We start from the raw sequence: 60,948 nt of genomic DNA, 5'->3' as shown, positions 1-60,948 counted from the left end.
TTTTTTGGGAAGAACCCAGAATGGGCAGAATGGGAGAGATGGGGCCTTGAACTCCACGGCAGCCTAGAGTGTGGGTCACCAGCTGAAGTCATATGGACGTTGGGGCCACGGGAGCTGGCAGGCTGGCTTTATAACTATTGGTCCCCTTGCCGAGTCAGGTTGGCCTCTGGTTCTTTCCCTACCATTCACCAAGGTGAGTGACTGCCCAGCACCCTTATTGCCCCAAGTATCCAGAAGCAGGTGATGAGGAAAACCTGTGGCTCAGGAGGGCTTATGGCCCCCCCTGCTGGCCACAGGGTGTTCTTGGGGTGCTAAACTGACCCAGCACCGGAGCGGGCACTCAGAAGAGCGCTTGCAGAAGTTTCTGGGTGGGCAGATGAGACTTAGTAAACCCAGGACAAGGCACTGGGTGCATGTGCAGAGGACCCTTACAGAAGCACAGCGTCCACCCTGGCCATGGGATGAGTTTTTAATGTAAGGCAAAGTCAGTCCACAATACAAAAATCTAAAAATCACACCCAGTTTTCCCACCTGGTTCCGGGGGAGGGAGGAAGCTGGGGGTTGGTTTCCTTTGCCTGCAGGGGATGAGGAGAGCAGAGGAGGGCCAGAGAAGGGGGGAGAGGGAAACAGAGGCCACAGAGACCTAGCTGGAGGGATCCTGCTGCCCCCGTCCCAGTCCCTGGAGCAGTGTCCTGAACCCTCTCCCATGCACGCCTGTCAGCCCATCTCCCTGGCTGGTCTGGCCCTGACGGGGTCGGGTACCAGTTGCATCATTTCTCCTTCTTCTCTAGTCCCTTCGATGCTGATGCCTCTGTGGCCTCTTTGGATTCTGTCACTGCTGCTGGATCCTTAGGATTTGACTCCTCATAACTGATTAGAAAACAAGACAATAAAAACACATTCAGCGGAGGCGGAGACAGAACTTTGCTGCCCCCCCCCCCCTGCCATCCCAGGAAGCCCCTGGGCACGTAAGGATCATCAGCTCTGTATCACTGCCCAGTATCTGCCAGTACCTGGCCCCAGCCCCAAGGTGCCCTCCCCAGACTCTGCCTTCTCTGTACCCTCGTGGTGCCAAGAGGCAGCAAGAACAGCAGCAAGTAGGAGAGGTTGGGCATGAGCTTAGATGGATCATCTTTAAGCTTCCTGAACCTCCTGCTAAAGAGTGTGTGTGTGGGGAAAGACAGCCAACTTGAGCCGATGGGAGATGGGCTGCCTCTCAGGACGCATGGCAGGAGCCCAACAGCTCAGCCTCAGGGGTGTGAGTGGTGGAGACTGTTCTTGAAGATGGACACCTTGGCTTAACTCTTACTGTGGACTTCACTTATTGAGCAACTGTGTACATGCCAAGGACAATACATGTTTCCTCACCAGATTAGCCTTGTGAGGCAGGAATGTGCCCACTTACAGATGAAGAAAGAAAGGTTCTGAAAGCAGCAGCATCGTGGCTCGGGTTGTGCACACAGTGAGTGGTCACAGCATCCACCACTATCTGACAAGGGTCACTCATGTGCACCCTCTCACATGAGCCCCATAATATTGGTGAACTCCAAAGTTCTGGGGCTCCCTGCTCCCCAAAGGGCTGGGTGTGCAGAGTGCTGGTGGCCGTGGAGAGCTAGAGTGTGTGCCCTACCTTGGGCTGGGGCAGTGGGGGGAGCGGGCAGGTGGGCACCCGCTGGGCATTACATGGCGCTGGGATTCTGCGGGCGCCGGCGACGAGAGCCAGCTAGCTTCTGCTGCATGGAGTCGGCCAGGCTGGCAGGGGAGCCCGAGACCGTGGGGAAGTGGGTGAGCCTCGGGGTATGAGGCAGGATTTCCGCAGAGGACTCGTAGCTGTGTGAAGAGACAGAGACAGAGAGAGAGAGAGAACAAGAGATGGAGAGGGAAAGCTCAGGGAGACAGACTGCGTTTCCAAGGGGCAAGGAGCACAACCATTTTATTTTTATCTGCTCTGCACTTTCAGACTTTGTGAAAAGAGGCCAGTTTTACTTGGAGACCAAGGACAGGCGTACCTCTACAAGGACAGGTGCTCACGCAGCTGAGCAGAAGAGCAAGAATGCCCTGGTTGTGCCATGTGCTGCTGCCGAGGTCTCTCTCAGATAAAAACCAAGGCTGGCAGTGTCGCTGGGTGTGCTTAGCATGTGTGAGGCTTGACCCCCAGCACCAGGAAACCACAAAAACACACGTGCAAAAAAATCAAGACGCAGAATGCCACCATAATCGAGACATATTTGCATCTCAGATCACAGGTGTTTCTGAATGTACGCGAGAGCTGGCCTCTGGTGGCTGGGGCAGGAGGATGTTCTCCCTCTCATAGCCATGGAATTCTGAACCATGTTTAAACCAAATTTTGAAACAATTTAAAAATAAACGAGCCAGGTGACATGGCCCATGCTATAATCCCAGCTACTTGGGATGCTGGGGCAGGGGGATTGCCAAGTTTGAGGCCAGCCTCAGCTATTTAGCAAGACCCTGTCTCAAAGGACTGGGAATGTAGCTTGGTGGTGAAACAGCCTGAGTGATCCCCAGTATGACCACCGCCACACACACGGGGGGGAAAAAAGAACAATAATAATAATAATAAAAGAAAAAAATAAAGCAAAAAGTGCAAAGTCAGGGGGAGAGTGGAAAGGACATAAAAAGAGAGCAGGGCTGGGGTGTGGCTCAGCGGAAAGTCTAGCAGCGCAGGGCCCTGGGTTCAACCCCCAGCACCACAGAAAAAAGAAAAAGAAGAGAAGAGGAGAGGAGAGGACAGGATGGAGAGAGAGAAAGACCCCCTGTCTTTCACCTTTCCCCAAGGACCTCCTGGGTGAGCGGGGGCAGAGGCGGGGCAGGCTGCCTGGACACCAGAGCACTGAGGAACACAAAGGGAGGTACCTCCTGACCTGGCTGGGCAGAGTTCTGGCTGCTGAGAGCCTAACAGGACTGAGCTAGGGAGGTGACCCCAGGGGGTGGGGTGGTAGGGCCTGAAGCTGGATGAGTGAGGTGCTGAACTCGGGGATCAGGTGCCATGCCTCATCCCAAAGGTTCCCCAAATCTGTCCTCAAGTTCATTTCCCCACCCAACTTGCCTCAGAGATCACAGGGCTTTGCCAGGCCAGGAGGATACGAACGCAGGCTGGGAGCTGGGATTCCAGGCAGGACAGGGAGGGCAGAGGCAGGTACGGGGGAGGGGTGAGTCACAGGCTGCCCTGCGGGCAGCCAGGTGCACAGGAGGCCCTGGCAGGCGCTTGAGGGGCAACTTGGAGACCAGGCAGGTGGAGCTGGGTGGAAGCCCCCGAGTGGGCAGCTTAATCGCAGCTGGCAGCTATTTCTAGGTCCCTGGCAGGTGGGGTCGGTGGTGCTAGGGAGCAGAAACCTGCTGGAGTCACGCAGGCCTTGGGGTAGGGGGTGGGGCTGTGCATGAGGTGTGGCAAATGTGGATGTGGCCCTGGGGAAGGGGTATGTGAGTGAGACAGGCTGAGATGGGGAGCGAGCAGTGAGCTGTGCAGTGAAGGCCACAGAGGCGGCTAACAGGGACCAACACGCGATTCTGAACAGAGGGTACTTTCTCCCACACATCCCGTCTCACTGCTCACGTGTGAAAACTGATGCTGGGGGAGGAGAAAGACTCGCTTCAAGTCATCTGATGGCAAAGCCAGACTGAGAACCCGGGACTCTGGGCTGTGGTTGGGGAGAAACCAACACTAGTGTTCCCTTCTTAAGACCAGTTGCCATGAGGCCACGAGGCCTCACCCTCCTAGGCTCCTGGCCCAGGCAAAGGCTTCCACTGGTGTCCACAGCCATAGCTCAGGTGCTGGAAGACAATGAGAGTGGAGCAGGTGGAGAGGGAACAGTGGTCCCTGGAGATGGGTACCGCCACCCCCTTAGCCACCCGAAGGTGCACCTGGGTCCAAGTGAATGTCTGCCCCATCCAGCCTTACCTGAACATTTCTGTCACTTCTCCTTTGGCCAGCGCCACCAGGACGGGAAAGCCAATGCAGGCAGGTACCAGGTACAGGAGAGCAGGCTGTGAGAGAGAGGCTGGTCAGGCAGTGCTGGGCAGGGCACCTGCTCAGGGCCATGCCCCGCACCCCAACCCTCTCCTGGGCTTAACTGTGGGACAGTTCTCCCAGGCTTGTAGAGCAAGGCAGTGGTTGGACCTGAACCCAGGGTTCCTAGACTCCTAGACCAGAGCTGATCCTCACTTGGAGGGACTGCAGCAAACACAGACACTCAAGGATGCAGGGCTTCAAGGGGTCTCGGGAGTCTGGCTGGCAGAGTGAACCACTCAGACACTAGATTCCAAACTGCAGCTGCCTGGGCACTCTCATTCTCAGAGGCCTTGCTGCCCAGGCTTAGGGTAGGTGGCTCGAATTGCAGCAAATGCTCTGGGGGATGCGTCTGTAATGGGGACGATGATGACATAGCTGCTATGCTTTCGGAGTTTGCTGCAGCTTGTATGAAGGTGACCCAGCGGTCACTGGCTCCCCAGGATTTACCCCCAGGCAATCTGGCCCCAAAAGTCTGTGCTGAGACTCCTGGTAAAGCTGGGTGAAGAGAAAGGACAAGTATGCTAAGAGCCCCTCAGGGCATCCCCATGCCCAGTGAAGGCCCTCAGCTGACCTCCCTGGCATGTCTCAGCCCATCTCCAGAGCCCAGGCATGCTGGCCTTTCCCCTGCAGCACCTGAAAGGTAGACATGGATCCACAGTTCACCCTTCCCCAGTGCTGGCCAGGTGTGAAGGCCCCAGGAAATGCGGCTCTTGCTTCCTTTTCTACCCTCACTTGACCCTGCCTGCTCTGGCCAGTCCCAGGACCTTTGTGTGTACTGTCTCTGCGGCTTGGAGGTTGTTTCCGCCTTTGTCCAGGTTCTTCTTCCTTCAGCCCTCAGCTGATAGTACCTCTCCTCCCCGGGGAGCGTGCACTCACAAGGCAACAGGTCTCCTTAATGCAGGCTCCCAGAGCCCTCTAACTCTCACTCTTAGGGCATTTACTGGTCAATCTATGGTCCTGAGCCCTTGCTGACTGGTGTCTCCCTCCCCTGAGGGACTGTGGCCTGGGTCAGTGTGGGCCCAGCTGTCTTGTTCACTGCTGCGTACCAATCAGCCAATCAGGGCCTGATAAATACTAGTGACCGGCTTCTTCATGGGTGTTCATGAAGTTAGGGTGTCTCGGAGATACCATCCTTGGTGCAGAGCAGCCAGCAGTCAGGGAACACAGGACTCTCTTTTCCCTTTGCACTCTCCAGTCAGATCTTCAGATCATTTCTTGGCACCTGCCCAGGTGGGCTGTGAACTACATCTTATGGAGATTATCCTTGAATCTATTAACACCCTAAGTCTTAGGATCTGGTTTTTACAGATGATGTTACTGAAGCTCAGGAGGAAATGACCTGCCCAAAGGTCATATAGATGTGTTAGCTTGGATTTGACTCTGGACAGCTGTGCTTCTTCCACTGGCATTAGATCTTTGCTGTGTACTAGATTTCGAGCCAAGGGTAATAAACAAAAACCAAAACAAAACAATAACAAAATGACAAAGGTCCACATTAAAATCTGTAAGAAGAGCTGGGGCTGTAGCTCAGTGGGAGAGCGCTTGCCTCGCATGTGTGAGGCACTGGGTTCCATCCTGAGAACTACATAAAAACAGAATAAAGGTATTGTGTCCATCTACAACTTAAACAAACAAACAAACAAACAAATAAATCATACGACTGTAAGAAGCAGCCAAGTGATACACAGAGAAAGATTTATGCTGGCGCAGCAGCACACACCTGTAATCCCAGTAGCTCAGGAGGCTGAGGCAGGAGGATTTTGAGTTCAAAGCCAGCCTCAGCAATTAGCAAGACTAATTGAAGGACCCATTCAAAATCACAGTTGGGGGCTGGGGTTGTGGCTCAGTGGTAAAGCACTTGCCTGGCATGTGTGAGGCCCTGGGTTCAATCCTCAGCACTGCATATAAATAAATAAATAAATAAATAATCCATTTACAACTAAAAAACGTTAAAAAAAAAAAAAATCACAGTTGGCCAGGATTTGGACCTAGGTTCCTCTGCCTCTAAGACCAGTGCGTTCTATTTACCAAAGCCAGACTGGGCAGAGAGGGTTTCTAGGGCAAGGAGGTAGAAAGTTGGCTCTTCCCTTGCAGGCAGCTTCACCTGGGAACTGGCAGTCACTGAGAGGTTTCAGGGGCCAATGGGAAGGGCTCCTTTGGGAAGCAGTAGGTTCACTATTATCAGAGGGATACAGTCTGTACTATTTATTTTCCTCTCAAGGACTCAGGGAACTTCACCAGTCAGTGCCAAGGAGAAGATGGGCTGTAAAGCTCAGGGCAATGAGCTAGGGCAGGCTCCTGGCTTTCCACTGGCTTTGCTATGTCACCATGGCTAAACTGCTTCCTTTTCCGGGCTTGTCTCTCCCTCTGCGCAATGACATTAGACTCAAACATATCCACAGGCCTTCCTGAGGAGGCTGCTGGCTTTCTGGCTTGAAGCAAGATTCTGAAAGAGGATAAGCTGAACTTCTCACAGAGGACACCAATTGCTTGCTAGAGTAATGCTGGCACCAGGACTACCTGTGTCTTAGAGAGGGGAGATTTCATGGAACAGGTTTTCCTGGTGTCCTTGATGCCCTTCTCAAGAAGCATTTTAAGGGTGATGCCTACTTGGATGATTGGGCAGAAGGGCTGAGCAGCAGCTGGAGTATAGCACAGGTCTGGGGCCAGGGACCAGGGACCAGAGTCTAGGGCTTTGTAGGGGCCCAGCTCAACTTGCTGTGTGACTTGGGGAAGTCTCCCTTCCTCCTAGGGTTGCAATTTCCCCACAAAGGAGAGAATCATCTCTTACTCCTGCTCCCTACATGTGTGAGAGCTTGGAATGGATCCTTCTTTCAGTTAAGACAGCCAGAAGGCAAGCCTGCCACCTGGTGGCTGCCAAGGGAATAGTTCTGAGGCTAGGAACTAGAGCAGAGACCTCCAAAAGGCCTTTGAACTAGTCACCCAACCCAGATCTACTCACTCTGTGATCCCCTTGCCAAGTGCATGTCATTCTAAGTTGGCCCCTGAGGCCATCTGGAGCAGAACTGAGTGCAAGGTGGTTCTGCAAGGGTTCTTGGTATCTCCACCTATGGGCTAAGGGACTTCTTTAAGGGTTTAGCAGAGTGCCTGACAGTGATCAATAAAAAGCTTCTGTAGTAATTCAAAGGCAGTTTTTCTGTGTCTGAGTCATGGGGAGGGGGAAAAGGAAAGGCAACACTAGTACAGTAGTACCCACCCCTATGCCCCATTGTGAATGCCTGAAAGCGTGGTAACACTGAACCCTGTCTGTAACCCCCGATGGCTAGTGACTAATGGGTGGGTGGTGCATACAGTGTGCATACATCCCTTGAAAAAGGGATGGTTCTTATGGGATGGTGAGAGATTTCATCATGATACTCAGAACTGGATGCAATTTAAAACTTATTATTATAAGTTATTTTTATAATTTTTCATTTAATGTTTTTGAGCTCCGGGTAAGTGAAACCACAGCAGAAGTCTGTAGGAGGGTGAGGGGAGACTATTGTGATGTGTCTCTAGGGAGTTCAATTATATTAACTCATCTTCAAACCACCCCAAGGTGGCTATTTTTCTATCTTTTCTGGTTTTATGAATGAATGAGGAAAACCAAGCATAACAGCCAACCTGCCCACAGTCTCAGAGTCGACTGTCTGGATTCCCAGCAGAGCTCCCTTAGCCTGTTGCGCACAGCCTTTCCTACTGCCAGGGCAGAGCCTGGGCATGCAAGTCGATCCAGGCTTGAATCCTGGCTCCACTACACACATACTCAGTGCGGTACCTGAGCTCTAGTTTCTCATCTGTTCTTAGGGGACCCTCATGAGCTCAGAGCCTGCACGTGGGATGCCAAACAAATACGAGCTCCTCCTGTTGCCAACAGAGAGGAGGCAATCACATATTCTGTTTCCTTCCCAGTCCTCATGCTATGCTGCTTCACTCTGGTAGAAGGAGGACGAAGAGCCTTGGCTAACTCGGGGAGGAGATGGAGGGGAAGCCTCAGCACCTTACATCTCATCTGTGTGGACACCAGAATGGACACCCAACACCCACCCAATCCTGTCCTTCTCCGTCTGCCTCCACTACAGAGCTTCAGAAGCACAGTCTTCTTCCCACATGCTCCTGCTCCCAGGGTGGCCATGTGATACTGATCTAAAGGCCTTTGAGAAGTGAGCAGAAAGTTGTGGGCTGTGGGAAAGTTCCTGCGCTCCTGACAATGTGGGCAGTATGACTGCTAGGCCTTCTCTTCTTCCTTGCCCCTGGAGCGTGAGTGTTGCCTGGAGCATGGCAGCTACCTTGCAACCATCAGTGAAAGGTCAAGAGAATCACAAACGGGATTGCTGATACCACTGGCAGTACCTGCCTCTGGACCGCCTGTACCTGTGACAGATAAGCCCTCTGTAAGTCTTGCTCACCTGGGCGTGCTTGAAGATGTGCATGATGAAGATGGTGAGGCCCAGGCCGAAGATGTAGGCTGCGAAGCTGGTGTAGAAGTAGGTATGGGTGTTCTTCTTCAAGCTTCCAGGAAGGCATGGGAAGAAAGAGGGAGTTAGTGCAGGAACTGGAGTGGCAGTATCCCTTCCAAGGAGGGAGCTGGGGGAGACCCTGTAAGTTGTGGGGCTGGCAAAGCTCCGCGCTGCACTCACTACTGCCCCCAGCTTCGTATCTTTGAACAAGTCACTTTCTTTCTTTCAATCTCAGTTTACTTATCTGCAAAATAGGAAAACCAAGAGCCTGTCTCCTTGGTGTTGTAAATATCAAATACAAGAACTCTGAACAGTGGCTGTAAGTTTAGTCAGCATAAAAAATCATCTAGAAAGCTGGGAAGGAAGAAAGGGGAAAAAAAAGTAGGGCTCTAGATCCAGTCCCCAGGGAGGGTGACCTTTTTTTGGGTACTAGGATTTAACCCGGGGTGCCTTATCACTGAGCTACATCCCTAGTCCTTTTTTTTTTTTTGGTTGTTGTTGACAGATCTTTATTTTTTATTTATTTATATGTGTGCTGAGAATCGAACCCAGCACCTCACTCATGCCAGGCAAGTGCGCTACCACTGAGCTACAACCCCAGCTGCATCCCTAGTCCTTTTAAAATTTTGAGACAGGGTCTGGCTAAATTGTGGAGGCTGGTCTTGAACTTACAGTCCTCGTGCCCATAGCCCCCTCAGCTGCTGGGATTACAGGGGTCTGCTGCTACACCCAGCAGGGAGGGTGATCTGATGAGCTTAGGGCGAGGCCATGGGATCTACATTTTGAAAACAACCCAGGTGAATCTGATACAAGTGGATCCTTTTAATTTTGGGGGGTAGGTAGTGCTGGGGATTAAGCCAAGGGTCACACTCATGCTAGGCAGCCACTCTCCCACCAAACTACATCCCCATCCCGAGTTCAAGCTTTGAGAAATAATAAGACAAACTTCACAGGCAAGTTATTGCTTTTCAGTGCAGTGGATGCTACGGTTCAGCAACCTTTTTGTGGGTGCTAAACAGATGCTGGCTGCACGCCAGTGGCTTCCTGGAGGTGATTCATCCAAGGTTCCCTTCAGAACACACGAGTCATATTCAACCTGGCATTGCCATTACCTGACTTCCCTTTACAATGCCAGCTACATAACCTCTGTGTGTCCTCAGCTCCTGGAACAGTGCCAAGTACTAGAGGCTCAGGTTAACATCTGTGGAACGAATGGATACTTCTGACTCCCCTTTCCTTGCCCTGGTTGCTTCTAAAGTCTTGAGCTACAAGTACACTGACACGATCCTGTTATGAGCGATGGGGTACAAGTGACTCCCTTTGGGAACACCGCACTGATTCTGGAACCACTCTGAGGGGCTTGCTTACCCTGAGGGCTCATGGTGGGAAGGAATTCTGCCTTTGAGGGTGTTGGCAGCTGAATGTGTCTGCAGCAAATGAGCCAAGGGACTTCTGTGGGTTTCTCTTTGTCTTAACTCAGAACAGCCAGGAATAGAACTGGCTGGTCCAGATGCACTTCTACTTACCACCTGGCCAGAGCCCTTCAAAGGTAGGCTGTCAGCCTGTGTGTTTCAGAGGCCCACTCAAACTAAATTTTCTTTCTTTTAGTATCAAGGATTGAACCCAGGGCACTCAACCACTGAGCCACATCCCCAGCCCATTTTTATATTTTAATTAAAGACAGGGTCTCACCGCGTTGCTTAGGGCATCACTAAGTTGCTGAGGCTGGCTTTGAACTCACAATTCTCCTGCCTCAGCCTCCCGAGCTTTAGGATTATAGGCGTGTCCCATTGCACCTGGCCTCTGAATAGAATTTCAATGATGCTGGCATTGAAATTGCCATTACTACTGTCAACACTAGTACTGTTTTTGCAGTTACTAGGTGTGAGGAGATGAAAAATTCACAAGCTACCTCAAAATTGAGTGCATACACATAGGCCCTAGCTGGGAGGATTGAGCATAAAATGACGGCATAGTCACATGCACCTACTGCTGGCAGGAGGCCCAGCTACCCAGGTGATTTTGCTCCAACGTGACCTTTTGTTTTAGGTGGTGACCCAGGTTGCCCCTTTTCTCTTGTGTTTTATTTTTCTTTTTCCCCTTGATACTAGGAATGGAACCCAAGGGCGCTCTACCACTGAGCTACATCCCCAGCCATTTTTATGTTGAGGAAGGGTCTACGTTGATGAGGTGGGCCCTGAACTTGCAATCCTCTTGCCTTGGCTTCCCGAGTTGCTGGAATTACAGGCGGCATCACTGAGCCTAGCCCATGTGTTCACTTTCTACCTTACACAGAAAAGAATCTCAGTAAGCAGAGGGCAGGGAACACCTTCAGCAGCTGGGACATGATGACCTGACCCCAGGCTGATAAATGAAGCTGAGGACAATGATGATGACCATAGCTGACCTCCCCCAGAGCCACCGAGGTCATCCTGTGCCTAGCACTCCCCTCTCCATTATCAGGGTAATTTTAAGGTAGATACTCTTGTTTTTCACTCACTTAAGGATAAGAAACCTGAGGCTCATAAAAGTCAGGCCACTTGCCAAGGGCACACGGTAAGAAAGCACTACAAGTACCACCAGGACTTTTTTAGGTCTCGTGGCTTATGATTCTCAACTTAAAACCAAAGCAAACCGAACAAAAAACTTTTGGCCTTGGGCTCTTGGCATGCTTACAACTTTAGAATGTAGATGAAATCGGAACTGCTCTGGCTGCTGTGGGGGTGGAGGGTCTGGTCCCCTCAGGTCCCCTCAGGTCCCTCCTCAGGGCTCTGGAAAGCCGCTGGAGAATCCTGGGAGAACCCTAGTGCACAGCAGGCCCTCCCGCGCTTACCTGATGTCAAAACGCAGCAGCAAGGCGATGAAGATCCCTGCGGGAGACAGCCAGAGTTAGAGGGGAGCATGGGTGGAGGCTGCGAGCTAACAGGAGACTGGGCTTGGTCCCCAACCTGAAATTCCCAGTCATGGAGCAATTACTGGGGGTCAAATGAGTGGCTGATGCTGCAAGTGCCAGTGGAAATTCCATTTTTCAACCTAGAACAATAAGTCAAGTCCTGGGATTTTGCTTTGGCCCGGGACTACAATGACTGAGCATCTCAGCACCACACTATGTCACACTGGGTCTCTTGTCCCAATGTTTACTGACCACCTATTAAGCACCAGGCACAATGGCTAAGCTCTCAGAGTTCAGCCAAAGGAGCAGAGGGGAGACATGCTGTGACATACTTCAAATAGTGATAAAAGTTAGTGAGGCTTCTAACTGTGAAGGGGTGCTTCCTGTGTCACGGGGAGATGTGCTGTGATGAACCCAGCCTGCTGGTAGAAGAGGGGGATTAAAGGAGGGCTTCTTGGAAATGACCCATCAGGAGAGGAGATTGTGTGTGTGAAGACCCCAGGAAAGAGGGCTTGGCAGGGGAGTGGGTAGGGACTGGAGGGCCAGTAAGGCTGGCAGCAGATGCAGGCTTGGGCCAGCCGTGCAAGGCACCAGGCTCTATGGGGATGAGCTAGGTCTACACCCTGAGCAGGAGACACATTAAAAGAGTTCTAGGGAGGAGAAAATCTAAAACAGATTTTGAAAAAGACTCCTGTGCAGCTGCCTGGCAGGAAGTGGGAGAGGGGAGCAGGAAGCTGACAATCAGGAGGCTCTGCAGAGCTCAGGAGAGGAGGGCAGTTCTGCCCACCCTCCGCATTCCTACTCACTGTTCAAAACCACACTCCCACCCAGAGGCCGCTAAGTCCCTGAGACATGGTCAGCTGCTCCAGTCATTACACTCACACACACCGCAGCATGTGTGTGTCTGTCTCTTTCACTGGTCTTCAGGATCATACAGGGCAGAGGCTGAGTCTCATTTAGCTAAGGGTAAGTTCTCAAGATAATCAGAAGCACCAAGTGACAACAAATGACTGTGTGTGCATTTTGCAGTGCTGGAGATTGAACCCTGGGCTTTGTGCGTGCTAGGCAAGTGCTCTACCACTGAGCTACACCCACACTCCCACAGGATTACTTCAGAAGAGGGAAATGAGCTGGGTGTGGGACTCATGCCATTCCAGTGGCTTGGGAGGCTGAGGTAGGAGAATCAAAAGTTCAAGGCCAGCCTCTGCAACTTAGTGAGACCCTGTCTCAAAATAAAAAATAAAAAGGGCTGGGGATATTATTCAGTGGTTAAGCCCCCAAGGCTTCAATCTCTAGTACCCATGAATAAAGAAATGAAAGAGAGAAATAAGTCATTCCACAGTGAAGCCTCTGTGAGGAGGAAGGTGGTGGACAGAGACCAATGCTGCTTTCTGAACAGAGGCAACACTCTGCGCCTCCTGGTGGCCGAACTCTACAAATGTTTCCTATGTAACAGAGGGTCCAGAGCTATGGGCTAGGGTTTTTTTTTAAATACTGGGGATTGAATGCAGGGGTACTTTACCACCAAGCTACATCTCCAGCCATTTAAAATTTATTTATTTACTTTATGTGTTCTAAATAAATACATGAGAGCAGAATGCATTTAAATTTTTTTAAAAAAATATTTTTTAGTTGTCAATGGAATCTTTTTTTTTTAATATTTTATTTTTTAGTTTTAGGTGGACACAATATCTTTTTTTTTTTTTTTAATATTTATTTTTTAGTTTTCGGCAGACACAACATCTTTGTATGTGGTGCTGAGGATTGAACCCGGGCCGCCCGCATGCCAGGCGAGCGCGCTACCGCTTGAGCCACATCCCCAGCCCCAATAGGACACAATATCTTTATTTTTATTTTTATGTGGTGCTGAGAATCAAACCCAGTGCTTCACGCATGCCAGGTGAGCGCACTACCACTTGAGCCACATCCCCAGGCCCATTATTTTATTTCTTTATCTATTGATATGCGGTGCTAAGGATCAAACCCAGTTCCTCACATAGGCTAGGCAAATGCTCTACCATTGAACTACAACCCCAGCACAGTAGAATGCATTTTGACACATCATACATAAATGGAGCATAACTTCTCTTTCATCTGGCTGTGCATGATGTAGAGTTACACAGATCATGTAATCATATGTGCACATAGGGTAACAATATCCATTCATTCTACTATCCTTCCTACACCCATGCCCCCTCCTCTCCCTACACTCCCTTCTGTCTAGTGCAAAATACTTCCATTATCCCCATCGCCTTATTGTGCCCAGCTGTTTAAATTTTTTTTTTTTTTTTTTTTAATTTGAGACAGCATCTCAGAAAGTTGCTTAGGGCCTTGCTTATTTATTGAGGTTGGCCTTGAACTTGCAATTCTCTTGCTTTGACCTCCTGAGTCTCTGGGCTTACACAGAGAGTGGAACTTTCATTCCTAACAGTCCATCTGGTCTTCAAAACAAAGCTCTCCTGGGACTGTGAGGGCGTGATCAAGTTACATTTATTGTGGCTGCTGAAAGATTGGTAGATATATATGGATTTGGGAGGGATAGACACGCAGATGTCCTGCTTGCCTTAAACCCAGGACTGTGACCAACAAGGACTGGGGAATTCTGTGGGGGGTGCCTGTGACAGATCATCCTCCGGTGAGCCAAATGGTTCAACGGATGGCATTTCTTCTGTCTGGTGGAGTGGCTTTCTCCTGGTTACGGGGGGAGCCAGTCACCCCTCCTCATAGCACTGCAAATTACAGAAATCCTTGAGTTCCAGCTCATACCCTCAGACCCTCATGGCCATGGCAGGTGGAACCAACTCTCTGAACTTCAGTTTTCCTGTCTGTACAATGGACCTCATGGGGCTGCCAGGAGCAGTGAAGACGACAGACAGACAGCACCTGCCTCGGTGCTCGATGCACAGCAGGTGCTTGACAATTGGGAGCTGTCATGATTATTCTATAGTTATTGTTATCACTATCAAAAGTACAGTTTTGGGGGGCTGAGGTTGTGGCTCAGTGGTTGAGCGCTTGCCTAGGATATGCAAAGCCCTGGGTTCCATCCTCAGCGCCACATAAAAATAAATAAAATAAAGGTATTGTGTCCAACAACAACTAAAAAATAATTTAAAAAATAAAAAGTACAGTTCCGGGGCTGGGGCTGTGGCTCCGTGGCAGAGTGCTTGCCTGGCATGTGTGAAGCACTGAGTTCCATCCTCAGCACCACATACAAAAATAAGCAAATACAAGAAGTCATGCTGTCCATCTACAACTAAAAGAAAAAAAAAAAAAAATTAAAAAAAGAAAAAGTACAGTTCCAATGGTATAACTTTTTTTTTTGTTGTTGTTGTATTATAATTTTATTTTATTTTTGGTTCCAGGGATTGAACCCTGGGGTGCTTAACCACTGAGCCACATCCCCAGGTCATTCATTCATATATATATGAGTGTGTGTGTGTGTACACACATGTATACACAGATATTTTTTTCCCCCTGGGGATTAAACCCAGGGCCTTGTGCATGCAAGGCAAGCACTCTATTAACTGAACTATATCCTCAGCCCTATATTTTATTCTGATACAGCGTCTGCTGAGTTTTTAGGGCCTTGATAAGTTGCCAAGGCTGGCTTTGAACTTGAGATTCTCCTGCCTCAGCCTCGAGTGCTGCTGGGATTACAGGCGTTCGCCACGGTGCCCAGCTGGTGCATTATAATTATAGACATCAGTGAGACTCATTGTTACGAATCTGTACATGCTCATGATTTAACAATATAATTTGGTTAATACTGTTCCCCAGTATTTCCCCTCACCCTACCTGGGTTCCCTTCCTCTTACTCTACAGGTCTTTTCATAACAATCACCCCCATCTTTCTTTTTCTTTATCCTCTCTAGTTTCCATATATGAGAGAAAACCTTATCTTTGACTTTTTAAGTTTGGCTTACAAACATGTTAATTTCTAATAGTCCCTTCATTTCTAAGTGTTTTCTCACTGGTGAAACAGGGCAAGCCTCTGCTTCACATATCTGTCATGAGATGAAAGAATTGTAAACAGAATTACATACCACATCCTCAGTTATTAGAACTGTTATTACTTCCTACAATGGGAAAGAAGTTGGCTTTTTATTTGTTCCATGTGTTATTCTTTTTAGCTGGCTTCCAATCTTCTAACTTCTGACCCTCTTCAGTTCTGAGCCTGATACTAGGGAAACCAGTAAGGCCACTGGTGCTCACTCTGCTGTCACTCAGCCCAGGTCTGTAGACAAACTGCCTCCAGAGATCAGCGCCTTCAGCAGCCCTGAGTGGGAGTGTGGCTCTGGCCTGGGAATTTGAAATGCTGGTGCCCCAGGGTGAGGCAAGCTGATGATGTGAGGGATGCATGTCTGTGCTTGGAACTATGGACAAGGCCCCTATGTCATATCCCATGGGAACACTGACCAGCACCCACATGTAGAGAGAGACAGGGCTCAAACGCTAGTTTGTACAACAAAGTACACGGGGGCCTACATCTCTATGCATGCAGGTGCTCTCTCTGAGGCTTCTCAGAACCGGGGGTGGGGTGGGGGGGGGTGGAGGGCGGAGCAAGGGGACTTTGACAGTTCTAGGACATCTGTAATCCTTGGAAACACTGGGAATGTGTATGCACAAGAGGCGTCAAGTTCTTTTAAGATTGTCATAGGATGGGCTTTTTCCCAGAGTGTATCTTAATCTGTATTAGTCTTTCATTGTACATTTATTCTTTTTTCTTGGCAGTACTGGAATGGGACTGAACCCAAGGGGTTATACATGTTAGGAAAGTGCTCTACCATTGAGCTCATCCCCAGTCTTATTTTGGTAGTTCTTGAGTTATCAACTGGACCAGAGCTCCATGGGGATAGCATTTCTCTCTTTTTATTTTGTACTGGGGATTGAACTGAGAGGTACTTTACCACCACTGAGCCACACCCCAGTCCTTTTCATTTTTTATTTTATTTTATTTTGTTTTTTAAAGAGAGAGAGAGGAGAGAATTTTAATATTTATTTTTTAGTTTTCGGTGGACACAAGATCTTTGTTTGGTATGTGGTGCTGAGGATCGAACCCGGCCGCACGCATGCCAGGCGAGCACGCTACCGCTTGAGCCACATCCCCAGCCCTCATTTTTTATTTTGAGACAGGGCTGCTTAGAGCCTTGCTAAGTTGCAGAAGCTGGCCTCAAACTTGTGATCCTCCTGCCTAAGCCTCCAGAGTTGCTGGGATTACAGGTGTGCACTGTAGTGTTTGGCCCTCTATAAGGACAGTTTTGCTTGCTGTTGTCTGCCCAGGGCTCTGCTCAGGGCTTGGCACATGATTCATACTCCAAAATGTGTGCTGAGGTGGAATCCTTCATTAAACCCTGGGCTGACCTTTTTCTCACTCCCTTTCCCAAAGAGTACAGCTGTGTTTCACAGTACTCCTCCTTGTTCTAGAGAACCCTTGCACCACAGCCCACGCCCCAGAAGTCACCTGGAATGACGATATCTCCGAGTCCCAGCATAGCAAAGTTGTCTGCTTCAAGGCCCTTCTCCAGCAGGTCCTGGGGAAACACCACTGCAGGGAGAGAGAGGGGAGGAGTTGGCTGGAGCCCAGCTTACCCAGACTCCCCAACCCCACCCCTGCTGTATGAAATGCACACATCTGTGTTTCTCGGGGGCAGGGGGCTGATGATCGCAGGCCTGCTGGCAACAGCTCCATCTGGAATCACAGCTGGTTAGAGTGGGGAGAAATCTGGGGTCAACTAGGCTGAGGGTTTAATGCCTTTGTTGACCACACAGTTCTGACATCCATAGGTTTTCCATCTGACAACAGGAGTGTGGACAGATGGCGGTACTTGTTCTGAAGCAGTGTGAACCTGGGCTATGGACTCTTTATGTACCAAGGGAGAAAAGGCCATGCCACTGCAAATTCCTTGATTAAAGTCCCTTACTCAGAATCCTGCTGCAGCTGTTAGCAGGGAAGTGGTTACAAGTGGGCTTTAGGACCGGCGCCTGGCTCTGCTGTCTTGTTGCACAGGTTACTCGGCTGCCTTAGTTTTCTTACTTGGAAGCACTCCCACGGGGTGGTACTGAGGGTTAGATAACCTGAACCACAGTACTGGCTGCTATGCCATGTCTTCTAACCCGTCCCCGATTTTGTATCTTCCTGGTGGTGGTTTGAATGTGGTGTATGACTATGCCAAAGAGGACAATCCTGTTTCCAGAATTCCTGCCTTTCTTTGTGTCTAGGGGTGTTTACACGACTCAGCTCTGGGCAACACTATGCACATGGAGGTGCCCTGGGGCTCGTGCTAAAATGCAGAGATATCCCCTGTCTATGTCTCCCTTGTTGAATGGGACTCGAACCCATTTAGTATGACCTTCAGCATATGTGCTGTTTTTTTTTGGTACCAGGACATGACCACTGAGCTACATTGCCAGCCCTATTTTGTATTTTATTTTATTTTTGGTGCTGGGGATTGTACCCGGGGTGCTTAAACACTTAAGCCACATCCCCAGCCCTTTTTAAATATTTTATTTGGAGACAGGGTCTCACTGAATTGCTTAGGGCCTCACTAAGTTGCTGAGGTTAGCTTTGAACTAGCAATCCTCCTGCTTCAGTCTCCCGAGCCTCTGGGATTATAGGCTTGTACCACTGCGCTGGGCTTTTGTATTTTATTTAGAGACAGGGTCTCATTGAGTTGCTTAGCGCCTCGCCATTGCTGAGGCTGGCTTTGATCCTCTTGCCTCAGCCTCCCAAGCAGCATCACCGCACCTGGTCCTGCCTCAGCCTCCCAAGCAGCACCACCTTCCGGGTAGCATGTGTGCTTTGCTATTGTTGTTGAAGATGGGGTCTTGCTGTGTTGCTCATGCTGGCCCCGAACTCTTGGGCTAATGTGACTTTCCCGCTTCAGCCTCTGCAATAGTTGGTACTACAGGTGCTATCATGCTTGACCAGCATCTGTGCTCTTAATCATTCAGCTCTTGAGCCTCATTTCTAGAAGACAAGATCTAGGCCAGGTGCAGTGGTACATGCTTATAATTCCAGCTATTTAGGAAGCTAAGGCAGGAGCATTGTTAAGTTCAAGGCTGGCCTGGTAAACTCAGCAAGACCCTGTCTCAAAATAAAAAATAAAAAGGGCTCAGTGGTAGAGCACCTCTGGGTTTGATTCCCAGTACTGCAAAAACAAACAAACCAACAAACTTTAAGACAACAGATCTCCCCAATCTAGAAAATCAGATTCCAAGCACCAGAAACTAAATATGAAAGTGTCACTTCCCTGTTCAGAGCCTTACAATGGTTCGTCCACTGCTTAATGGGCAGTGTCAAGTTCTTAGGCAGGAAATCTTGGCTTCTCCAAATCTGGCTTGTCTCCCTCTTTCCAGTCCCTTCCTTGCGGCCCTGCTGAACTCAGCTGCACTTCCTCTGTGCCTCTGTAGTTCTTTGCTCCCAGGGTGTCCCATGCGTTTTCCTGCTTCTAGCCCTTTGCTGAAGTGGTAGACTCTTCTCAAATACCCATGCTACCCTTGAATCCTTGGTAAATGAGCATTTCTTCTTTGCGACCCAGGAAAGGTACTCCTGACATCCTGGCTGGGATCGCCAGGCTCCCCCATCCCTGGGCTCACCCATCGTAGCTTGTGGGGCATGAATTTCATGTGGTTTGTCCAGTATCTGTGTCCTTACTTTAGAGAACAGTCCTCCCTTCCCTGATAAACTTAGTTCTGGAGGCTGCCAAGTCATACTCTGACTCCTGGCCTTGGGGAGGACAGTAAACCAGGCCTGGGGAATGTTGACCACCTTCCTGATACTATCTTCTCCTTCCTTGCTATCTTGTCTGACTGGTTCTGGCCCCCTTTGAGCCTCGTGACCCTGGAGGGTGATTTATGGTTAGTCTAGGGCTGAGACTCCAAGCTAATCGCGCTTTTCCTATCTCCCTTTCTAAAGCCCAATTTGGACTTGGGTCTGTCCAAATCCCAATATTGGTCAGTAAAACATGAAGGAGGCTGAAAGGGGGATTTGAGGAGAAAGACCCCTTCCCTGATGGGACACAGTTTCCCCTTTGAGCCTCTGGACGTGGCCTGTGAGAAGCCAATGCCAGGAACTGTCATTCCATCTAGGGACCATGAAGGACTGAGCCAAGTGACAAGTGGACGGAGATTGGTGGGTTGGGTGAACCAAAATAACCCTGGCTCTTGGTGACTCCACTGAGGGTCATTAACCCACCCCTGACATTTCCTAGACCTGGGCTTGCTGTAGTATAACCAAATTTCCCCCTTCTTTAATGCTGCCAATAGTTGGGACTCCCCCAACCCTTTTCTTTTTAGCTGTGTTGGGGATTAAATCCAGGGTCTTGTGCATGCTTGGCAAGTGCTCTATCATTGGGCTACCCTCCTCACCCCCACACCTATTTGGACTCAGATCTGTCTAAATCCCAATAATGGTCAGTGAAACATGAAGGAGGCTGAAAGGGGGATTTGGGGAGAAATACTTATGAACAATGGTTATGCTGAAGAACAAAACTAAGGCTGTGTAAGATGTGAGATGGGGAATACTGCTCTCAGTTCTCAGCACAGAGGTCTCCTGTTCTGGAAAGCCCCTGTCTGCCCCCCAACAGGCTGTTCCCCACTCCTGCTCATTTACCACTACACTGCAAGCAGCCCAAGGTCAGGGCCTGGGCAGAAGGCAGCTACTCATGAACACAGCCAAGAGAATCCATGAAGAAAAGGAAACCAGGCTGGAGAGACCCATGAGATCTTGGAGGAGGAAAAGGTATGTGAGGAGGAGATAAGGGAGAAGTATTGACCAAAACAGGGACCATAAGCCAACTGGGGAGGGCAGGGTGTGTTCCCCACTGCGGGGTTGATCACTTACATTTTATTGGCGCCTCAAATGACTTGGCCACAGTCACCATAACGTTGGTACCGAACACCTGGAGGAAGAAGAGAGGAGTCTGAAGGGAAGTGAGGGGCTAGATGGGAAAGAACAGTTGTCCTTGGACTTCTGGATGTGCTGCTGCCTGACATGTATGGGGAGTGGGACAGGGGGCTGGCAGGCCCAGAGCAGATCTGAGGTTGAGCAAGGTGGCCACTCATCCTGGTTCTGAGCAACAAAAAGAACTTCAAAGGTGACTGCCCCAGCCAGGTAGCCTGTCTGTTCAGGGTTCTGTCCCTTCTGAGAGATAAAAACCCTGGGCACAACCCACCCCATGGGAGAAGAGACCACCTGGGTCCAGGGAAAGTGTGCTTGAGCTGGGTTGACCTCAGTCCCTCAGTGGGGCCTCACAGAGTGAGTGTGGTAAGTCTTGAAGCCCAGGGCTGGTGTGCAGCCAGAGCACAGCCGGCCTGTCCTCTAGGTCAGGGACCTTGATGGACCCATTCTACCGCCCTTGTCTGAACATCCCTGAGCCTCAACTTGGTTTTTTACAGAGATGTGGGATTAAGTTATGCTTCTGCCAGGGCCATGAGGGTGGGTGAATGTCCCCGGGCACTGAGTGCGATCTTACAGATTGCCCCCAAGAGGACCAGCTCTGGGGTACTGACTTTTATCAGACAACTGCCATTTGGGCCAGAGAGACAGAGGAATAGGGAGGTAGGAGGTTAAAGCTGGAAATCCTCGGTGTCTCTGCTGACTCACCCAGAAGACGTCGTAGATGAAGAGTCCACCCAGCAGGATGCAACCGGTGCTGACGTTGTTCAGGTGCAGAAGTTCCACCCCATTAAGGGAGAAGGCCAGGCCAAAAAGATTGTTGGCAATCCAGTGCTGGGGAAAGGAAGGGGTGAGACCAGATCGCTGTGCCCCCATCACCCCAGCCTCCCTTTTTGCTCAGGTCTAACTACTTACCTTCCGCAGCAGGTACCAGACGCCAACGATGCTGCTCAGGCCCAGGCACACCAGGTCCTTAGTGTCAAACTCATAGTTGACGATCTCTGGGCAGAGAAGCCAGGTAAGTCCACTCCCCAGGGCGGGACTGTCCCTCCCACATGTCAGCCTCTGGACTGAGGAGGGCATGGCTGTGGGCACTGTCAGAGGCCCACAGGCCCAGGGGCTCAGCTGAGGCTGCCCCAGACTGGTGAGAATATTATGATGGGGAGAGCTCACTGGAGCCTCCCCTAGTCCCCCAAATTTTCTAGAGAAGGTTAAAGAGACCTAGAGAGAGTACGGATTTAATACAGGTTCAGTGGGAAGTGGTCCTTGGTGCTGGAAGCACAGGCTCTGCCACTGGTAGCTAGGTAACCTTAGGGAAAAGCAGTTCCCTCTCTGAGCTTCATCTGTGAAAAAAGGCAATAGCACCTCCCTCATAGGGCTGCTATGGGAGTGAGTCTGTCCTTACAATGTCCTTAGCACAGTGCGGGGTACACAGCAAGTACTCAATGCCAGCTGTTACTGGTCTTTAGCAAGGTCCTAGTACATTCTGGAAACTCTACTTTGCTACCAAAGAAATCAAGGTTATTGGCACCCCTAATTCATTAGCAGAGGAAGAAGAAGGAAAGAGATGGAGGACTGGAGAAAAGGCAGGAGGGAGTTCCTGTTGCTGCTCTTGTGGGGAGCCCCCGGTAGACATCCGGATGTCAGACCCATTCTCAGTTGCTTCCAAGCTTCCTAATGAGGAAGCCCAGAGAGGTGGTGAAGGTTGGCCAGGGTCTCAGGGTGCAGTCACTCCTTCCAGATTCAAGTGCAGCAGATTGCTGCTTGTCCCCCAATTTCTGTTTTCTCCTCTGTGGTAAGAGCACCCTAGTTTTTTTGTTTTTGAGGCATCTGTTGAATTTATTCAGCATAACCACAGAGGCATCGTCACCATGCTGTCACAAACAGACACAAAACACAAATACGACACAATATCCATATTTAGCACGAGTGGATTTCTTCTAAGGCTCATTTATATGTCTTCATGTGCCACAGGCCATCATTTAAATAATGGATATTTTCAATGCCGATTCCTTTGTTGACTTTCTCGATATCTTCTGCAGACATCTTCATGACTCCGACACACAGAGCGTGCTGTTTTCCTTCTGCCATGACCGCAACAATTGTATCTTCCGCGGCGGGATAAAGCTTTGCGCCAGAAGAAGTTAAACCCGGGCACATGATATTTGCGCCACTGAGCACAAATTTGATGGCTCCTTTATCAACCTGCTGGTGTGGCAGGATGAAAGGGTATTTGTGAAGTAATCTTAAGGTTGGGTAAAAAGGCCCTTTTCTTTGTCTAAAAAATAGTAACTCTCCATTTACCGTAAGGATTTCCATATGCTCATGGCATCGGACTATTTTGACGGGATCTTTCTTCGGCATGATTTGATTAAGCCATGGCTCGATACCTGGAAATTGCTCTATCAGTTGGTTCTTGATGCCCTTAATAACTGAAGTTTTCAACTGGATGCAGTTGGATACATTTTCCTTTTCGTCAAATTTCTTGAACATGATCCAAGGCGAAGGAAGTGGTGCCGACTGGGGTGGGCAGCAACGAGAAAAAATGAGATGCGGCCAGTGTCCGATGATCTCCGTGCTCCAGGAAGGCCGGTGCGGATGGTCGCGGCCGTTGTCGCTAACCGGAAGACGGGTCAGCCGGCCGCGCTTTACGGCCCCGTAAAATGGACTACTTCCGCTGCTCTGAACCCCACGTCAGCGCTCGGCCGGATGTTCTTCCCACTAGCGATCCATTCCAGTGGGGGCAGCGGAAAGGGCGGGGCGTGGGCAGGAAGGAGTGACGGAGCAGCCGGTCAGGTGGCCGGAAGACTCTAGGGGCGCGGCTGGTGGTTCCTAACTGGACACGCTGCTGATGGTTCCTAACTGGACATGAGGCTGACCCGCTCAGGTCATGTTCTCCACCTTTCTCCAACACCCTCTGTAGCTAAATGAGCCCACGACAGGGATGCCTATCCTTCCCTCTGGCTGCAGTGTGAACTGATGGTAGACATCTCGGACCCGGGGGGGGGGGGGGGGGGGGGGGGGGGTTCACCACTGAGTATGGCAGAGCTTGAGACAGATGGGGCTTGAGACCCTACAGACTCTACGGGGCAAGCTTAGCTTTTTAAAAGAAAACCCCATCAATCATTTATTTGGCACAGATGCACTAGAGATGCAGAGAGGGATCACAACATCGCTGCGCTCTAGGGACAAAGCAGGATACGCTAGGCACCAAGAGAGTGATACCTTCTGCAAGCTTAGAATTTCGGGGGACGAGAAAGAAAGAGAAGAGGGAGATCTTCCATTTGGTTAAGCCATTGATGATCTTGCTGTATTTGAACCCAGGCTGTAAATAACCTGTTAATCCCAGCCTCTCTTAAGGTCTCCATGGTTTTCATTAAAACAAACAAACATACAAAAAAACAAAACAAAAAACAAAAAAACCCCCCAAAACTGTGGAGTCTCCTTTTCCAAAATTTTAGGTGTGACCGTAATCACACTAAAAATAGACCCTATAAAATGGTCACGACAGAGGGGTTTTACTGAGTGCTTATGTGAACCAGGCAGTGTGCTGGGTGCTTTCCACTCATTTATTCCTATTCCTAATAATTGTGCCTATGAGGAAGGTGCTAAATTATCATTTTTACTTCATAAATGGCTGGGGAAAACAAAACAAAAAATCCCCAACAAAATCACCCGGTGCTCAGGGAGGTAAGGCATTCACCTAGAGTCCCATGCCTAGGTGGTGGCAGAGCTGGGATATGAACTAAGCCATGAGATTCCAGAGCCAGCCTCTTCCATCACTTATACTACTGAAGAACCCAATATTGGAAAGACAAAGGGGAGTGGAAGGGAAGACACCCAAGACATACCACAGGGAAAGTGGGTGGCACTGACCTTCCTTGTTTTCCCCAGAGCCCTGTGTGAAGAGCAGCTGAAACTGTCGATTTGGGAAGCTGGCTGGAAAAAACTTATTCATGAAGGGGCTGGAAGGAAAGACAAAGCTGGTCGGCAAACACAGCCCCCATGGGCGACCACGGCCCTCATAACCCCCACCAAGACCCATTTAAAGCTCTATCTCCTGGCACCTCACAGCTGCCCTGCCAGGTAGGTGCTATTGTTCTCACTCTATAGATGAGAAAACCCAAGTTCTTAACTTGCCCAGGGTCACATAGGGAGATAACGTCTGAGCCGAGATTCAAACCTAGGTGTCTGAACTCTTAGTAACTTCTATATCGCCTCTTTATTTTACCACACACAGATACAGAGTTTAGGCAGACAGACTTTTGTGTAAAACAGTTTTTAGATGAGTCAGGGATTCCCAAGTCTGGCCCCCACACCACCTATATGAGAGCCCCTTGTCAAGAAGCTCATTCCTGGGCTCCTTTCTAGACCTACCAAGTCGGATGACCTGATAGTCACCCCACCCCACTCCAGAATTTGCTATCCTACTTTCCAGCAACAGGCTGAGTTTTACAAATACAGCTGGAATTGATCAGCCAGATGAATCATAGCCCCCAGGGCAGGATTACCCCCATATTCACTTCTTCCATGAGGCCTCACTTGCTCAAGACCAGCCTGGCCTCATGATTACCCAGTGTGCCCCACTTCCTGGCCAGGCAGGGAACAGATGTTATTTTCCACACCATCTTCGGAGCAAGATAGCCTACAAAGGCCTCTTGGCCCAGCCTGGTCTTGGGATTGGTAATACTGTGGAGCGGCTACCAGCCTTGGCAACCCAGGCCTGAACCCTGCTTTGCCACACACCAGCAGTGTGGTCCTGGGAGAACCACTTCAGTGGCAGAGTCTTCTTGGGCTTCAGTCTCCTCACCTGTACGTAAGATCATAATACTACCTGTCTCAAATGGTTGTGTGACGATAGAAAGCAGGTAGATGAGCGGTTTAGCCCAGCCCTGAGTCTTGCAGCAGGGATGTTGAAGAACTGTGAACTTCTGTCATGGTGCACTCTTCTAGAGCCTCAGCTTGAAAGCATGTGACATCAGATCAAGTTGGTAATGAGGAAGGCAAATCCCAACTAACAAGTAAGCTGAGGAAGGCAGGAGGTGCCCAGGTCACAGTGGTAAAGGCAGGGATAAGGGAGCTCTCTTTTTAATAGCTTGCTGGCTTGAAGAAGGATGTGGATTCAAGAGTCATCTCTGGGCCTGTTTCCCCACTTGCCAAACTGCTGATCCTTCAAAGCCTACCAGGGCTTAGGTGTGAATATGAGAGGCCTTGTAAAAAGTGATGTGGTGGGCACGGCCTGGGGTCAGGAGGCAGCTTCCATAGCACAGTTTTGGGGTGGGAGGCAGAAGCTGGGATGGAGAGACTAGAAGCTACTTTCAGCTCAGTTTGCAGAAATTGCTTTTGGGGAAGTCTAAAATCAGGGTGCGTGTGGTAGGTGTGGGTAGGGAGGTGACCTGAGGAGCTAAGACCTTCACCTCTTCTTTGGGACTGGCCTCTTCTTTGGGAGGTTAGTTCTCCACTTGTCAACCAGGAGAGTAGGGATGGTTAAGAACACGGGTGCTGGAGTGACACTTCGTAGATTCAAGTCTCAGTTCTCATAATAGTTGTGTGAACTTCTCTTTCCTCCATCGGAAACACTACAACAATAGCTTTCTCATAGAAATATTAAAAGAATTAAGTGAATGCTGGGGATTGAATCCAGGATCTGATTCATGCTAATCAAGTGCTCTACCATTGAGGAATACCACTGGCCCCTTAGACTCAGGTCTTTGTTACTGAGCAAAGATGGGCTGCCGGGCATGGTGGCACATGCCTATAATCCCAGCTATTCGTGATTGAGACAGGAGGATTGAGAAGATTTATTTTAAAAAAATAAAAAGGGCTGGGATGTAGCTCAGTGGTAGAATCCTCCGGGTTCAATCCCAAGTACTGTATAACACAAGGGAAGTCACATGATCTTGCTGGTGTGAGTCTATAAACTTGAGGGTAGGGGCCCAGGTTATCATTTCTGACCCATCCGGGCTAGCCATGGTCTGGAGACACGTGGTAAATGCTTGCTGAACAACTCTGAATGCACTTTCGTAGAAGGCATAGATTCTTTCTGGTCTTTGATGGCTCACATTAAACCTAAAGGTCACTGCTTCCTGCTAAGAAACCACATCCTGGTGCCCTTATCTGGGAGTGGAAGGTAAGGGTTAGTGAAACTGATGATGTGGCTTGTTCCTCCTGGGGTGGCAGATTTGGGCCTTCTGTTCTCCCAGAGTTAGCTGCTTGGGATATAAGCTCAGTCAGCGGTGACAAGAAATAAGCCCAAGTTCCTTTGCCAGGAGGATGTCTGGGATTTGGCTAGGGCTTGAGTTTTGGTGACTATAGATGACTGAAGGCAGGCTGTGGTCCCTGCCTTTCCTCAGGACAGGGAGCTGTGGTTTGTTCTTGGAGGCCTGAGATGGGTGGAGGGATCCTGAAGGAAGCACAGCCTGGGCTGCCATGGCTTGGGGCTCAGCTCTGCTCAGTCTTTCCGCAGACCTCTCCTTTCCAACTCTCAGCACAACATAGGTCCGCCCTCCTTAAGCCTCCCTTTCCCTCATTTTTGCCCAAACTGAAAAGAATATTGGCTTTGGAGTCAGACAGACCAGAGCTCAAAACCTAACTCTGCTCTTATCAGCTGCAAATCCTGGTGGTCATACACCCCCTTCTGAGCTCCATTTCTGTCTTGAACTTTTGCACCTTATGAGAGTCCTGAGGAAGCTCATGTGACTTTCTTTGAGGAAAGTATTTAAGAAAATTCAACTTAATTGAAGAACAGTCAATTGAATCTTTGTATCAACTCTCTAAAAAATATGATTAATTGTATTTCCCCTTTTTATTAAAAATTATTTTCAAAAAAATTTCACTGGATTTCTTTTCCATATACATTTTACAATAACATTTTCATTCATTGGACAGTCTTTGGTTCCTATCAGATTTTTCAGTGGACAGTTCTGACCCTGAATGGTGAGCACACTTCTACCCGCAGCCATCCGTTATTTTAAAAGATCTAATTTTCCCAGATCAAATTTTGTTGCTCTAAGTTTTATTAAGAAAATGATTTTTCTGTTAGTTTCTAGTCATTAACAAATTTTACAATGTGCAGTTTTAGCAAAGCTGATGGTTTTTTCTTTTCTTTTTAGTGGTACTGAGGATTGGATCCAGGGCTTCATGCACTCTACCACTGAGCTATACCCTAGCCCTTTTAAATTTTGAGATAGGATCTTGCTAAGTTGCCGAGGCTAGCCTCAAACTTGCAATCCTCCTGCTCATTCTGAGTAACTGGGATTATAGGCATATGCCACCGCACCTGGCTCTGTTGGTTTTTCTATTGACAATATCCATCACTAACAATAGTGAATTGGTTAGAAGACAGAGAAACAATTGTTTCTTGGCTAATCTGTAAGAAATCTGGGACAATGTCTCTCAGTTACTGTTCTAAACGAAAAAAAAAATGTCTTTGGTGTCAAAATGATAAAGGTTCTAAACACCCTGCTTGGGAAGTTGAATAGAGAAATGACCTTTCTTGCAGGGCTGCTGAGATAAAGTGAAATAATTCCTCAGCACACAGTCTAGCAGTAGCTTTCAAGATATATTGGCTTCCTTCTCTGTGTAGTGATAGTTGGGTTGTGGGGAGAACTGGGGTGTCAAGCCTTTTACAGATGGTAGGGTGGGATGAGCTAGACTTGCAGGGAGGGTCTTCATCAGTGTGGAAAAGAAGGGGACCCTGTGCCTGGAATGATGGCTTCCCACCCGTTCCCCAGGTTCATCACGACTACAGAGGTCTGTCCTGACAATGCTAGGTTCTCTGGACCTTGGTTTTTCAGGATGGGGAATGGGACCAGAGATCTCCCGAGTTGGCTAGAAGCAGAGTTTTTGGGTAAAGGGTCAGTGAAGTAAAGACAATACTGACTTCAGTCTCAAAACCATAGCTGAAGAACCAGCTATGTAACCTTGGGCCAGCTTCTCTACTCCCCGAGTGCCGCCTGGCACTGAGCCCTAGGCAAGCCACACACAGCGTGGCTACTCTGATCCTTCCTGCACCTCTGTGAGGACAGTCTATGGTCTCTATTTTATAGGTGGAAAAACTCATGCTCAGAGACTTGAGTAACTTAAGAAAATTACAAAGCTGGCAGAGCCAGGCCTTGGTCCCAGGGTGCCTCTGGAGCCTATGTTCTGACCGCCACTGTCCTGTCAGCATTCCGGAGAGTAAGGCCACGCCCAGCTGGGTGTCCATTGTCTACAGAGGCAGACCTGCTCTTTCTCTTGACTACTCTGGGAACATCCTGACAGTGAACCCTCAATAGGCATGGTCCTTCTGGCTCCTGGCCTGGTCTCTCTTCGGCACCTCTTCCAGTCCTCCTACCCTTGAAATCTTAGTTCAAGTTGACTTCCTTTCTTCTGGGAACTTTTCCTGGTCTGCTGCCACTGCTCAGTCTTACCAATGGTTTTCAGCCTGAAGCTGTACAAGTTCCACTTGTTGAGTGGAACAAGGCTGCCACAGGTCTGCAGTGCACAGGCTAGCCCTGCACAGGGAGAACGCCAATGGGAGTTCCCTGCCCTGAGAACACTGGTTCAGATCACTCACCCACAGAACTGTCATGAGCAGGTGGTCTGAGCAGGGAGGTGGTGGCAGAAAGATGGGTTCTGGGGCCACACAGATCTGAGTTTGAATCCTGGCGCTGTTGCTTATCAGCTGTATCACCAGAACAGTTTTTTTTTTCCTTTCCTGGTACTGGGATTGAACCTAGTGGTGCTTTACCACTGAGCTATATCCCTAGTCCTTTTTCAGCCTCCTGAGTCACTTGGATTCCAGGTGTGCTTCACCACACCTGGACAGAGCAAAGTTCTTAACCTCTCTGAGCCTCTGTTTCCCTGACTAACCTAGGATTAAAAGAAAGAGCTAAATGCAAGTTTCTCTGGTACGTTAACACAGATAGTAACAAAGTTAACAGTTATTGAACATATTAAGTGCGAGAAACCAAGCTAAAAGCTTTCCACATGACCCCAGAAGGAAGGTGTTATTATCTTCTACCACAATGGTGAGGAAATTGAGGCCAGAGAGATTAAATAACTTGCCCAAGGTCATTGGGCTATTAAGTGGCAGAGTCTGGATTTAAAGTCAGGTAGTCAGATTCCAGAGCTTGCCCCCCCAATCTCTCCCCATACTGCTTCTCTCATGAAAAAAGACAATGCCTCAAGATGCTTGGCAGGCCACAGCACCTGGCGTTACTCATCTCAGTACTCTTGACAACACCAGGATGTTACTGCTCACAAATAACCTTCCCAACAACAGTGGCAGTGAGAAACATCCACGGTTACTTTTATAGGTCCCTATAAAGACACTGTAGCCCAGACATGCTACAGTTCTAGTCCTAGGTCACCTTTAGTGACACAAGGGAAAGATTCCCTTGGGTTTTTGGGCCAAACCCGGCTCTGAATGACACCAAAGGTCATGTTCATATCCAAAACCCTGTTCTGGCTCCTGTGAAAGCTGCTTCATATGCTGCAGAGATGCCTTCTGACCTGATGGTGTGGGACAACGCCAGGATTCCCAGCACGAAGAAATACATGGACAGCAAGAGGTTGATGTACTCCTGGGAGAATATCTGAGGCAGAAATACAAAAAGAAACAGGAAGTTAGGATGCCTGTGGCCACAAGGAAACTATATATAGAGTCCCAGCTTCTCTTCTGGAGGTTGGTCTCATGCCCCTGGAGTCAGGGGACAGTTGGGAAGAAACCTCAGACAAAATCAGGGCACTCCTATTTTCTATGGCTGTGAGAAAAAAGGGTGGGACTCCAAGCCCCATCCTGTACCTCCCAAAGGAGTCTAGAGGCGTGTGCCCGTGACTGCATTATCTGGAAACAGGCAATTATCATTTGTGTCCAGAGTCTTGCAGACGCATGGATGGGGAGCCCAAGGCACAGAAATCTGAGAGCTGTTGGAGCTGCAGTACTTGCTCTTCCATATCTCCTCTTCCTGCCCCCAAATCCCAGGAGCCCTTACAGCCACCATCATGCTAGCTGCAAAGTATCTGGGTGCCCTACCCCACTCTCCATGTCCACTCCACCGATAACTCCTCCTGATAACTGTGGTGGGAGGTTGGGACAGCAGGCCCTGATAGCCACATCCTGGCCACCTTATCGTCAGGTGAAATAGGACATATTCTCTGTCAAATGTTCTAAACTCAAGTGTCACGTGTTAAGTCTGGGCCTTGGCTATGTCATGTTCCTCCACACTTGCTGTATCCTTGCTGAATTTGCTACTGTGATGGTCTAACTGCGAGGGAATGATGTGCTCATCTGCAAGGGCAGGGACACTGGCCCTCTGCTCTCAAGTAAGGCTGTGATGGAATGTGTTTAAATGCCAACTTGATCACAGCAGTCTCCTGGTTAAATCCTTGCAGTGGCTTCCCAATGTTCCCAGAAGCTGGAGGCCCACACCCTTGCACTGGCCTCTCCTGGTGACCACTGTGGACCTCACCGCTCCTCTTCTATGTGCCCCAGTCACACTGGCTTTTGCAGTGTGATGGCTGTGTTACACCACCACCCACAGGTCACTTGGGCATGTACTCCTGGGCTGTTCTCTTTTCCCTTCACCTCGCCAGCCCTATTCATCCTTCCTCAGCCCAAGTTTTCCTTAGGTAGTCCCCCCAGTAATTCTGTGGACATTTACTGGTTTACCACGCTGGGCAGGACATTGTGCTGAACACTAGGAATATAGCTAGCAATAAGGTGAAGTGCCTGCTTGGAGTTCACCTGCCAGCAAGGGAGAAAGAATCTCAAAAGAAACAATGATCTATAAAGTACTGTTAGGTGTGCTGGCGCTAAGGAAAGCAAAGCAGGGCAAGGGTTTAAGCGAAGGGGCTATTATAGTTTGGATATTAAGTGTCCCCCTGAGAAGCTCATGGTGGTGTAAACATGATACCCAATGCAGCAATGTTCAGAGGTGGAATGATTAGTTTATGAGAGCTATAACCTCATCAATGGGTTAATCCATTCGATGGATCAATTTGAGTGGAATACTGGGTAGCAACTGTGTGGGGAGTGGGGCCGGAGGAAGCAGCTCACTGGGGATGTACCCTGGGGATTATATTTTCTCACTGGCTCTCTCCATTCCTGGTTGCCATGTGCCCTGCTGCCATGATGTTCTGCCTCACCTCAGGTCCAGAGCAATGGAGTTGGCTGACCATGGACTGAACCTCTGAAAATGTGAGACCCAAATAAACTTCTCTTCCTCTAAGTTATCTTGTTGGGTATTTTGGTCACAGTGATGAAAAACTGACTGACATAGGGTGAGAGCTGCTACTTCAGACAGTGGCCATGGAAAGCCTTCAGAAGGGAGGACACTAGAATAGAACCCTCAGAGCGGGAGGAGGCTGTGGAGATGCTCAGGGAAGAGCACCCGAGGCAGAGGGAAGGGCAGGTAAAAAGATCCTGAGGTGGGTGCTTGTTTGTGTGTGTAGGGAACAGTAAGGGCCTGTAAGCCTGGGGCAAGGGAACAAGGGAGCGTCAGGAGGTGAGGCTAGGGAGATAGGAGGGAGCCAGACCCTGCGGTACCACGAAAGATTTCAGATTCACCTAAGTGAGATCGGTCAGCACTGGAGGGCTTTTGCAGTGTGATGGCTGTGCCACATTACCACCCACAGGTCACTTGGGCATGTGCTGGGACATGATCTGATGGTCTGACAGGATTCCTCTGTTGCTATGCAGAACAGAGACCCTGAAGGACAGGAGTGGAAGCAGAGAGCCCAGTGGGTGAGGAGGGCCCTGCAAATCCAGCAAAGGGAATACAGTGACCTGCATTGGGGGATGTGGAGTAAAGTGATGAACAGCAAAAGACTCCAAATCTGTTCTGGAATCAGGATCGCAAGAAGTGCACAGGGACTGGATATGAAGGATGAGAGGAGCAGGGACAAGGACTCCTGGGGTTTTTGGCCAAGCAGCTAGGTGGACAGAGGTGCTCTTGTCTTAGATGGAGGTTTGGGCAGGAGCAGGGTTCACCCTAGGCGGGTTCTTCTGTGCTTTCCTGCCTCTGGGGACCTTGTTTTTACACCCCTTCTCAGAGGTTTAACTTCATATTTCTCTATGTGACTGGTGTCTGTCTCCACTACTCAACAAGATGCTCCTTGAAGGCAGGGGGGGTTGACTTTTTTCTTGCTACGGTGGTGTCCCAGGCACAGGGCCCAATGTAGCAGGCACTCAATAAATGCAGAAGGACTGAGCGGATGAGCAGTCCAGTGCCAGGCAGCATGAGTACTACTGTAGAGGAGATACCTGGATTAGGCCTCATCTGTGGAGATGTTCTGTGCCTCACGCAGTGTTCGTCCAATGTGGGCTCCGAGGAAAAAAGCTTGCTCAGGCCACACTCGTGAGCTGGCTACTTTGACTGTGTGGCTATGGGAATTGAGCACTAAGACGCACTTTGCTTTGTGCTTTGGCTGCCAGAAAGTTAGAGCCATAACTGTGGTCCATTTCTGGCAAGAATACAAGTCTTTAAGCCACAGGGTCTGGGTAATGTCCTCACCCAAGACTTGTTTTTTCCTATTTCAACTTTTTTCTTCACCCCTTTGTTTTTCTCATGCCATTGGATTTTATTTTTATAAGCTGCCTAAAAGCAATTGGGTAAATGAGAGGAGATCAAATAAATGCTATCATGTTGAGAAATGCTGTTGTGTTTTCAAACTTCATATTTTCCTAATGCTTCAACATCCCCACACACAGGCAGTGAGCACCCCACCCAGGTAACAGAGGCAGCAGTGTGATAAGGCTGGTCCCTACACAAGTTCCCCTTACTTCCCTCCCCAGACTGTGCCCTCGTGACATTTAAACACACCAATGACAATGATCCCCTCATGCCTGTGTTCTCTGCACTGATCTCCAGTGCAGGCACCTGCCCAGGGGTCCTTCTTCTCACCTGCATAGTTAAATCTGCTCCCTGGGACTTCTCCCCCATGGGTCCCTGTGTGCTGTGCGGTGCCTCCTTCTCTAGGGCTTCTGAGTATAATAGATCCTGTACTTCCACTCGCCTCTCTGAGCATTGAGTTCCTTGGCTGTGTTGGAATGATCCTTAAAGACTCTGCAAGGGGGAGTTCCCCATTTATCACACAGTTGGGGACAAGAGGGAACATTCTAAACCAGGCAGTAAGTCCTTCAGAAAGGCATATGAAATGAAAGGATCTACTACACTCACAGATTGGAGAGAGGGAGACTCTTGGGCAAGTGCCTTTATGGGGTCAAGGTAGAGCACACAAACAAAAGACTGGAGGGGATTTCCCTGGTATGTCTGAATATCTCGACATCAAGGTCAGGGGGGAGGGCTGGAGTGGGAAGTGGTGACAGAGACCAGCCTTAACTACACCTGGTCACCTGGACAGGATGCTTTGAGCTTGACTATGGGGATGCTGTCATTTCAGGAAAAATTCTAATGTCTAATGCAGTTTCAAATGCCAGTACAGCAACGAGAAGTGGGAGGAAGAAGTGGAGTAAGAGCCCTGTGGTAGGTGCTTCTGCTGTTAAACCAACCAGCCAACTAGCTATCAGGTTGAGATTCCTGAGGAGCCTGGTGGCTGCCCTGTCCGCAACTGCCTTTCAGAAATCTCCCCGTGGACACTGCAGAGGCAGGGGGTAGAGGTGGGACTGTGAAAGGGAGCTTCCCGCCCAGAGAGGAGGGTAGGCTGAGCAATGGCAGTCCTGCCTTAAAAAATGGTTCACACCCTCGGCTGTCAGATACTCCTTTTGGAGGGATCTGGCCTAAGGAAAGAATCCTAAATCCTAAATATATTAGGCGGTCTTGAGGCAAGGGACTTGGTGTCTTCCTGCACTGAGCACAACAGAGACTTGAGAAATCTGCCAAAAGCAAAGTCAGAAGCAACAGGCCCACTGTGCCCAGAGCCACAGAGATCTCTGAGGCAGAGGGAGAGGAAAGGAAGCAGAGGGAGACACACTGCACAGCTCTACTTACAGCAGCTCGACTCACTCAGACACAAACACACCACACATTAGACACACTAGAGCAGGCACTTCTGGTGGAGACGGAGATGAAGGTGGGAAATGGAGGCGGACATTAGGGGTGAAGTAGGGGAACAAACAAGATGGGGCACCTGAGGGTGGTATGCCGTGAACCAAGGCATTTGATAAGATATTCACCTGAGATCCAGGAAAAAAAAAAAGGGGCGGGGGGGGGGAAATCAGCAAATAGCCAATGCTCTTTGGTACATCCTTATTTTTCAGAATAAAAATCAGAATGACATTTTCTGTTTGAAGTGATGGGGGTATTGTAAGTCAACTGTGATGTAACTGCCTGTAGGCATATTCTGAAACCGTTAAAAACAGTAGTTATGATTGAACAATGAGATAGTGATGCAACAGGAAACAGGCATGAAAAATTAGGCATTTGCTTCATTTACAGAATAGTAAAACCCAAAAACGTGGATGCTACCTAACGCAGTGGACAGCACAGGGAAGCTAGCACGCTTGTAACTGCCAGTAGGAGTGGAAAACTGCTCCTTTGGAGGGCAATTTGGTACTCTCTCTCTAATTATAAAACAAGCCTCTGCTTGACCTGGGAATACTGCAGACACACTTGAAGAAAATTCGTGCATGTGCCAAATACTTCATGCCAAAATATGTGCAGGAAGACGTTCATAGCAGCACTACTCTGATATTCTAACAGTGGACACACATCCTAAGGGGTATAGCATATAACAGAACCACGGGCAGCTTAAAAAGAATCAGGTGGATTGGACTGTGTTGATATAAAAATACTTTCATGGTGAGAGCTATAGATTTGATAAATATACTAAAAATATTTTAAAAAATATAATCCTAGATCTATGCATAACAGAGCCACAATAAACTAATATTGAGGAGAGGATTATGGCTCATTTGTATTTTCTTCCCTCAAGCTGAAATTCTTTTTTTCTTTAAGGTGCCGAGGATAAAACAAACCTAGGCCTTGGGCATGTTAGGCAAGCACTCTACCAGTGAGCCCACCTCCAGCCCCAGAAAATAGTACAATTATATATATTTAAAAAAAAAAAAAAAAAAAAAGTTTCAAGGAGAGTTTGCAGTAACATGAGAAAATGCTCATGATGTTATCAATGTGAGGTGAGAAAAGCAGCTACAGACTGAATACACCACGTGGTCACAGCCATGGAGAAACCATGCACGGGAAGAACGCGGAAGGACACACCTCCAAAGGGAAACTGTGACTGTCTCTGGAAGTGGGGTTTTGGATGATTGCTGTTTCCCCCTTTTTACTTTTCTGTGTATTCCAGGTTTGCAACACTGAGCCTGTGTAACTTTTATTGGGAAAATAAACCTCGATAAATTAAAAAAAAAAAAAGGCGATTAGTATGGTAGAGGTAATGTCAGAGACAAAAGCTATACCCCAGCCCAACACATACAGTACAATAAAACCAAATTGGTATCATGAAACAGAACAAAAAAACTACATGGAGAAAAGAAATAGACTGGCAGGAAAGGTCCCAAACATGGACAATAGCTGTCTCTGGGTAGTGGGTCTACACGTAAATCTTTAATTTCTCCCTGCTCTTTATTTTCTAGAATCAAACATGCATGGCTCCTGTGATGAGAAAAATAAAACAAAAGAAAATAAAGTTATTTAAACCAAATGACAACACAGGTGGCAAACAACTTACTTTGAAAAAGAGGTAGAGCCCCAAGAGTGTGCAGCTGGCGATGATGGGGAAGCGGGCGGCATCCCGGCTGGTGATGGTTTCAGGCATGTCCGAGGCATTCTGGAGGAGAGAAGAGAGGCAGCGCTGAGTGGGGCTCTGGTCTGTCTGTCCTCTGTGGCTGGCTGCTGATGGAATTGGGTGTTCCAACAACTCATCTGGTGCCCTCAAGGCTTTTGCTTATGCTAGTCCTGCTGCCAGGGAGGCTGCCTGACTCCCCCTGGGCAAGATAATCTGATCCCCTCATTTTCCCATTGAGGACATCTGGACTGTGGTGAAGACCATCCAGAAGAACCCAGGGCATGTGTGGCATGTCTGAGGAGAAGAGCTATGGCAGAGGCAGTTAAAGCATGTGACAACTGAGAAGGGATAGGGGGTTAGAAGACAGAGAGAAAAAAAAAAAAAAAAAAAAAAAAAAGGAAACAGGGCTGGGGATACAGCGCTTGCCTAGCGTGCAGGAGGCCCTGGGTTCAATCCCCAGCACAAAGGTGTGGGGTGGGGGGAACCCAAAAAATGAACCACTGGAAGAACTGAATATGGTTAAAACAAAACAAAACAAAAAAAAACCACTATTACATTTATAAACGGCAGATGCTACTGTTGGCAAGAATGTGATGTAGGCAAAGGGACCGTTGAATGATATTTACATGAAAAAGAACTGAATGCAATCAAACTGACAGTGGAGTAACAGTGTAACATAGGATTTAAATTAGCTTCATAGAATTAATGCCAAAAGACTTTTCCTCACCGTCCTCAAAGGCCCAGCAAACACTTGCTGCCATGAAGCCCTTCCAGATTCCCCCACTGGGATAAGCCAACCCCCAACTATTTCATATCATAACCACCAAAATCCTAGCAAAGGCAAAACAGACACCCATGCCAAGGTGAAATTCTTTCCATAGCAGCCACAGGCTCGTCACAGTGTTCAGTATTCCACTGTTACCATGTCCATCTCATGAAGAAGGCACCAGCATTCCTGGGAGAAGGGATGCCATTCAGCTGTGGAATCTTGCCAAGACTTTGGCTCAGTGCTGGCTCTTAAAAACCAACAGGAGGGCTGGGTTTGTGGCTCAGTGGCAGAGAGCTTGCTTTGCACATGTGAGGCACTGGGTTCGATCCTCAGCACCACATAAAAATACGTAAACAAAATAGAGATATTGTGTTCATCTATAACTAAAAAATAATAAAAAAATATATATACATGTTTAAAAAAAAAAAAAACCACAATAGGAAAAGTTGCACTGAGAGGGGAGCTACTGGAGGGGGATTCTGGCTCAAGGAGGTTCTTCTGCCCCAAGGTGGAAGACTGCAGAAGGGGAATGAGATGGGAGTACAGGGTAGCAGCCCAGGAAACCATCACTAGGAGAGGTGTGTTGCATCATTGGCTTGAGTACAAACCTATCCAGCCTTTTGGGGAGGGCAATCTGGCAGAATATGTCAAATCATAATTTTCACATGCCCAAGGAAATAAAAAGATTCAGACAGGAACTACAAATGACTTTTTAATCATAGAAAAAAAAAGTTCATTTTTCACTTTTTTCCACCCCCTGAAGTGCTGGGGATCAAACCTAGGACCACACACATGCTAGGAAAGCTCTCTACCACTGAGCTACATTCCCAGCCCTTCACTCTTGAATTTGAGATTCTCCTGCTTCAGCCTCCAGAGCTGCTGGGGTTACAGGTGAGCATCACTATGCCCAGCTCCCACCTCTCCCTCTCAATAAGAGAACCTGAAATTGAAGTACACTGACATTCCATTTTTCCTCATAATGGAAAAAAATCCACATTTTTGGTCTTCTGTAGAGATGACTTGGCAACACATGTCAAAACCAAACCACAAATGTGCGGACCCTTTAATCAAGCAAATATATTTCTGAGAATTTTTTTTACAGATGAAACTCTTATACCAGCAAAATGATGCCTATGAAGTACATCCAAGGTATTCCTGGCTGTTAATCGGTTGCTGGTGACTGAAGCAAGTCATCTGCATTCTGAGTACCAATTTGCTCATCTGTCAAACAGGAGGACACCCTCTTAACTTACTTCAAAAAAGAGCAAAGAGGCTTAAACCAAATGAGATGTGTAATGCCAAAGAGGTGGGCAAACTGTAAAGTACTGTGATCACAGGAGGCTGTGATTACTAGCGAGAGGTAAGTGAGGAGCCCCTTTGCAAACTGCTGTGTGTAGGCTGGGCAGCAGGCCCTCCCCTCTGGAGACGGGAGCTCTGTGTGAATCACTCTCCAGCAGCTTCGCTGGTGGGGGTGGGGAGGGTGAGCAATACCATTACCAAGAGGCCCAGTTTCCTTCCTTCTCTCTTTTCTACCAGGCTGTTTTTTTTTTTTTTTGTTTTTTTTTAATTTCTTTCTTTCCTAGTTTTTGGTGGTACTGGGGATTGAGCCCAGGGCTTTACATATGCTAGGCAAGTGTTTCACCAATGAGTTACACTCCAAGCCCTTTTATTTTAGTTTTTTTTTTTTGGTACTGGGGATTGAACCCAGGGTTGCTTACTCATTGAGCCACATTCCAGGGTCTTTTTTTATGTTTTATTTTGAGAGAGGGTCTCACCAAGTCCTTAGGGCCTCACTAATTTGCTGAGGCTGGCCTTGAACTTGCAATTCTATTGCCTCAGCCTCCCAAATTGCTGGGATTACAGGCATGTGTCACCACGCCCAGCCCTTTTATTTTATTTTTAGGCAGAATCTCTAGGTGCCCTGGCTGGCCTTGAACTTGTGGACCTGCTGCCTCAGCTTCAGAGCAGCTGGGATTACATGCATGAGACACACCATACCTGGCTTAATTTCTGCTTTTTTGGCAGCAGTTTGTGGTAGGACTTGGGCAAATGCCTCAGCCTCTCTGTGCACCTCCACAAATTGAATAGATTCCTTTGTGACAGCAGAGTAGGTACAAAATAAACCAGACAGCTCCTGACCTTGGAGTTCCCAGGAAGACAGGCCAAGACCTTGACAGGTAAATAGTACAGTGACATAAAACAAAACAAACATGTATACTGATGTGTGATGTGATTCATGGTATGAGTGCAAAGTGGTTAAAGGAGGGCTGAGGTCAGAAGTCCCACCAGGACTCCAACTGCACTCCTTCCCAGCTGTGGGACCTTGGAAGGTGATTTTTCTCTCAGAGCCTCAATTCCTCAGTTGTAAAATGAGTTGTGAGGATTCCCATTTCTGCATAGGAAGTACTTGAGTAATCATTCAAGTTGTATATACTATTTTAAAAAATTTTTTTTTTTTTAGTTGTGGATGGACACAATATTTTTATTTATATATTTTTATGTGGTGCTGAGGATTGAACCTAGTGCCTCACTCATGCAAGGCAAGTGCTCTGCCAATGAGCTACAACCCCAGCCCCAAGCTGCATACACTATTCATATCACTTTTATGAATGAGGGAATCATGAGTATACAGGGAAATAAAGGAGTGTCAGTGGTGCCAGAGCAGATGCAGCTTGAAAGCCAGGTATGCAGTAGAACTGACTGAGTTGAGGAGTTTGCTTTGTGCACAAGGAAATGAAGCACTTATCAAGCAGAGACCTGCATATACAGAGGCCCAGGGCTGGGAAGTACACAAGGGCTTTTGTAACTTCATCTATAAACCACTGTTAAGGCTCATCTTCACAGATTCCTTCCAATTCAGCCAATACCTGGAGAGGAAGAGGCTTAACGTTATTTGATGACAAACTAAGGTGTGCAGATGCTCCACCTATCAGAGAAATCTGGTCTCCTCTGTGGGTGACTGTTATAAATATCTCATGCTGCAATGGTGAGTCAGAATGGGAGACATCAAATCTGACCAGCAATATTACTAATAAGGATAACGTTTATTGAGAACTTTCGGTGTGCCAAGCGGTGTTTTACATGACCTCATCCTCACAAAACAGGTACATTTTACAAGTGAGGAAAATTTGCTTAGTGTAACACAGATGGCAGGCAGCAGAGCCAGGATTCAAACTGTGGTGGTCTGTTTCCAGAACCCAGGCTCTTGGCTACCATTTACTAGACGACCTCTCTCTTTCCTCTCTGGAAAAGCCTGCTGGAAAGTTGTGATAAGCAGCAGCTCAGGAAGCCTGTGACCTTCCTAAGGAACAGAATCCTGAAGGTAAAAATTAGCTAATCCTTTCTGCCCTTTTTTTCTTGTGGTACAAAGGATTGAACCCAGGGGTACTCTACCCCTGAGCTACATTCCAGCCCCTTTTAAAGTTTCATTTTGAGACAAGGTCTGGCTAATAATGGGAAATAATAAATATATAAAGATATTAATTTCAGCATGGTTTGTAACAGCCAAAGACTCAAACAACCTAGATGACCACAGACCTCCTAAGCCAATGTTCTCCAATTTGGGTGTGTATCAGAATCATGGGGGTGGGGGGGAAGCTCTGTTAAAACACCCTCTGTTGGGCCCACCTTGAGTTTCTAATTCTGAATCTTATTTCTCACAAGATCCCAGGTGATGCTGGTGCTGCAGGTCCAGGGACTACCCTTTGAGACCAGTGCTCTAAACAAAATGAGAGGTGCAGGTGGGATACCACAGCTGTTAAAGAAGAACAAGAAACTGGATGTGGTGGTGCACGCCTGTAATCCCAGCAATTTGAGGCTGAGGCAGGATTGTAAATTCAAGGCTAGCCTCAGCAACTCAGCCTCTCAACTCAGATTTGAGACCCTGTCTCAAAAAGAAAATAAAAAGGTCTGGGATGTAGCTCAGTGGTAAAGTGTTCCAGGGTTCAATCCTCAGCACAACAAAAACAATAATAATAACAACAGCAAAAAAAAAAAAAAGAGAGAGAACATGACCATAACATACTGACATGATTAGATCTCCAAAATATATTCAGTGAAGAAAGCAAGGTGCAGAAAAGACTGCACACATAATAAAATATAACAGTTACATAACAAAATGGGGACACATGCTTACTTACTGTACAGTCTCCCTGGAAGGATATTTAAGAAACAGGTGACAGGGGCTGCTTCTAGGGAGGGAAATTGGGCAGCTGGGGTGGAAGGAAACTCATTGTGCACCTCTGGATACCTTCTAAATTTTGTACCAGGGACAAACATTATCTGCCCTTCCTAACATGAAAGGATGAGGTAGATCTGATATAGAAAAATGACTAACATATACTGATAAAGAAAAAGAAATCAAATTGCAAAGCAATACTTATAATGCCGTTGTTATAAAAATAAACCTACCATGTATATATACACAAGCACATACTTATGTTTGAATATACACAGAGAAAGTTCTTGGAGGTGGGCTGGGGAGGTAGCTTAGTGGTAGTGCATGTACTTAGCAAATTCCAGGCCTTAGTTTCCTTCCCCAGCACCATAAATAAAAATAAATAAATAAAAATGCTCTGGAAGGTTACACTTCAAACAGCTAAGTGGGCTACTTCCAAGGAATAGTACTGAGGAAGCTTTTCCATTATGTTTCTGTACTGCTTGAGGGTTTTTTTTTTTTTTTTTTAAAACAAGTTTATAGTTATTTTTGTCACTACCAAGTTTAAGCACTGCCTTGGGATTCTGATCCTCAGAAAGGCTATGTTCCCTGGGTATCTTGTCTTGGCATCCACGTCCCTCTCCTGGCCTCAGGTCACACTTTTCATTGTCCCTGCTCTGTCTACTGAATTCTCACCTACTTCTGTAAAGTCAACTGCAGCCTCCCCTAGGAGACACACGAGGGCTCAATCTAGTTGACTCAGCACACACCTGTGCATTAATGGTGACTGAGGTCTGTTAGGAAGGCTCGGCACTCCTGCGACCTGGTTCCGAGCAGATGCCTTGTCCTGTTAGTTGAGGGGCTGCTTTGTTCTACAGGCCAAGGCTGCTGAACCAGCTGCTTGGACAGAATTTGCTCCCCTCAGGAACACAGGTCTTGGACAGGGGCGTGCACAGCCCTTCTCTGCAAACCCTGCAGTTGCTGGTATTACCGTCACAGACCCTTGTAGGCCACTTCTTCACAGCACTCCTGCATCTCCACCTTCTTCCTGGGATTTCACAGTGTGCCCTGGACACATAGACCCCTGGGCAAGTCTGTCTTCATATGTCCTCTCTTAGGTGGCTTTATGATCTAACATGAGTGGAAACCCAAAACTCTTGGGCCCCCACACTAACTCTTCTCCCTCCTTGCCAAATGACCAAGGAAATGATGCAGGGTGAAAAAGTGACTCTCCCCAGGCCAAAATGCTACTTGTGTGAGACTTTAGAGGCACCTGTATCCAAAGATAGTGTACTGATCTGAGACTAGGCACACCTGGTTCTGCCCCTATGAGGTACAGTGATCTTAACAAGTCATTCTTTTGACCCTTGATTTTTCTGTACAGTGGGAATAAAACTAGCTCTATCTGCCACACTGAGGTCTCTGAGTATTGAAGTGGGTAAAGATTTTATAACTTTAGAGCATCCTGGTTATTGGAGGGAGAGGCCATCAGTGAATGGTCAGGCCCCATTTGTAAATTTCATAGTTTTCCAGCCCTGCAGGAGATGTTTCGGAGAGGCAATTAGACAAAAGCACTTTAATCCACACTCTCTGCTCCAGCCACACCAGACCTTCTGTGCTTCTGTAACTGCTTTGTCTCTTCCAGGCTTCCTACCTCTCACTTTCCTCTGTTAGAATGCCCTCTCCTGGCTGGAATTCTACCTCTCCATCAATGCTTGGGCCTCCCTCCACACAAAGCCTCCATGCCCTGCTCCAGACATGCGTGCACAGCCTTTCTCTTTCTCTGCAAACCCTGCGGTTGCTGGTATTACCGTCACAGACCTAGTTGTCCTTCCCTCATCCACACTCCTGAACTCCTTGGTGACACTGCTCGACCTACACATCCCTGCAGCATCGCTCCACTGTAGACAATGGCAGAAGTTCGGGAAACACTGTTTCCTGGAGGTGTTTTTGGAAGGGACGAGCGATCCCTGTGCAGAAGGTGCTAAGGAGAAGTGTTCAGACAGTCTGGGAGCTACTCAGATCAAGCTGCTCAGCCTCCTGCCACACTGCCCTTTGGGTCCTTTGTCTTGGTCTATTTCTGAACTTCTCTCTGTACCAAGGGTTTGCTAACAGGCCTGGTATTGAGGATAAGGCCACCTGAACTCTGCTTAGCAAAGGCAGAATAGAAAGAAAAACAGGGTCACACTGAGCCTCTCAACCTAAGCCCTAACAGTTCTCCTTTGCATCTGACCACAGAGAGCCAGTGGTGGGTTCTCTGTTCTTGGGAAAAAAGGCGGCAGCCTTCAGTCACTGCTTAAATTGGGCAGTGTTTTGAGAACCTGAGCCAGAGCAGTTTCAAAAGTGGCAGCTCCTTTGTGGGCCTGCTTCCGCTTGGGTCCATCTTCAGGTCTGGTGGGGGAGGAGCAGTGGGGATGCTTGTAGATTAAGAGGCTGTTAAGGAGGAGAGAGGGTGCCAGGAAATCAGAAGCCATTGGTTCCAGGGACTAGAGAGGGCTTAATATAGGGAAGAAGTGGGGGTGGGGAGGGTGGGAGAGAGGAAGGAAGGAGGAGGAAAGTGCTAGAGTCCTCTTGGGTATCCAATGGGACCAATATTAAGGAAGGCCAAGGACTGGCCAGTTCCTCAGCAGGTAGGCCCAACTGGATGGAGGGACTGTCTTAGGGGAGACAGGGAGAAAGGATGCTTTGAGGTAGGGTCAGGGGCTGGGTGGGAACAGAGTAAAAGGACTGGGTTTTAGCTAAAGACAAATTTGAGTGGTAGTTAGAGGAAGCCAACAAAAGAAGTGGTCTAAGCCTGGTTAAAAAGTAGAGGCATCAAGGTGCCAGGTCTGAAGAGCTGGCTGGAACTGGTTCCAGAAAGTAAAGCAATAGTCTAGATGCTAAAATGGAGCTATTTCCTGGGTTCATTTTTTCATGGCAGGGGCTAGGGCCTGGTCGGAGAGCTTCATGTAAGTGCCCACATGATATTATTTCATTGAGAAAGGAGACGGAGCCTAGATATGGGTCTGGATGCTAGAATTAGCCCTGGGGTGGGTAAGGCAGGGCTCCTGATAGAGGGATGACTAGAGATGGTACCACTTAATTCTCAGGACTATTATTACTCATTAGGTACAGATTGGGGTTGACCCAGAGCCCTGGATGGGGTGACTGTTCCAGCTGGGATGAGTATATGTTGCTGCTGACCAGCGACAGCAGAAGATGGGGCTGGGCCCAGAGCGAACAATCAGCGCCGGAGCGGCGGTGTGAGGGGCGGCTGACCGTGGCTGCCGCATGATGCAGGCAGAGAGGGATGTGTCAGGATCTAGGCAGGGGGAGAAATCAGCTCCCCTCTGAGGAAGGTTGGGTAGAGGGTCGGTGCCCAGATCCGAGGACGCCGCCAAAGGCCAGCCCCGGAATGTGGGCGCGGGTGGAGGGGACGGTGGTGATAAACCCTGGGGCCGGTTAGTGACCCCGGCGAGGAGTTCCTCCAAGAAAGGGTCGGATGGGAAGGGTCCATGCCAGCCATGAGGGTGGGAAGGCCCGGATTAGCCGCCGAACCTACCTTGCCGCGGGCACAGCGCACCGAGCGCAGGGCGCCAAAGAAGATGGGCAGCAGCGCCATGAGCAGGAGGCTGCCGTAGGCCAGCGCGATGCCCTCGGGCGTGGAGGGCGGCCGCGTCGTGCCGTTGGCCGGGCCGCCTGACTCGGCGCTGCCGTTGTGCGGGTCGCTGAGGGCCGAGTCCATGGCGAGGCTGCGCTCGGGCTCTCACTCCAGCTCCGGCCGCTGCAGCAGGTACGCAGACGGAGGGACGGCCGCTGCGGGGAAAGCCACGTTCCCCTAAAGAAACAGGAAGTGACGTGCCCCCCTCGCCGTTCAGCGCCGCGCGCGCGCCCTCGTCTCCCCGCCCGCTCGCCCTCTAGCGGCGGCGGCCGGCTCAGAGGCCGGTTGCTGAGCAACCTGATGGCGGCGGGGAAGGGAACGCTGGACCACTGCAGTCCTCGTCCATCCTGAGAGAGACCTGAGCACTCATTTCCTAGTTCCAGTGGATTTCTTCAATCCCACACTGTTCTGTTCTCCACAAACCTTCGTCTCCAACTAAAAATCTTGTTTATTTATGTGTGCATTCATCCAATATTCCGTTGTTTATTCATTTCTTAAATATTTACTGGGTCCCACAAAATGCCACTCTCCTAGCATCTGGAGACACTGATGGGAACAATACAGGCAAAAGCTCGTCCCTATTATCATGAATCTTGCATTTTAGTGAAGTGGTGTGTGTGTGTGTGTGTGTGTGTGTGTGTGTGTTAGGAAGAGAAGAAGTGAAATAAATAAAATAGAAAGTCTGAAATATAACCTTTGAAGATGGAGCTGGGTGAGGCCCACGCCTGTAATCCCAGCGGCTTGGGAGGCTGAGGTAGGAGGATTCGCGAGTTCAAAGACAGCCTCAGTAACCTAGCGGCACCCTGTCTCTAAATAAAATATAAAAAGGCTGCGGATGGAGCTTGGTGGTTAAGACCCTCTGGGTTCAGTACCTGGTACCAAGTAAATAAATAAACAAAGATGCCATGTATAATTATGTATGGTAGCATGTAAATGCAGATAAATAATCTGGAGAAAAATAAAGTAAAAATGAGAGTGGGTAGGGCTTTCCAATGTATTAAGTACCTACCATGTGCTAGGAAATAATAATCCCCTACAGTTTATAAGCTTATATAGTTTAAAGCATCATGGCTCTTATCACAATTAGAAGAAATTACTTATTTAAGTTATTTTTAATAGTGGTTCTTAAAATAGAAAATATATGCTCAAAGTGAAAATTCAAAAGTACACAAAGATAAGAAAGACTCCTTCCCTTTTTTAGGTTCCTGCCTTACCTTCCTGAAGGCAATGGGCCTTAATAGTCTCTTGTGTATCATTCTAGAACCGTTCTGTGCATTTACAAGCAATTTGCTGATCCTTTTATTTAACAAATCAGTATCGCGTATCTAGCACACAGTAGTGCTTTGCCGAACTCTAGGAACTGTAGGGCTATTCATGAGATAAACATGGACCTGTGCAGTGAGTAACATAAGGACACCATCTTAGGTTGGTGCTCAAAGGAGATCTGACACCTAAAGGGGAAGGGTGGAGCCGGCCAATGTAAAGATGCGTATGAGGGTCCTCAGGTGAGGAAGGGTGCTATGAGTTAGAGGAACCAAAGGATGTTTGGAGGAAAGGGGAAAGAGCCGATGGTGACAACAAGGTCAGATTGGCCAGTGTGAATCATGGTGCACTGGGCCTGGTTGACTGGCATGGATTTTATTCTAAGAGTAATGTGAAGATAGTCTAGCATGTCATGCAGGGAAATTATATATTTTTGGATCTGGAATGTCCCCCAAAGTCTCATGTATTGAAGGCTTGGTCCCCAGTACAGCCAGTTTCCAATATAGGGCTTTGGGAAGTGAGTGGATCCTAGCACTCTGATCCCAACAATGGCTCAATCCACGGGTGAATTTGGAGCTGGATGGCCTATTGGAGGTGGTGAAGACTGTAGGAGGTGGGACCTTATTGAAAGAACTTGTTCCTTGGGGGTAAACTACATCTCGTCCTCCTCTCCCCCATTCTTCCTGGCTGCCATGAGGCGAGCAGCTTTCCTCTGCTACACCTCTGTCTTCCAAGATGTTCTGCTTCTTCTCATCCCTAAAAGCATTAGAGCCAGCTGATGTGGTTGGAAACACTGAAACTGTGAGTCAAAGTAAACTTGCTCTTCTAAGTTGATTTCCTGAGGGATTTCGTTATAGTGCTACAAAGCCGACTAGCACAACATCCTTACTTTTATTTGGTAATTATTTAATATCTGTCTTCTCTGCTAGATTTTATGCTCCATGGAGGCAGACAGACGCCAGGTCTCTAGCATCCATTGATAAACTTCCATCACCTGAAATCATGCTTGGCTCTTAGTGGGCACTTGCTGAATGAATGAATAAACATATCATCTTAATTATTTTTTCTTTTTCTTTTTTGGTTCTGGGGGTTGAACTCAGGGGTGCTTTATTGCTGAGATACATCTTCAGCCCTTTTTAAATGTTTTAATTCTGGGACAGAGTCTCTATAAAGTGCTTAGGGCCTTGCTAAATTGCCAATTCTGGCTTCAAACTCGTGAGTCTCCTGTCTCAGCTTTTCAAGATTGCAGGCGTGCGCCACCATGCCCGGCTCTTTTGATTGTCGAAACAAATTGACATAAATAGGAAATTCCTGAGGCCTCTGATTATGCTACTGCTGCTCTACCTAAGGGAATGTGGTGAAAGAAGGTGGAGGAAAAACTGGAGAAACCTGCGGCCCGAAGAGACCTGCCATTGGAGAAACCCTGGTCCAAGCAGTGGAGAAGAAAGTTGCCCTCGGGGACCTGACAGCAAGTCAGCCTGGGACTCGGAAGGGAAGATACACTACTGAAAAGGCTCAACACAGTCAGCTGCCAAAGGGAAATATTTACAGAGCTCAGATGGATTATTATAGAGCAGGCAAAAAAGAGGGCACTTAGAACTGAGCCATTAAGTTGAGGCAGTAACTTGATAATCAGTACAGATGGTGTAAAATCCCGTGGCCTAAACCAGGCTGGCAAGGCAGTGTGCGTCAGGCACCGTAGCAGTAACTTTATGCATCTTCATCTGTAGGAGATGATTGGTCCCAATTTATAGATGAGAAAACTGAGCCTCGGAGAGGCAAAGTTGCCTGCCCAGGTCACAAAATCAGCAAAGGAGGAGCAGAACCTTGAACTGGTCTGTAGGCCTCCAAGCCTCTGCTTTTTCCAACATTCCAGCTACACAGAGGCTAAGGAGTTTGGACCCAAGAGAGTAATGCTGATCTGGGCCGGGTGGTGTGGTTTCAGTTTTGCGATAAGATGGACATGGCTTGAATGGAAGAGTGGAAGGCAGTCTGCCTTGTGCATTCATATGTTATGGTTTGTTTCTGAAATATCCTCCCACCAAAATTCATGTTTTGAAGTTTGGTCCCAGGGCAGCAGTGTTCAGAGTTGGTACCTTGGGGAGTGATTGGATCATGAGAGTTCTAACCTCATCAATGCATTAATCCATTGATGAATTCATAGCTTACCAGGCTATTTGGATGGAGGTGGTAGACAATTTAGGAAGTGCGTCTAACAGGAGGAAGTAGGTCCCTGGGGATGGGCCCTGGAAGGGGATATTTTGTCCCTCTCTTCCCTCTCGCTGTGTTTTGACCTCCATGAAGTAAGCAGCTTTGCTTTCCTTGCCATGATGTCATGCACCATAGCAGTAACTTTATGCATCTTCATCTGTAGGAGATGATTGGTCTCTCACCATAGGCTCAGAAACAATGGAGCCCAAATGACCATGGATTGAAACCTCTGAGACCACGAGCCAAAGTAAATCTTTCCTTCTTTAAGTTGATTTTCTCAGAGTTCTTTTTTGTTGTTGTTACAGTGATGGAAAACTGACTAGCACATTCAGTAATTCAGGTCATAGAATCTGCCCAGGAGTAAGACTCAAGAGTCTCCTCATCCGAGAGCAGAGAACTGAAAGTTGGAGACGCTTCTGCTTCCTGCTGGGCTGCGCCCTTAATTTGGTTAAGCCTGGAGCAGATCTGGCACCTCTCCTTAGACTTCAAGGCAGGAGACTGCGCACATGACCCAGGGAATCAAGGAGTTGACCTGGGTTCAGAAAGCTACCGTGGAGGCTTCTGTGTGGAGGGCTGGTTTGCTGGCTTGGAGCCCACTTGTCTTGATATTCCCTGGAGATGGGAAGGAGGCAGTCGGAGCGTGGGTGCTCTAAGGTGAAGTCTCCACATGGGATTACTTTCTTGGAAGAAATCTGAGCTGAGGTCAAGAATAAAACCTGTTAAGGTCTGGGATAGCTAAAGTACCAAACATTGTTCCAAAGTAAGATCCAGCTTCTATTTTCCCACTTATTGCTGTGGCCAGTACCATGGATGGATATCAGACTTTCCATTTTTTCCCTCATATATGTTCACACACACACACACTTGCATGTACTATTACATTCTTGAATTGTTCCTGTAACGACAAACAAGGATCATCAGTGGATGCTAAAACCATTGGAACAAAGGTTGTTGAGGAACCTGATATTCATGCAGCCTCAGTGCCACCCCATAGATGGCTTACAAGTTATGAAGAGAAAAAGTTTTCCTACGATGAAGTGATCTGTGGACACTTCCTTAAACAGATGATCAAGCTTAGCAGCATCGATAATGGGACAAAATGATAAGATTCAATGGGTCGTGGGGACTACGTCACCTGCATAGTGCTAGACACTCCAGACCCTGTTAACCTGAGTTCTACTAATGGGAAAGATGAAGAAAAGTCCAAAAAATCCACATTGCAGCCTATTATACAAGGCAATTAGCTGGAACTTAAAAAAAAATGTTACTGATTTGAAAGACAAACAAATCCAAAGCAAACAAAACCCCCTAGACCCAGGTGTGGTAGTGCATGCTTATAATCCCAGCAACTCAGGAGGTTGAGGCTAGAGGATCATAAGTTTGAGGCCAGCCTGGGCAGCTTAGTGAGACCCTGTTTTAAAAAAAAAAAAAAAAAAAAATCAAAAGTGCTGGGGATGGGGCTCAGTGGTAAAGTGGCCCTGAGTTCAAGTTTCAATCCCTAGTACTACCAAAACAAGCAAGCAAGCAAGCAAGCTAAAACAAACCACAGATTATTCTAGATGAGAAGAATTGAAGAGAAGTGAAAATCAAATGTATCTCCCTTGATTATATTATGGATCACAACATATTTTTTTAAAGATAGAGAGACGAGAGAGAGAGAGAGAGAGAATTTTTTAAATATTTATTTTTTAGCTTTTGGCGGACACAACATCTTTGTTTATATGTGGTGCTGAGGATCGAACCTGGGCCGCACGCATGCCAGGCGAGCGCGCTACCGCTTGAGCCACTTCCCCAGCCCCACAACATATTTTTTAATGCTATAAAGAAAAACTTCAGACAAGTAGGGAAATGTGAATATGGATTGTTTGTTAAATAATATTATTGGAGCCAGGGTTGTGGCTCAGTGGTAGAGTGCTTGCCTAGCAGGTGTGAGGCACCGGGTTCAATCCCCAGCACAGCATACAAATAATAGTAAATAAAATAAAGTTATAAAAATGATATCATTGCATCAGTGGACAATCTCTTGTGGATAGTAATCTGTGGTTCTGTAGGACCTTGTGGTCCAAGGTGAGGTCCCCAGGCTAGCTGCATGACCTCATCCGGCTGCCTGAGAAATACAGGATCTCAGGCTCCACTGGAGACCTGCCTTGTCTCCCTGTGACTCATGTGCACACTCAGTTTGAGCAGTGCAGACACAGGAGAACTCCTCATTTGAAATGCCATGTTCTTGATCCTTGTGAGAGAATCTGCTAGAAAGCAGTAAAACTCTGCATAAGTGTTTGCGGTTCTTGCTGCCAAGGCCTTAGGGCCTTTAAATGTATGTGCTCAATAAATATTTGCATACAAATGGATGAATATACTATTCCCTCCTCCTAGTATTCTCCACCCTCCCACAGCCTTTCAGGCCCCCATCCCCAGCAGGATGAAGATGGCAGTACCGCAGGAGTTTTATTTTATTTTAGGAAAAAAAAAATATACATATATATATATATATATAAATATTTTTTAGGTGTAGATGGACACAACACAATACCTTTATTTTTATGTGGTGTTGAGGATTGAACCTGGGTCCCGCCCGTGCTAGGCGAATGCTCTACCACTGAGCCACAATCCCAGCTCATATATATATATATTTTAAAGTTTCAACAGTTCTTTGTTAAGTAAAACCACAGCATGGCCTAGGTGGAGAGGAAACATCTAAGGTACCACCAATATGGCTGGTTTGCTCAGGCCTGATTTCTGTACTTCTGCATATACCATATGATAGCACAACACCACCCCTCCCTTGCTCCCTCAAGGTACCAGCTAAGTCAGAGGATGGATCCACACCGAGTGGGATCATCTGTGGATGTCTGTACCCAGGGCATAGATGTGAACCAGCATTGCCTTGGGTCCCCCTCAAGGTCTCTCCTTTCTCTTGGGTATTTCTTTTTTTTTTAATATTTATTTTTTAGTATTTGGCGGACACATCATCTTTGTTTGTATGTGGTGCTGAGGATCGAACCCGGGTTGCACGCATGCCAGGCAAGCGCTCTACCGCTTGAGCCACATCTCCAGCCCCTCTCTTGGGTATTTCTATTCCCTTATTTTCCTTCTACTTTCAAAGAATTGACATTCCAACATTTACTAGCCAAATTTTGCCACTTGCTTATATCAGTTCTTTGAAATATTATTGCCTATGATCCAGAACATGTTCTTTGCATAACAGAATCTAAAAGTTGTACACATCACACAATGTAATTCAATGACTATTTCCAAAAGAGAAAACAATGATAAAAATTCAGTTGCCAACTTGGAGGATTTTAGACATTCCAAGTGTTCTATTTTGTTTCCGTGGCCTGAAATTTCTCACTCAAGAAAACAGGCTTCTTTCCTAAACATTTACTGTGCTTTTGCAGGAAAGGCCAGGTAGGCAGGCTTAGGATTGGCTACACCCCCAGCCATGGCCCCTTTATTTATTTATGTATTTGTTTTTTGTACCCCATGGCGAAGTGTGGGGCAGGGTTGAACCAGGGCCTTGCCTATGCTAGGCAAGCTTTCTACCACTGAGCTACATCCTCACTGGAAGCAAGTTTTCTCTCTGACGAACTTCTCCCAGGGGAACAAATTAAATGCTTTCCAAACTGGAGCATAAGTTGCCTTAAATATCAGGGTCTGATAACTGGGATATAGTAGCAGTTTTAAAATTTCATAAAAGTCATAGCTAGAAGGTGTTTTGGCTGTTTCGCAGATGGTCCACCTTATGTTCATCTTCTGCATCATCTTTATCATTATAGTCCAGTGCCTCATCTGGGGACACGTGGTCCTGCTGTACCAGGGGACCAAAGATTTGGGTTACAGCTCCTTCATCTGGGCCATGTCTGACAACAGGTTCCAAAGAGACTCAGTGTCACCTGACTCATCACAGAATACGCAAAGTCACAGCGGCTCCCATCTGGCCCCACTTACTCTCCTCACCATACGAGTTTTATAAGAGAAAAGAAACCAGAAAATTACTGCCCCTGTAATTCCTTGTGTTTGGACTGAGATCCTCATTTGGGAAAATCTTTTTAGAGGCCCCAAATGCTTATGTGGAGATGTATCTAATACAGCGTTTTCAGCTTCATGATCCTAGAGAAATTTGCACATGGGCTGATCAGGGGACACACCCAGGATTGTCCTGCTCTGTGTGGGTGTGGCTGTGGGCTCCCGTTAATGCATGGTTACTGGGGAATGGATGGACAAAGTGCCAGATGCTCACAGTGGGACAGCAGGCAGAAGCAAGTGCATGGCCAGTTAGGGTGACGCTGCATTCGGTGTAGGCAGGGCAGTCCTGCTTTATGCCATTTGTCCTGGTCTGATTATAGAGCTCCTTTTCACTCTCAAAAGTGTATTAGGGGCTGGGGCTGGGGCTGAGCAGTAGAGTGCTTGGCTGGCACGTGTGAGGCCCTGGGTTCAATCCTCAGCACCACATAAGAATAAAGGTATTATGTCCATCTACAACTAAAAAAAATTTTTTTTAAAGTGTATCAGTGTGGATGGTAATCTATGGTTGGTAGGTCAGGGTCCTTAGAAGCAGAGCCTGCAATTTTGGGGAGAAGGGAGTATTTTTAGGTGGCAGGGAGTGAGAGAAGGTGACAGGGTCTCAACTGGAGGTGTGTTCCCCCAAGGGGAGCTCTGGGGCACAAACTGAACCAGAGGTGTTCTCACCTTGGGACAGGGGCTCCAGCCCAGCCCTCTGACCCCTGCATCTGTTAGTTACTGGCCACAGCCAGGGGATCGGGGATCAGGCTCATCTTCCTGGCTGGTTGGCTCCTGTTGGACCAAGGGCACTTCTCCAGAGAAGGTGGCAGCTGAGTGGTTTTCAGCCAAGTTCTCACCGAGTCAGAGGAAGGCTCCCATCACCCAGCCTCGTCAACATGTGCAGATCTCATCAAATAAGCTGAGCAGTAAGAAAAGTGTACAGTATGATACTTGTGGAAGTTCATACTTCATCTAACAAGGATGTTCACACACACTCACAGACACACAGACACACACACACACACTTTTTGAAGTGCTAGGAATTGAACCCAAGGCCTCGTGCATGCAAGACAAGCACTTTACCATCTGAGCTATATCCCCAGCCCAGGATGTTCACTTATGAAATAATTCCTGCCAAGCACATTCAAGTGGTCGCCTATTAGGGGGATGGGAATGAGAGTGGGAACTGAGGATTAAGACAAAAAACTATGTACAGAAGTAAGATACAACAGGGATCTTGTGAAAAGTGCTGGTAATAGTCTAGGAATGAGCATAATGTGGTTTTCTATTTTTATTTCTATTTTTTTCCCAGTACTGAGGATCAAACCCAGGACCTTGCACAGGTTAGGCAAGTGCTCCTGCAGTGAACTACATGCCCGACTCAGGAGTGAGTATAACGAACTTAACCCTTTCTTCCTGACATTCAAAAAAGACCATGGAAGATCTTTGAAGTCTTCAGGAGAAATTCACCATTTGAGTTCCCTTTGTTCTTTGTTGGGTTGCTATGGAGGCTGGATTTACAAAGAGATGGCAAGTGCCTCTCTGATGGTGGATCAGCATTCTTTGGTTGACAGGGCAGGAAGCCTGGCTCGAAGCACTTTAGGTAAAGCAGAGAACATATCCAAGGAGGAGGTGAAGAGTGAACCCCTGCCCAGAATGAGTAGGGCTGGCACTGGGCCTCGAGAACTCTTAGAAGCCAGGACATCCATGCATCCTTTCTTTGCTTTTATCTGCTTACTGTCTATCCTCTTTCACAGCAAACCTGCATGCTACTAATGGCAGACTCCATGGACTGAGTTAACAGATTGTGATTTGCCTCAAGAACCTGGGAGTTCCTCGGGTCTGAGCCTCCTTGGTTTAGCTTGGTGAGGGGTCTCCAGGCTACCCAGCTCTAAGGCCTCTAGAGTGGGAAAGACTTCCATTACTGGGTCTGCTGGCGAGAATTTCCACCATCTCAGGCTCGGCCATAAGAGGTTGGCATGATGGAATACTGGAGTCATAATGTTAGCATCAGGTATGTATTTCCAGGTGAATGTCATCATCGAGCACAGGTATATTCCTAGGGAGGGAGTGGAGTGTATGTATGGAAGGTACCTTGAACTTGGGGGGACGGAAGAACCTAAGGGACCTGGGTTCTAGGGCTGAAATGGCAATTCTACTTTGCATTAGGAAGGAACTGGAATTTTTAGGAGGCAGAGAACGAGGAACCAGGAAAGAAGGGGAGGATGCAGGAAGGAGTGGAGCCATTGAGGTAGCTCTAGCTCGAGGCCAAGACTCTAGGCTGAGAGAGGCGAGCATTGCCAGTGGTGGGTAGCCCAGGGCCTTGCTTGAGGCTCCCACGTGAGCCATCTGGTGACCCAGTCGGCAGTGCAGTCCCGGAGTGTCCTGGTTCATGGGGATATGAGCACATCAGGGATTTCCCATCTCCATGGACGCTGAGTGGTAGGAGGTATAAACTGAGGACAGAGGATCTTGGAATCAGAGGATACCACAGTATTTTGGCTGCTGAGTGAGATGTGGATTGGTCAGGACAGGAATAAAAGTGAACAAATAGGTGCTGAGGATGTAGCTCAGGGGTAAAGCGCTTGCGTCTCATGTATGAGGCACTGGGTTCAATCCCCAGCACCACATAAAAACAAATAAAGATACTGTGTGTTCATCTACAACTAGATAATTTTTTTTTAAAAAAGTGAACAAATAGATGAAAGGAGAAATATGGTGGCTTTGGCTGGGGTGCGGCCAGGGGAAACAGAAATGGACATGATTAAAATGAAGTTGGGACATTTCTGTATTAGGATTCTACTTAAGAAATAAAATGAAAAGGACTCCCTGTTGGGGTGTAATGGAGGGGGTAGTGTGACAGCTGGGTTCCTGAACTGACCCACTGAATGAGGAGATGGGAGGACCCAGGGAAGCAGGGTGTCCTTGGCCAGCTTCCTCTGCCCATCTACAGAACTTGCTGTAGTGCTCTCTCCCTCCAGCAGGGGGCAGCCTAGGCCAGTTAACAGGGTCAACCCCCAAGGGTGTGGCTGTGTCCAAGATGAGCCCAGGAACTCCCACAATGGGACAGCCACTGCTTGGGCTATGGAGCAGCAGTAGACCTGCTCTAAGACTCAAATTTAACCTTTGACTTTGGCGTTGATTCCAAAGAAATCTGGGCACATCCCTGTCCAAGGCTGCTGGCCAATCCAAGCCACATCATCTTTCTTGCATTATTTCAACAGATTCCTAATTCTCCTAGAGTTCCTTCTCCATCACACCTCTTTGCTTCAGTGACTCCCCATTCCCCTCAAGGTAATTTCACACTCCTCTCCTTGGCCCATGTATGCTGCCCCTGCCTAGTTGTCCAGCAATTTCAGAATAACCATATTTGGCTTCTTCTCTTTTTTGGGGGGTGGGTACTGGGGATTGAACTCAAGGGCACTCAACCACTGAGCCACATCCCCAGCCCTTCTTTTGTATTTTATTTAGAGACAAGGTCTCACTGAGTTGATTAGCACTTTGCTTTTGCTGAGGCTGGCTTTGAACTCGAAATCCTCCTGTCTCAGCCTCCCGAGCCACTGAGATTACAGGCAGCCTCTACCATGCCTGGCTATTTGGCTTCTCTTAAAGATTTAGAAGGTCCCTGCATTTTCATAACATGCTAATACTTACTGAGTTCTATCTACTAAGGACAGGCACTGTCCTAATTTGCCCAAGGTCACACAGCTTGGGTTGTGTCTATTAAATAGAATACAATGAATGGGATGAGTGTACAAATGTTAATCTTTTTCATGGTTAAGGAAACAGGTACAGAGGATTATGAGGATTCAGAGACAGCAAACAGCACTAGAGATTGAAGCCGGGAAGCACCATGTGCTTATCTAGCGTGCAGACCCCTGGCTACTAGGCCCACTGCCTGACAGCAGTTTGGTGACTGAATTGTGCTGCTCACTCCCCCACCCCTACCCCTTTTTGGTGGTGCTGGGAATCAAGCCTCATGCATGCCAGGCAAGCACCCTACTGCTGAGCCACATTCTGAGCCCCTGGGCTGCCCCTTTTAGGTGGGGAACGTGCTCTCTGGTCACCAAGTGGCATGCTTCTTTGTATACCTGCTTGGTTCCTGGGGACTCAATTTTACAGAGAGTGCTCTTTGCTTCTGAGGGCAAGAACAGGGAAAGAGAAAGGAACTTTCAGACCATGTGGAGGGAAAGAAGGGTGGTGGAATCCAGACCGGGAATTCTCCTGCCCCAAGAGATGGCCAGACTGTAGAGACGGAGAAAGGGTGAGCTTGGGGAGGCTGGACCCAGGCTGATAATTCCAGCCTCCAGCAAGACTGCCCCCTGGCTTCCCTCCCTGTCCCCTGGCAGGGAGGAGCCTCTATTAAGAACGGAGTTGAATTTCCCTCCCATTTAGAAAGATGGGGGTTGGAGTGGAATTTAACTTCATATTTGAGAAAATAAAGAATTGAGTATTTCTTTCATACCTGACTTTGGGAGTTAAGATTTTCATCTGATGGAACAAATTTTAACTATTTTTAAAAATTATTTCTGTCTTTATGAAATACACGCACACACATATGCTCAATAATTGTCAGGCTAATGGTAATACACTTTCAAGGAGTACTGACTTCTCTTTCATGCATTCTGCTTAATATTTAAATGTATTCACTAACTCAATATTCATGCTGGGAATCAAGCCTCATGCTTGCCAGCCAAGCACCCTACCGCTGAGCCACATTCTGAGCCTGGGCTGCCCCTTTTAGGTGGGGAATGTGCTCTCTGGTCACCTCTTGGGCAAGCATCTTTATTTTCCTTGTTTTATACATGAAGATGAGGCACAGAGAGGCTAAGTAATTTGCCCAAGGTCACACAGCTTGGGTTGTGTCTATTAAATAGAATACAATGAATGGGATGAGTGTTCCCCTTTCCAATAACTCTGGCTTCTCCTTCTAGCCTCTTTCCCACTCGTGCCTACTTTCAACATATACTGACTCCTCGTGGGTTTGCGAGATTCTTTTGAGTCACCCTGCTTTTGCTCCCTGTGCTTGGTGCCTCCTTCCATTCCTGACATTCCATTGTTCTAAGGGTTTCTAGCAAGACAGGCAGCCCTTTAAGCTGTGGTCAGGCCTTGTTGAGCAATGCCAGAACATTAGATTGCCTCTGGGTCCAGCAGCCCACTTGGAGCTGGAGGTGAAGGAGGTGATTGTGGAACAGAACCCTCATCCCCATCTCTCTGGTGGAGACATAGATTCCCAGAGACGAGTCCTGATAAAAGCCAAAGAGCGGCCCAGGCCCTTTCTACAAGGGGAACTGGATTTATCTTAAGGCTCTTGCCTGTCAAGAGGTTGGTGGCCTTGGGTGGTGATTGCCATGGCAACTATCTCTGTGGAGATAGTGACCAAGGAGACTGTTGCCATGGCGATAGCTACCAGGTATAAGAGACAAGTGATTGGCAGCTCTGTGTGGCTGCCAATTGCAAGTGTTGGGGTCTGACCACCTCAAAAACAGCTCGGTTCTGAGCGCAGCGCCTGCAGCTCCCCCGCTGGAGGTCATTTCCTTTGGAGGGCAAAGGGTGTTGAATGATTTTCGGACTTCAGGGAGCCCCAGCTAAAGCTGCAAACCCCTGCGATGCGTCCTCCGATAAGCTCAGTCAGCTGGTTCCCAGGAGGATGAGCTGGCTTGCAGGCAGCCAAGGGTGAGATGCCGTGGGAAGGAGATCCTGACGGAGGCCGGAGGAATGTGGGAAGCACCAAGCAGGCGGAAAAACGGGGATGGGGAGTGGGGGTGTCAGTGCAGAAAGGGAGGCCACTGTGTGAGCCTGGGGCCGAGGACGGGCACCTGGCCGCCCCACCAGCCTGCTGGGCCACGTCGGGCACGTCTCCCTCCTCTTCGGAGCTCTGATCTGGGTCAGGGCTGTGGAACAGACTCGCTTCGGGGTTTATCTTAAGGCTCTTGGGTGTCAGGACGTTGGCGCCCCCCATGATCGCCATGGCAACTATCTCTACGGAGATAGTGACCAAGGAAACTGTTGCCATGGCTGTGGCTACCAGGTACAAGAGGCAAGGGATTGGCTGTCAGTTCTGCCTGGAGACAGATACTTCTCCTTCCCTTTCTACTATCATCTGCTGAAGTTCAGCGTTTGTGGGGTCAGTTACAGTCAGTGATACCCAAAGAGAGAGTGACAAGTCAGGGACCCGTGTTCTTAGGTCAGGCTGGGTGACCTTGGGCTGGTCTCTGCTTCCCTCTGGCCCTTCGCTTCCTTATCTGGAAAGTTAAGAGATTACACAAGGTCCCTTTACTTCTAAATTTCTACCATGCAGGAGACAAGTTGTAACCAAAGGGCTGTTTCTGGAGTCATATGGAAAGTGTCAAAAACCTTTCTGTCATTCACTGATGATCCGCACCGCCCTGGATAGCCCTGCTACAGCATGTGTCACCTCTTTTGTAACTGTGAGAAGGCCTGGGGGTTCCCAGAGGAGAGTCCAGAGCGTACATTATTGCTGGAGGGCACTTGGTTATTAACAACTAGCAAGATGGTGTCCACATGTTTTAACAGCTGGCCTGGCCCTACCTCTGCCTACCAAATACCAGGCTCAGCACCAGCCTTGCCCGGGTCTCTGATGGTGGGATTATGGGCACTGTGCGGAGCTAGGGAGATTATCTGGACAGAGGGTCCACACTGACATCCTGGAGATCAGGATGCATGTGGCCTAGCGGGTGGCTCTCAAGTCCAGCTCTGGGCAAGACTCCGGGAGTAGGATGGATCCTTCCCGGTGGCCGCACCCTCCCTGAGTCAGCTGTGCGCATCCCTAGAGAGTGGAGTCTGCCCATGTCTGGGTTCCAGGGCGGCTGGTACCCAGACAAGTGGGCAGGGCGCTGCAGAAGCTGGCAGAGCCGGAGCTGGGAGCCCCCGGAGGAAGCAGGAGCTCAGGACGCCTGCTCCTCTCCCAGGAGACCCGGCCTGGGCTCAAGCCAGGTCCTCAGCCTCCTGGCTCTGCTCCTCCCCCACCCCGCCCCAAGCCCAGTGGGGCCCCCCCTTGCCTCTCCCAGCAGGACTTTGCAAACAGTTCCTCCGGATGGACGGATGGACGCGGCTGCGCCTCCTCCCCACACACTTTCCATTCCCAGCCTGAGCCCCAGCCAGGGTTCCTCAGGAAAATTGGCTGAAAGAGACATTTTCCATGCTCTTGACTCCTCTGCTGGGTAGCTGTCCTTGCTCCGCTCTCTCCGCTCTCTTTCCAGTTGGTCACCCAGACCCAGAATGGGGGAGGGGCTGTTTGGCCAACCCGCAGCTGCTCATCCACCATATAAAAAAACTTTTAAAAAATGTTTCCACCATTTACTTTGATCTGTCCTTCGCTCCCTGGGCCTCAGTGTTCTGATCTGTGGAAGGAGTTGGCCACTTGAGGAAGCAGGCTCAGTTAGCAGTGGGACATTTCTTTCTTTCTTTTTTTTTAAACATTTATTTTTCAGGTGTAGATGGACACAACACAATGCCTTTATTTTTATGTGGTGCTAAGGATTGAACCCAGGTCCCGCCCATGCTAGGTGAGTGCTCTACTGCTGAGCCACAATCCCAGCCCCAAGCAGTGGGACATTTCTGATTTCATCCTTAGCCCTGCTCATTACTCACTGAGAACTTTTGGGCAAGTTACATGACATTTTGAAGTCTCAGTTTTCCTCATCTGGAAAATGGTGCTATCTCTTACCGTTGTGAGGATTAATGCAATAAGTCGAGGAAAGGGCTTAACTCAGTGCGTGTGGCAAACGCTCAATAAACACCTACTAAAAATTAATTGCTAGCTGGAGGTGGTGGCACACGTCCATAATCCCAGCAACTGGAGGTGGAGGCAGGAGCATTGCAAGTTCAAGGCCAGCCTCAGCAATTTAAAGAGGGCCTTAAGTAACTTAGTGAGACCCTCTATCAAAATTCAAAACTAAAAAGGGCTGGGGATGTAGTTCAGTGGTAAAGGCGCTAGGGTTTAAATCCCCAGTACCCTCCCTCTGAATTGCTATTTTGGGGTGTTTTACACACCCCAAAGGACACTTCTATCTAGGCAGAGAATTAAGTGTGGAATAAGTAAGTCTAAACTAAGATTTTTTTTTTTTAGCTTGAACAAGACCTACTTTATCAGAATACAGAAAGTTGAAATTAAAAGGAAATGAAAGTATGTTCCAGAGACTACAAATGTAGGCAAAGCAATTAACACTATAATAATATCACAGAAAACATGGAGTATCAGAATATCAGAAAATGTGGAATATCATCAGGAACAAAAATGGATATTTCAAAGTAATAAAGCATTTTTGCCAACCAAGAGGAGGTAACAATTGTAAATATGCACACATCTGATGGTGTCATCTTAAATACCTGCAGAAAGTTTATTGGCAAAAAGGAAAGGGCCACACAAAATCATGGTGGAAGATTTCCTTTTCTTTTTTTAAATTTTTTGGTGCTTGAGATTGAACTGAGGGGCACTTAACCACTGAGCCACATCCCTAGTCCATTTTATTTTTTATTTTGAGATAAGAGTCTTGCTAAGTTGCTGAGGGTCTCGCTAAATTGCTGAGGCTGGCCTGGTATTTGTGATCCTCCTACCTCAGTTCCCTGAGTCTCTGGGATTACACACATGCACCGGCATGCCCTTTGACTAGCAGATTTGAGTGAGGGCAAAACATTTGCATTCCTCTTAATTTCCATAAATAAGTGAAACATGTTATGGTCCATCCATCCATACTGTGGAATAATTTGTGGCGTGAAAAAGAACAAGGTAAAGAAAAAAAAATTAACTGAAAAGAGAAATAGACACATGTACGATTATGGCTGGAGACTTCAATTCTCCTTTCTTTTTTTTTTGGGGGGGGCGGTACCAGGGATTGAACTCAGGGGCACTTGGCCACCGAGCCACATCCCCAACCCTATTTTGTATTTTATTTAGAGACAGGGTTTCACTGAG

The 60,948-nt window shown here is 48.1% G+C and overlaps 2 protein-coding genes and 2 long non-coding RNA genes across 5 annotated transcripts; 2 read left to right on the top strand and 2 right to left on the bottom strand.

Annotated features, from left to right (window-relative positions):
- Positions 1-453: 453 nt before the first annotated feature.
- On the bottom strand, positions 454-44,715 carry Hm13 (histocompatibility minor 13). 2 transcript variants are annotated; one of them, XM_027945183.2, is made up of 13 exons: positions 44,436-44,715; positions 35,913-36,011; positions 29,775-29,857; positions 24,156-24,244; positions 21,195-21,280; positions 20,988-21,113; positions 20,226-20,283; positions 16,845-16,928; positions 11,324-11,360; positions 8,440-8,542; positions 3,920-4,005; positions 1,684-1,830; positions 454-870 (listed from the first exon to the last, which is right to left on the bottom strand). In XM_027945183.2, the coding sequence occupies exons 1-13, from the start codon at positions 44,616-44,618 to the stop codon at positions 771-773; spliced, it is 1,281 nt and encodes a 426-aa protein (XP_027800984.2). In that variant the 5' UTR covers positions 44,619-44,715; the 3' UTR covers positions 454-770. The 2 variants fall into 2 exon arrangements, with proteins under 2 accessions (XP_027800984.2, XP_027800983.2); XM_027945182.2 differs by lacking the exon at positions 1,684-1,830.
- On the bottom strand, positions 21,287-23,260 carry Mcts2 (MCTS family member 2). The gene has a single exon (XM_027945184.2). It carries the CDS (start codon positions 22,770-22,772, stop codon positions 22,227-22,229), a length of 546 nt encoding a protein of 181 aa, XP_027800985.1. The 5' UTR covers positions 22,773-23,260; the 3' UTR covers positions 21,287-22,226.
- Positions 24,241-35,796, top strand: LOC114100465 (uncharacterized). Its single transcript, XR_011706752.1, has 4 exons — positions 24,241-24,365; positions 31,415-31,461; positions 33,666-33,748; positions 35,180-35,796. It is a non-coding gene; the product is annotated as an uncharacterized lncRNA (long non-coding RNA).
- LOC139704589 (uncharacterized) lies at positions 39,662-40,714 on the top strand. The gene is made up of 3 exons (XR_011706465.1): positions 39,662-39,842; positions 39,933-40,060; positions 40,402-40,714. It is a non-coding gene; the product is annotated as an uncharacterized lncRNA (long non-coding RNA).
- Positions 44,716-60,948: the final 16,233 nt, after the last annotated feature.

Source organism: Marmota flaviventris, chromosome 2, assembly GCF_047511675.1.
Source record: "Marmota flaviventris isolate mMarFla1 chromosome 2, mMarFla1.hap1, whole genome shotgun sequence".
NCBI lineage: Eukaryota > Metazoa > Chordata > Mammalia > Rodentia > Sciuridae > Marmota > Marmota flaviventris.
The sequence above is the reverse complement of the archived record's forward strand: the minus strand, read 5'-3'. Positions and strand labels throughout refer to the sequence as shown.

Excerpts from the sequence above, each read along its gene's own strand:
- Mcts2 (XM_027945184.2), bottom strand. The coding sequence starts at position 22,772 with ATGTTCAAGAAATTTGACGAAAAGGAAAATGTATCCAACTGCATCCAG.
- Hm13 (XM_027945183.2), bottom strand. The coding sequence starts at position 44,618 with ATGGACTCGGCCCTCAGCGACCCGCACAACGGCAGCGCCGAGTCAGGC. Across the intron at positions 21,281-24,155 it reads CTCTGGGGAAAACAAGGAAG|AGATCGTCAACTATGAGTTT; the intron begins GTCAGTGCCACC and ends TTCTCTGCCCAG. Across the intron at positions 1,831-3,919 it reads GAAGTGACAGAAATGTTCAG|CTACGAGTCCTCTGCGGAAA; the intron begins GTAAGGCTGGAT and ends CTCTTCACACAG.